General features: G+C 37.0%; 1 protein-coding gene and 1 long non-coding RNA gene across 2 annotated transcripts; one reads left to right on the forward strand and one right to left on the reverse strand.

Annotated features, from left to right (window-relative positions):
• Positions 1-18667: 18667 nt before the first annotated feature.
• On the reverse strand, positions 18668-19689 carry LOC102665730 (uncharacterized). Its single transcript, XR_003263158.2, has 3 exons — positions 19554-19689; positions 19225-19258; positions 18668-18981 (listed from the first exon to the last, which is right to left on the reverse strand). It is a non-coding gene; the product is annotated as an uncharacterized lncRNA (long non-coding RNA).
• Positions 19690-19869: 180 nt separating this feature from the next.
• On the forward strand, positions 19870-56901 carry LOC100795626 (arginine--tRNA ligase, cytoplasmic). Its single transcript, XM_003535858.5, has 18 exons — positions 19870-20003; positions 20610-20707; positions 20804-20952; positions 21089-21164; positions 21309-21410; positions 48835-49053; positions 49602-49682; positions 51065-51148; positions 51249-51353; positions 52034-52212; positions 52463-52547; positions 53042-53228; positions 53396-53465; positions 53937-54006; positions 54519-54608; positions 54870-54938; positions 56247-56348; positions 56558-56901. Exons 1-18 carry the CDS (start codon positions 19925-19927, stop codon positions 56666-56668), a joined length of 1956 nt encoding a protein of 651 aa, XP_003535906.1. The 5' UTR covers positions 19870-19924; the 3' UTR covers positions 56669-56901.
• The last annotated feature ends 6935 nt before the right edge of the window (positions 56902-63836 follow it).

A 63836-nucleotide genomic window follows, 5' to 3' on the forward strand; every position in this document is an offset into this window, starting at 1 on the left:
AAGCATAACAAATAAAACATACCCAAAGAAAGAAATACACAAAGAAGGGGAAAAAAGGTATATAAAAGGGAAGACATAGTAAAAGGTCAGTAAGCATGGATAACACCTTGGTAAAATTGAATATATTTAAATAATTGAAGGATTATTTTAAATTTTAAAAATATGATATGAGAATCAATTTTTGAAAAGATAATAAATCATTTAAATTTTTTTAGATAAGATGCGGTTAATTTCTAAACTCAATTTGAAACTCCAAATAAAGTAAAGAACATAGTTTAATGATTTTTCACTTGCTAGTATACGTCGAACAAAAATCTTACCCACAATTTATTCTAAATTTAAAGAGGAAAAATTGTTAGAAGTAGATAGAATGAGAGAGTTTATAATACTGGAATCAATTTTCATAACTTCATTATTATCAAAACAAAAAGATCATATCATACTTTTAATGGAAAAAATATTTTTATATCAAAGTGAAATCGATAAAATTACTAATATTAAATAACTCAGTGTAAGTAATATTAAAAATGTGTTTTCAATTTACGTTTTTCAGCAAATTATAAACAATACAATGCATTGTCTGAAAACCATAATGATTAAATTACAACTTTAAAATGTTAAAACAAAGTAACATAAAAATTTCTCCATCAATCAAAATGGGGTCATCATCACTCTATTTGTCTCAGAACATGGTAACTCTTTTTCACCTCCTCAGTTGCAGCTTCACCATCCTGTTAAGAAACAATCTAAGGTTATAATAAAAATTGCAAGAAAAATAGAACTTTAATAAAGAAAATCACAACGGATAAAATCCAAATCTCCCACAAACTATCACACTACAGAATCTGAAACAGAAACAAAAATCCAACCTTTTAAAAAAATTCTTGTTCAATTCAAAACCAACAATATCGACCTCATGAAACAAAAAAAAAGGGTTACAAATCACAAAAACTAACCAATTCAAAACACAGGTTTGGATGACAATGTTCTATTGCCTTGTGAAGGGTTGCCTTAACATGTTAGATTTACAACAACATTACAGCCTGTCCCAAAAATCGACCACAAAAAATGAGACAAAAAAATTGATTAGGTTTTGAGAAAAATAGTGTGCTTGGAATAGATTCAGGTGGAAGATAAAAATGACATCTTTAGTCTTCCAGAAGAGAGGAGTTTCTTGGGAAAAAAGAAAAATCACAAATATTCTTAGAAATAAAGAACAAATCCAGCAAAGCGTCATCGCCTTCAGCACCGCCGTTAGCCTATCCCAAAAATCACCACAAAAAAATAGAAAAAAAACGAATAAAATAGATAAAAATGGAACCTTTATTCTTCAACACTGCCCTGTGAATCATATTATTGCGAAAGGTCACACCTTTTTCTGTCCAAGGGGAAAATAGATAAAAATGGAACCTCATCGGAATCAGACAAAGGTCACACCTTTTTCCCGTCCAAAGCAATATAAAAACCAAAGCGAAAAAAAAAACCGAACAAAGAAGGCCCTTGCATGGCAAAACATCGTCACCTTTAGCACCGCCGTTAACCTGTCCCAAAAATCACCACAAAAAATTAGACAACAAAAGGAATAAATTAGATAAAAATGGAACATTTATTCTTCAACATTGCCCTGTGAATCATATTGTTGCGAAAGGTCACACCTTTTTTTCGTCCAAGGGGAAAATAGATAAAAATGGAACCTCGTCGAAATCAGACAAAGGTCACACCTTTTTCCCGTCCAAAGCAATATTAAAACCAAAGCGGAAAAAAATCGAACAAAGAAGGCCCTTCCATGGCAAAGCGTTGTGACCTTCAGCATCGTCGTTAGCCTGTCCCAAAAATCACCAAAAAAATTAGACAAAAAAAGAAATAAAATAGATAAAAATGGAACCTTTATTCTTCAACACTGCCTCGTGAATCAGGTCACACCTTTTTTGCGTGGAACCTCGTCGGAATCAGACAAAGGTTACACCTTTTTCCCGTACAAAGCAATATAATAACCAAAGAGGGAAAAAACCGAACAAAGAAGGCCCTTGCATGGGCAAAGCGCTGTGACCTTCAGCACCGCCGTTAGCCTGTCCCAAAAATCACCACAAAAAATTAGACAAAAAAAGGAATAAAATAGACAAAAGGTCACACCTTTTTTCTATCCAAAGCAATATAAAAATCAAAGCGAAAAAAATCGAACAAAGAAGGCCCTTAAGCGGAAGAAAAGAGGAGAAGACGAGGGAGAGAAAGAGAGAGGAACGGAAGATTAACAAAGACGCAAAAAGAAAGGGGAAGAGAGAAAGAGAGAGAAGGTAATGATAGAAAAGAAAGAGTGGGAACGTAATTTCATGAGAGAGAAAGAGAAGAGAAGGGAAAATGTATTTGCATTAAATAGAAAAGAAAAAAAATATTTAATAAAGGCACAAAGCTTCAGGTCTGAGGAGGGATTTTTGGGTAAATAATAAATAAGAAAAGGGAATTGCAACAGCTAGCACCGAGGAAGAGAGAAGGGGCCTTCTAAAAAGTGCTTGCCAGGTGTCGCAATGAGATATAATAGAGCAGTCAGGGCCTTGTTTGTATAAGACATAGAGATGTGTGTGGCTTCTTTTCCCTTTTGGTTTAAGGATCATGTTAACTTTTTGTAATTGTTATAAGTGCTGGTGGAGACACTACTCATAACTCTACCAGATTTTGTCTTCTTTATTATTTATATAATATTCCTAATTGACTATCAAGAAATTTTTTGTGTAGGTGCAGGATATTAAAATGCTTCTTTTTATATTTAGTTTCAAGTCATTTCCTTGGTAAACTTTTGGTGGGTTTCTCGTTGAGCACAAAATTGGCAAAGGCTTGATCATCATATGCATATTGTTTCACTTGAATTAATTTGGAGATGCAGACCTGATGAGGACATGACCAAGAGCAAGGGCAAGGATCCACTTGAAGGACTTGGAGGACCTATGAAAAGGGCTAGAGCAAGGAAAGCCAAGGAAGCTCTTCAACAAGTGCTGTCCATACTATTTGAATACAAGCCCAAGTTTCAAGGAGAAAAGTCCAAGGTTGTGAGTTGTATCATGGCCCAAATGGAGGAGGACTAAATGACACCACTTTGTTTCAATTTTAGAGTGTTTAGTTTGTCTAAATAATGGCCCAATCCTTGTAAAGGTGGCTGACCAAAAATATGTTTTGGGTTAATCAACTAAAAGGGCTTTAGTTCAAGTTGTAATAAGGGCCCAATTGGCAACCTAGGCATCAGCCTTTTGGGAGACCAAATGGTGGCTGACTTGTTGGCTGTTGGGGGTGACTTTTGGTTGCCACAATTTCAGTTACACTCAGCCATTAAGTTTGTTTTAATTCCCTAGGTTAATGGCATTAAGTTATTTTAATTCTAGGTTAGTGGGTCATTACTAAAATCTGCTGTAAAGCTTCTATATAAGCTGAACCATTTTATCAATAAACACAAGTTGAGTTTTATTCAGAAAATTAGAGTTTATCTCTTTTATCTTAGTGAGAGTGATTCTCCTAAATTCTTGAGTGATTCAAGAACACCCTGGCTGTATCAAAGGACTTTCACAACCTTTGTGTGTTGCCCTCGCTGGAAAGAGTGATTCTTTCCTTCCTTTCATCTTCACCCTTGTTCTTTCAAACCACAATTCCAGAAAATCCACCTCTGCCCAGAATTATCTTGTGGCCATAACTCCCATTTTACGCACTCAAATTAAGTGATTCTTGAGCCTAAATTGACTTTCAAAACGAGACCTTTCACCTCGTTTTGGAATCACCTCATTTGGAGCCCTGTAGCTTCAGTTATTGCCATTTCTATATTTCTGTCCAACCACCACTTAACCTACATTTTACCATCCCATTCATCCATTTTATGCCAAGAACCACCTTATTAAGACCCACGAAATTAACCACCTTATTTTCCATCCTTTCCTTAATCAATTTCCGCATTTTCCATCAAGGTTTAATCCTAGACGATCCTAAGTCAGCCCTTGTGCCATGAGGGTTCATATCATTTGGTATCAGAGCTCCGGTTCTAGGATCAACACTTCCTTTGCTGGAAATATTGGGTAGCATCCTTCTTTATTCTCTTTGCCATTTATATTACCTTCTTATTCATATATTTTTTTTAGGCTGAACCATTGCAAAAGTTAAGCCTTTTGATCTCTTTGATATAAAAAAAAAGAAGCAGAATTTCGTATAAGCAAAATTAAAAAAAAAAAAAATTGGGCTAAATGGTTCATGCTTGAAGAACTTTTAAAAAAAAATCTCTTTAAGGTAATATATTGGTTGCATGAAGGATTGTTACTTGAATTCCTAAATTCTGAATTTTATTTCCTTCATTTGTGCCTAAAAACATTGTTAGCCTTTTTCTTGGTTAACCTTTTCCTTGTCTCTCTAGCCTTACCTTACACATATTGGTGAATTGTTCTTTGTTGTGGCCATAATCTCTTGAATTGCCTAAGAACTCAAGGGGAATTAGAGTGGTAAAAGGCAAGAGTGTTTCATTAGAGAAAAGCCATAATTGTGTGATACACTTGAGTGGGTGAGGTATTCAAACAGCAACTATAATTGTCTTGTTACGTTTGATTTGTTTGTTTGAGATGTCAGGTACTAATCCTAATGATGGAGTGGGGCTTTCGCAATTCCAAATGCAAGCTTTGATGCAACATTTGGAGAGGTTAATGAAACGAGATGATGCGCTCCATGAGAGGTTGGATCAAATGGAGAATAGAGATCATAATGAAGAAGAAAGGAGGAGAAGAGGGGATGATGGTATTCCTACACAAAACCGAATTGATGGTATTAAACTCAACATTCCTCCATTTAAAGGAAAGAATGATCCGGAGGCCTACTTGGAGTGGGAGATGAAAATAGAGCATGTTTTCTAATGCAACAACTATGAGGAGGACCAGAAGGTGAAGCTTGCCGCCACGGAGTTTTCCGACTATGCTCTTGTGTGGTGGAACAAGCTACAAAAGGAGAGAGCAAGAAATGAAGAGCCAATGGTTGATACATGGATGGAGATGAAAAAGATCATGAGGAAGCGGTATGTGCCGGCTAGTTACTCAAGGGACTTGAAATTCAAGCTCCAAAAACTAACCCAAGGCAACAAGGGGGTTGAGGAGTATTTCAAGGAAATGGATGTGCTCATGATTCAAGCAAATATTGAAGAAGATGAGGAGGTAACTATGGCTCGATTTCTTAATGGTTTGACTAATGATATCCGTGATATTGTTGAGCTGCAGGAGTTTGTTGAAATGGATGATTTGCTTCACAAAGCAATCCAAGTGGAGCAACAATTAAAAAGGAAGGGAGTGGCTAAGAGGAGTTTTACCAACTTTGATTCTTCTGGTTGGAAAGACAAAGGAAAGAAAGATGGGGCTGCTACTTCTAGTAGTTCCACACCTATCCCATCAAAAACTCGCTCAAAGTCCCAAGAGGAACCCTCTAAAAGGAGTAGAGATGTGAAGTGTTTCAAGTGCCAAGGCCTAGGACACTATGCTTATGAGTGCCCTAACAAAAGGTCCATGGTTCTTAGAGATGGAGAATATATAAGTGAATCTGATGTTGAAGAGGAAGAGGAGAGTGAGTACGTAGAGGAAGAGGAGACTCCGGAGGGAGATTTGTTGATGATTAGGCGGTTACTTGGTGGTCAATTGAAGCATGAGGAGGAGAGCCAAAGAGAAAACATCTTTCACACTAGATGTTTAATCAATGGCAAGGTGTGCATGGTGATCATTGATGGAGGTAGTTGCACCAATGTGGCTAGTTCTAGATTAGTGTCAAAGCTAAATTTAGCTACTAAACCACATCCTAGGCCATACAAACTTCAATGGCTTAGTAAGGATGGGGAGGTGCAAGTGAGGCAGCAAGTTGAAGTGGACCTTTCCATTGGGAAATACAATGATAAGGTACTTTGTGATGTTGTTCCTATGGAGGCCAGTCACTTACTTTTGGGGAGACCATGACAATTTGATAAAAGAGCCAATCATGACGGTTACACCAACAAGATCTCTTTCATGCACCAAGACAAAAAGATTGTGCTCAAGCCATTGAGTCCACAAGAAGTGTGTGAGGATCAAAAGAAAATGAGAGAAAAACTTCTTCAAGAGAAAAAAGAAAAAGAAAAAGTGAGACAACACTTGAGAGTGAGAAAAAGAGGGAAACACTTGAGAGGAAAAAGAGTGAACAAAAGAAGAGTGAAACACTTGATGTGAGGGAGAGCTATTTAGCCACAAAAAGTGAGGTCAAGAGGTTGTTTCGTGCTAAACAGTCACTATATATCTTGTTTTGCAAAAATCAGATTTTGACCACTAACACTTTTGATGATTTTGAAGTTGTTTATGGTTTTAACCCACTAACTCCTCTTGATCTTTTGCCTATGCCTAATGTTTCTGTTTTTAAGCATAAAGAAGGTCAAGCAAAGGCGGACTATGTGAAGAAGCTTCAAGGGAGAGTCAAAGATCAAATTGAGAGGAAAAATAAAAGCTATGCTAAACAAGCCAACAAAGGAAGAAAGAAGGTTGTCTTCGAACCCGGAGATTGGGTTTGGGTGCACATGAGAAAAGAAAGGTTTCCGGAATAGAGGAAATCAAAGCTTCAACCAAGGGGAGATGGACCATTTCAAGTGCTTGAAAGAATCAATGACAATGCTTACAAAGTTGAGCTGCCCGGTGAGTATAATGTTAGTTCCACCTTCAATGTCTCTGATTTACCTCTTTTTGAGGCAGATGGAGAATCCGATTAGAGGACAAATCCTTCTCAAGAGGGAGAGAATGATGAGGACATGACCAAGAGCAAGGGCAAGGATCCACTTGAAGGACTTGGAGGACCTATGACAAGGGCTAGAGCAAGGAAAGCCAAGGAAGCTCTTCAACAAGTGTTGTCCATACTATTTGAATACAAGCCCAAGTTTCAAGGAGAAAAGTCCAAGGTTGTGAGTTGTATCATGGCCCAAATGGAGGAGGACTAAATGACACCACTTTGTTTCAATTTTAGAGTGTTTAGTTTGTCTAAATAATGGCCCAATCCTTGTAAAGTTGGCTGACCAAAAATATGTTTTGGGTTAATCAACTAAAAGGGCTTTAGTTCAAGTTGTAATAAGGGCCCAATTGGCAACCTAGGCATCAGCCTTTTGGGAGACCAAATGGTGGCTGACTTGTTGGCTGTTGGGGGTGACTTTTGGTTGCCACAATTTCAGTTACACTCAGCCATTTAGTTTGTTTTAATTCCCTAGGTTAATGGCATTAAGTTATTTTAATTCTAGGTTAGTGGGTCATTACTAAAATCTGCTGTAAAGCTTCTATATAAGCTGAACCATTTTATCAATAAACACAAGTTGAGTTTTATTCAGAAAATTAGAGTTTATCTCTTTTATCTTAGTGAGAGTGATTCTCCTAAATTCTTGAGTGATTCAAGAACACCCTGGCTGTATCAAAGGACTTTCACAACCTTTGTGTGTTGCCCTCACTGGAAAGAGTGATTCTTTCCTTCCTTTCATCTTCACCCTTGTTCTTTCAAACCACAATTCCAGAAAATTCACCTCTGCCCAGAATTATCTCGTGGCCATAACTCCCATTTTACGCACTCAAATTAAGTGATTCTTGAGCCTAAATTGACTTTCAAAACGAGACCTTTCACCTCGTTTTGGAATCACCTCATTTGGAGCCCTGTAGCTTCAGTTATTACCATTTCTATATTTCTGTCCAACCACCACTTAACCTACATTTTACCATCCCATTCATCCATTTTATGCCAAGAACCACCTTATTAAGACCCACGAAATTAACCACCTTATTTTCCATCCTTTCCTTAATCAATTTCCGCATTTTCCATCAAGGTTTAATCCTAGACGATCCTAAGTCAGCCCTTGTGCCATGAGGGTTCATATCAAGACCCGTAGCTTTTGTGATGGTTATCATGTTTGTTAGCTATTTTATTGTATGTAAGTCAACAGGTTTGATGATTGGAAACAATACGAGGTTAGACTTATCTATGAATGGATATCTGATTTACTGGTGTAGGAAGTACTTGTCCAGTTCATCCAAGCATTAATTTGAATATGCACATTTACTTGAATAGATCAATTTATGCCATATTATATGATTATATTTAAAAGGAACATATTTGCAAATCTATCTTTTGTTTCCTTTTATATGTCAAACGGACAAGCTGAGTTATGAATGACAGTTATGGAAAGTTCTGATCAAGTATCAAACAAAAAAGTGAAATATCTATTTATAGCTGAAAATAAGATTGAGATCAACAATGGTTATATTGTTCAATGATGAAGATCCTTTACACCGTGATAATTTGGTTTGTACGTCTTGGAAAATAAAATGCTCCATTAGTTTTGGAATTGAGAAGTCAAATATTGAATGACTACTAATGAGTAGTAATGACTACTAATGAGTGGTAATGATTACTAAATACATTCTTGAGGGTATAATGCATATATATAGCATGTGTATTTGATCCTCGAGCTCACCTCTTCTAATTTCATCTTATATACCATCTACAGAGAGTGAGAGCTTGGAAGAATTAAAACAAGACAGCTCTTTTATGACAATGGCTGGAGGTACATTTTGATTTTTATTTTTGCACATTTTGTTAATGACATGTGTTTTGTTTTGTACTTTTTAACATCACAGGTTAAAAAATTTTAGTCTAACATTTAGTCCATTTTTCAGTTTTCGGTATTTTTCCATGACTTACAAGATATTGGAATACGCGCAAGCCACTGGATTGTTGAAGATCTTATATATATATATATATATATATATATATATATATATATATATATATATGAAATCAAATGCATAATATTATGTTTGAATTATGAAATTATATATGAGAATTTTATTCATCATTGTATATCTTGATCTTAAAATGCATAATATGATTTATTCTCATATGATTAAGTTTTATGTCTAAGTGATCTTTATAATTTTGATTAATTATGGATTAGCCACAACATCTATAATTTTATTAAAATTATATATTAAGTTGTTTAAAGATCATATAAGGAATTATACATAATATTGTGATTAATTGTATTTTATATAATGAATTTTATCCCACATGAATTTTTATTATATTTGTATAATTAATTGGGATAAAATGACATATTATTTTTCATGGTTTACCCACAGGGATCATGAGGTATGCATAATTTGTCAATTTTATCATAAAGTAAATATTTGTGATATAAAATTAAATTATTTTCATTGTGTACCCGTAAGGCATGAATTTGAGTATGTAATTTGATTATTCTCTCATAAAGTTTAATTTTTTCTTATAGAATTAAAAATTTAGCCCATATGCAATTTTTTAATGTCACAAGATTCAATTTTCTGGTATGTTTACATTGGTAAAACATACAATTATGATTAATATGCATCAAATTTTGACACAAGCCTTTGGATTTTGCAACTTCTCAAATTGTTAGTTTTTCTGATATTCAATGTGATGTTCCCGAACTCAAGGGAGATAACTATAAGATATGAAATGAGATAATTCTTCTTCAATTGGAGTGGATGGACATAGACTATGCTACAAGGAAAGACGAACCACTTACAATCATTGACAAAAGTAGCCTAGTTGTTGTTGCGCTATATGAGCGGTGGGAGCGATCCAATCGACTAAGCGTGATGTTCATTAAGACCAAAATTTAGGCCAGGATACGTGGTTTTGTCGACCAGCATGAAAAGTTCTGAGACTTGCTTAAGGCCATTGATGACCAGTTCATCACTTCAGATAAGGCTTTAGCAAGCACCCTGATCATGAAGTTCTCGTCTTTCTGACTCACCGGTGTGAAAGGTGTGCGTGAGTACATAATGCAAATGCAAGATATTTCAGCTCAACTTAAGAAACTGGAGGTTGATATGTCTGAGTTCTTCTTGGTGTACTTCATTTTGAACACCCTTCCATAGGAATATGGATCGTTTAAGATTTCCTACAACACACATAAGAACAAATGGTTTATCAATGAATTAATGACCATGTGTGTTCAGGAATAAGAAAAACTTGTAATGGAGATGGGTGAGAGTGTATTGCTGACAACTGCTTGTGGGAAGAACAAAGCAACTAAATCTCAAGCTAATCAGAAGGGGAATTGTAAAATACCACCTCAAGTTGATATTAAGAAGGTGACAAAGTGTTTCTTTTGTAAGAAGAATGGACACATAAAGAAGAATTACCCCGGATTCCATAAATGACTTGAGAAGAAAGGTAAATCAATCTCATTAGTATGTTATGAATCTAATATAGCTAGTGTTAATATTAACACCTGGTGGATTGATTCTGGATCTACTATTCATATTGCAAATTCTTTACAGGGTATGCAAAACCTAATGAAACCAATGGGAAGTGAGTAAAGCATTTTATCAGACAATAAGCTAGGCTCACCTGTGGAGGGTATTGGAACTTGCATTTTAACTTTAAGTAGTGGCTTTATTTTGAAATTAAAAAGGACCTTTTATGTACCGAGTTTTTCTTGAAACTTGATTTCTGTTTCTCGACTCGTACCTTTTGGATATTCCTTTAATTTTAAAGACACATCCGTTGAGTTATTTTATAATTCTGAATGTGTTGGGAATGATATCTTGTCTAATGGTATTTATCTTCTTGGTTTACAAAATTATGTCACTTATAGTTCAATGCATGTTCAAACTAGCATTAAAAGGTGTAATATTAATGAGAATTCCTCTATGTTATGGCACCGGAGATCAGGACATATCTCCATTGAGAGGATTAAAAGGTTAGTAAAAGATGCGGTACTGAATACTCTAGATTTTGCTAAATTTAAGACTTGTGTGGACTGCATTAAGGGTAAGCAGACCAATATGTCTTAGAAAAGTGCTAAAAAGAGTTTAAGCATATTAGAAATAGTTCATACTAATATTTGTTGTCCAAATATGGATGCACGTGGTCAAAAATATTTTATCACCTTTATAGATGATTATTCACGATATATGAATGCTTATTTTGCTTCATAACAAAAATGAAGCATTGGATGCCTTCAAAGTCTTTAAGGCTGAAGTTGAGAACCAATGTGGCAAGCAAATAAAAATAATGAGATGAAATAAAGGTGGAGAATATTATGGCAGATATACTGAGAATGGACAAACACATGGTCCTTTTGCAAAGTTTCTTCAAGAACATGGGATTGTTGCCCAACACACTATGCTTGTTTCTCCAAATCAAAATGATGTGACAGAAAGAAGGAACCGAACATTATTGGACATGGTATAGAGTATGCTTAGCAATTCCAATCTTCTTAAATCCTTGTGGGCTTAAGCACTAAAGACGATAGTGTATATATTAAATCATGTTCCAACCAAGGATGTCCCAAAGACACCTTTGAGTTGTTTAAAGGTTGGAAACCGAGTTTGAAACATATGTGCATTTGGGGTTGTCCGTTTGAGGTGAGAATATATAACCCACAAGAGAAGAAACTTGACCCGAGGACTTAGTAGGTATTTCATTGGATATGCCGAAAGGTATAAAGGTTATGGGTTTTACTGTCCATATCATATTACTAGGATTGTGGAATCAAGAAATGACAAGTTTCTTGAAAATGACTTGATCAGTGGGAGTGATCAATTGAGGGACTTAGGTTCTGAAATTGATTATAGAGAGTCTCAACCTTCCACATCAAGTGAAAGATTGGTTGTAATTCACACCCCTCAAGTTCAAAGGGATGATGAATAACACATGACTGGTATTCCATAACCTATAGTTAATAATCCAGTTGATCATCAAATTACTGAAAATGATGAACAACCAGTTGAACAACATGATCCCCAAGAAAATGTTGATGCGGCATTAAGGAGGTCTACTAGACTAAGAAAATCAATTATTCCTAGTGATTATATTGTATATTTGCAAGAATCTGACTATAATATTGGAGCTGAAAATGATCTTGAAACTTTTGATCAAGCCATGAGTTGTAAAGAGTCAAATTTATGGTATGATGCCATGAAGGATGAGATGAATTCCATGCAGAGTAATAGAGTTTGGAACCTTGTAGAGTTGGATAATAGGGTAAAAGCCATTGGCTATAAATGCGTCTTTAAGACCAAAAGGGATTCATTAGGCAACATTGAGAGATACAAGGCAAGACTCATTGCTAAGGGATTTACTCAAAAAGAAGGAATCGACTACAAAGAGACTTTTTCTCCTATATCTAAGAAAGATTGTCTTCGTATTATCTTGGCATTAGTTGCTCATTTTGACCTTGAGTTGCAACAAGTGGATGTGAAAACAACCTTTCTTAATGGTGATTTAGAGGAGGAGGTTTATATGAAACAACTTAAAGGCTTCTCCTCTAGTAGCGGTGAGCATTTGGTTTTCAAGCTTAATAAATCTATATATGGTTTAAAACAAGCCTCCTGTCAGTGGTACCTTAAGTTTCATGTGATAATTTCTTCATTTGATTTTGATGAAAACCCCATGGATCAATGCATATACCACAAGGTCATTGGGAGTAAAATATATTTTCTTGTTTTATATGTAGATGATATTTTACTTGCAACCAATGATCGGGGTTTGTTGCATGAGGTGAAACAATTTCTCTCTAAGAATTTTGACATGAAGGATATGGGTGATGCATTTTATGTCATAAACATTAAGATTCATAGAGATAGACCTCGAGGTATTTTAGGTCTACCACAGAAAACCTATATTAACAAAATTTAGAGAGATTTCAGATAAAAGATTGTTCACCAAGTGTTGCTCCCATTGTGAAGGGTGATAGGTTTGGTTTGAACCAATGCCCAAAGAATGACTTTGAGAGGGAACATGTGAAAATCATTCCTTATGCTTAAGTTGTTGGAAGTCTCATGTATGCTCAAGTATGCACAAGGCTTGGCATTGCTTTTGTAGTTGGAATGTTAGGAAGATATCAGAGTAATCCAAGTATTGACTACTGGAGAGCTGCAAAGAAAGTGATGAGGTACTTCCAAGAGACCAAAGATTATATGCTTATGTATAGACAGACAAACAATCTAGATGTGATTGGTTATTTAGACTCAGACTTTGCTAGCTGTGTTGACTCTCGCGAATCAACATCTGGGTACATTTTCATGATGGCTGAACTATTTTGTGGAGGAGTGTTAAGCAGACTTTGATTGTTATTTCTACCAGGAAAGCTGAGTTTGTCTCTTGTTTTGAGGCTACATCACATGGTGTATGGTTTAAGAGTTTCATTTCTGGGCTGAAGATAGTTGATACTATTTCAAGGCCTTTGAGAATTTTCTACGATAATTCACCTGCAATCTTTATGGCTAAAAATAACAAACGTGAAAGTCGAAGTAAACACATCAACATTAAGTACTTAGCCATTAGAGAAAGAGTAAAAGACAAGAAAGTGGTCATTGAGCATATAAGCACTGAGTTGATCATCGCTATGATTGTATACATACAAGTTAGAGTTGAAACTTTTATATTGTGATATTTTCTCATATTCAGGTGCACATTGATTTATGTGAGAAAAATTATGTTTCGGACCAAGAATAAACATTGGGTTTATTCATTAAGTTTTATTACCACTTTGAGTATACTACTTGGGAAATCGAGCATATTGTAATGCATGGATGATATTACTCGTTATAAGAGGAATATCACTATGATTCATATATTCATTTCTTAAGAAGATTGAGCATTGATTTATTTTAATCAATGAGTCAAAACATTTGGACCAAGTGGGAGAATGTAATATTTTGGTTTGTACGTTTTGGAAAATAAAATGCTCCATCAATTTTGGAATTGAGAAGTCAAATATTGAATGACTACTAATGGATGGTAATGACTACTAATGAGTGATAATGGTTACTAAATACATTTTTGATGGTAAAATGCCTATATATAGCACATGTATTTGATCCCTGAGCTCACTTCTTCTAATTTCGTCTAATACACCATCTACAGAGAGAGTGAGAGCTTGGAAGAACCAAAACAAGACAACTCTTTCATGGCAATGGCTGGAGGTACATTTTGATTTTTGTTTTTTTCGCATTTTGTTAATGACATGTGTTTCATTTTGTATTTTGTAACATCACATGTTAAAATTTTTTTGTCTAACATACACAACTACGAGCCTCAATATAAAGTGAACATAAAGGACTCGAAGAAAATTGATGAACAAGTACAGAAAAGTGAAAAAGTTGAGCATCAAGAAAAGAAAGAAAAACTACATCTTTAGAAAGAAACATTGAACTTTAAAGAGTCCATTCTTTGTATTTTACAAAGCTTTGTTGCGAGATTAAGAACTCCATTGTAAATGCAATCTTGGAGTGTTGAATTGAGATCAACAACAGTCATATTGTTCAACGATGAAGATCCTTTACACAACTAGGAGCCTCAATATAAAGTGGACATAAAGGACTCGAAGAAAATTGATGAATAAGTACAAAAAAGTGAAAAAGTCGAGCATCAAGAAAAAAAAAGAAAATTACTACATCTTTAGAAAGAAACATTGAGCTTTAGAGAGTCCATTCTTTGTATTACAAAGCATTGTTGCGAAATTGAGAACTTTATTGTAAATGCAATCTTTGAGTGTTGAAAAGAATCTCTGATTCTAAACCAAACTTTTGTTTATGAAAGTCAGGAGTGACTTAGTGACTAAATAATACGTGGGTGTTCTTAGATTTAGGGGGAATCTAATAGTTGTACCGATAGTGGCCTTAAGAATACTTGTAAGTCATAAGTGGCAGAAGAAAATACTTGTTGTAATCAAGTTTGATTAGTGGAACCCTACACACTTACCCTCTAAGCACCTAGTGCTTGTGGCTAGGGGATTGTGTACCCTCTGGATTGGATCGTATTTTTGATCCCCCCCATCAAAATGACCCTTTGCCTAATTCAATTAATGTTGAGTGATTTGCATCCAATCACAATTATCTGCCACACACAAATCATGCTCCGTGATTCTTGGGATATGGTGTAACATTTTGATATGCATTAATGCCTCAATCCATGAACGTCAAGGTGATACACATAGCAAACCATGATAAATAACCCTCATTCTGACCTAGAGAGGCAGGTTAGACATTACACTTCACTTAAGTGCTTTGGACGGGGTTGCCTCCACTATGAGAAAACCTTTTTCTAGAACAATGCTCATGATCTTTTTTTATGAGTACCTCTTGATCTATAACATGAGAAACTGTTTTTGTATTGAGTTCTCACTCACGTACCACGTTGACTCAAAATTGAGTTCATTGAAGTAAGCGTTTGAATGAAGTATGATACAAGTTGTTACCATCCCAATTAAGTTTTTAAGGTATGAATAATTTTTTGGTGTACTACTACTAGGCTTTTAGGTAAAAAAATATTACTTAAATATAAAAATTTTGTTTATAATTTTACAAATGGTGTTTCAAGGTATTTAAAATTAAAAAAATTCTTCTACTTTATTCTTTTATTTGAGTTTCTATGTCTAATATAGCCAAGAATATTAAATCAAACATTTAACTATACCATATTTTATTTATAAGATGGTATAAGCACTCCTTTAAAATTAAATGAGAATATTATAATTTAGTTATTGTTTAGAAAACATTGCATTTAATGATAAGAAAAGAAAACATAGTGTAATTTACACTCATGATCTTTCTTTGTCCTTATTTAAATTGTTTGATTATTGGAATATCGTCATTTTCAAAAATAGCATTCAAAATAGGCTAAATTACTATTTTGGTCCTTTAATTTATTTTAATATTCAATTTGATCATAAATGGTTTAATTTGGTCATTTAATTTTTTTAAATGGTTCAATTAGGTCCTTTTATCTAAATTGAAGTTAATAGTGTTAACACTAGGTACATGTGTCACTCTCTTACACTTTTTGATAATCTAATAAGTCACATTAAATAAAATGGCAGTTAAAAACCATCACTATTATTATTGCAATTTTTAAATTAAAAAAGGAGTTGTGAATTATTATAAAACAAGAAACCCAACCCAAAACCCAGAAACTAAGAACCCCAACCCAGAACCCAAATCCCTAATCCCTTTCTTCATGTTCTTTAAACCAGAACACACAAGAACTAAGAACTCCAACCCATAACCCAGAAACCCCCGTGCGGCCTTGATAAGATCCAATGTTTCCATGATATTGACTTAAGGAAGAAGCAACACAAACACATTGTGATTCAGAAGCAGCACATCAATGGGGCCTACATCGTCCATTGTGCGCTTCACAACGTCGAAGTCCTACATGTCCGTCGCAATCGTCACCACCACACAATCCCCATGGCGAGGTGGATCGTGTTCTGCGCCTCTTTTAACTTCTCTGACGATTGCACGAGGATTGAGTCGTGCACACCCTTCACCACGTGGTGTGCCAACACCACATGACTTGGAACGAGGCTACCAAATCTACAAGAAGCTTCTCCAAGCCATTGAGGACTTTGTAGTACAAATTATGAGAGTGGTGAGAAATAAAGTAGAACATAAAGGTGGTTGAGATCAAATGTTAGGATTTTAGATTGCTGTTCTTGCTTCTCTTCCTTTTGTTTTTTGGATCTGGATTATGATTTCCATTTGAGATTTGATTTGGGATTTTGATTTACATTTGAGATTTGATTTGGGATTAGGTTAGGGTTTTATATGATTTGTTCATTATTTAAGAGAACTAATTTGTGCTTTTGCTTTTAAAAATCATTAGTGGCAATTTTGAAACTGCCAATATGTAAAAACTAGTTATTGACCGTTTTTTAACTTCAATTTGGACATAATGACCTAATTGAACCATTTTTAAAAATTAAAGGACCAAATTGAACCATTTAATAATTAGAGGACCAAATTAAACTTTAAAAATAAATTAAAAGATCAAAACAATAATTTATCCTTTCAAAATACAATATTCTATGATTTTTTTTTTACTTTTTTAATGTTTTTACTTTTTTTTGGAGAGATTACATATAGTAGATTTTATTAATCTTTTTTAAATAAGATAATATTATGAGTTTAATATTAATGCACTCAAGGTATAAACTAGTTTTACACCGTCATCCAATCACAAATCATCATTTGAATTAGTTTAAGATGATTATTTTAAAAGTCAATAAACTTACCATACATGATGAATTGTGATTGGATGACTGTGTAAAACTTTTTATACCGTGAGTGCATAAATTTATTTCTCTAAGAATATTATGAGCAATATTTGTTTTTTTTATATTTATTTTTTCTAATGTTAACATTTAGTTCACCTTAGTTTCTTTTTTTAACGACACACGTATTTAAGTGGAATAAAATCGCTATAAACAACAACACTCTTTGTGTAACATAAAATGAAACAACCTGTACTCATTTATCCATCGTTAAACAAATTTAGATTAGATTAAAATAATCTCATCTCATATTAATATAAACTTTAATTTTCCTGCCAGTAAACCTAATCAAAGCTCATTAAAATAATTATTATAAATTAACAAACTTAAATGTAGTGTAATTAAATTAAATTATTAACTAATATAAAATGAAATGCATTTGGAAATTTTAAAAAAATGGTGCAATTTTTTTGTTAAAATGGTCTGTTCAAGTTCAAGATGAAAAACTGAGATTCATGATTATCCCTTTGGATATTTATATTGCTAAAAAAAATAACAATCACGAAAAACTTGAAATACCTCCTTTATTTATTTCACCATAAATTATAGGTATATTAACAATCCATATATTTTGACCCCAAGTAGACATAACTTGATACAGAGAGATTAAATAATAATTTCCTGGGCCTAAAGCTCAACTTACTAAACACTTCCTAGAAAAAATAACTATGTTTGGATTGATGGAAGGAACTGGTAGGAACAAATTTGTCATTGTTTGGTTTTAAAAAAATGAATATGGGAGATGATGAGAGAAAATGACACATGATGGATGTCATCCCACTACTTGAACCCATTTTGTTTTCCCCTAGATCGGAGTACATGAAATTTGTATTAATAAAATTATAAAACGTCTAATTTGACCTTATTAAATATTCTCTATATAACTGTTGGTGTTACTTGCGTGGATAGTTTTTTTTTTTTTGTTTTTTTATTATTGCTTATATAGCTATAGTGCCCAGCAAACAACTGAAAGTTTATATTTCTCTGTGTTGGGGCTTCTTCCTCTTCGTTGTTGCCTGTTTCTCTTGTGTAAGACACATGCTTCTTTCCTTCTTGTTTTTTCAGCTTGGTTTATCAACATGTGTATTTCTTAATGCGTCTCTTTCCTTTCTGCTATCATTATGTAACGTACAACTTTTTTTTTTAAATTTATGTATAGTAATTGGTGCATTAATATATAATATTATATTGTCTAATGTAGTGAAGAGATTTCTTTGCTATTTTTTTTTGGAATGGCATACATATATACTACTGATGACAATTCGGTGGTATTTATTATTATTATTATTATTATTCTGGAATTACAATTTGGAGGAGTACATATATATGGTTATTATATATTTATTATAATTTTCATCTATGAACGTGATGGAGGGGTTGCTACATAGCTTGGTCTTTTGAAATTGAGTAGGTATCCCTTATGCTCACATAGATACACGAAACAGCGATCTTTGCAATGATTTTTTTTTTTAACTCTTGTATGAATGATAGGATTGTCTTTGTTGCAGTGACTAAATTGAGTAAACAATATTTTTAAATGTCCATAAACACATCACTCAGTAGTCATCATAAAAAGAAAATAAAAATAATATAAGAAATGAAAAGTTATAACTTATTCTATTCCATTCTCTTTTCAAAAAATGGAATGAAATATTATCTTTTTATAAATTACCCAAGCAATAAAATGGTATTTTTAATTCATTCCGTTCCACTAAATTTTAATTCATTCCGCTCGGTTCTCTTCTAGCAATCCAAACATAGCCTTAGGGTTAGTCTTGAAATAAAATTTCCATAGCTTTTCATGGCATACTTGATTTCAGATTTCGCCTTGTACATATGAACGGATTCTCCAATAGAACTGCACCTTTTTCCTAGAGCTGAAAAAAGAGAGATATTCAATTATTCATTCGGGTCCAAAATGAAAATGCTCACTCAATAGGGAAAAATGTATAACTTCAAAAGCAATACACACAACACAAACCACGCCATTCCTAAAACAGCATAGCAAAACGGTAATTGAAGAAACCATATCATATCACAGAGAAGCATGTGTATAGTAGGATTTATTTGACACCAGCATCCTTCCAATTATGCCAAATTCTATGATTTCCAATGCTTACCAATAAATTTTTTGCCTCTATTTCCGAAATAAACCTACAAAAACACAATTAACAACAACAATTAAATTAAAATTAGACTATTCAACAAAATAAAATAAAATAAAATAAAAATAGACTAGTTGCATCTTCTTTCTATCTATGCACACGAAGAGCACTCACACAAAATGTGAATTAATTATTATTATTATTAGGAACACGCCGAACACACTGTTCCCACGAAAAAGCGAGAGTAATAATCAAAGTGCCTCAAGCTGTGAAATCACCAACACGGAATCAAATCAACACATTTGAATGGAAGGAGAGAAAGACGAGTGCGGGAGGAACCTTACGTGAAGGTGACAAACCGCCGCGATCGCGTAGTTGTCGTTGACACCGCAGATGCTGGTGTCGTGATTTGGAAATTACAAAAAATTAGGGTTTAAACCTTCTTTTTGATGAAACGGTGACTTTAGGAGACAATAAGAAGCAACTCAGGTTTAAGAAAAGCGGTGAGTTTAAGTGAACAGATCTCGGCCACACATTTTATCCAACGGTTTAGCTTTCTCAAATTGCAGACGATCCGTTCCCGTTCAGTGGTGGTGGCCCACTGGCGGCTATCTTCCATGGGTAAAACATAAAACCATGACAATGGTGTTTGGGAAGGTTGGAACCTCAAAAACGAAGAAGAAGAAGAACAAGAAGAACAAGAAGAAAAGAAGAAATGTTAGGGTTAGGATGCTTAAACCTCAATCGATTCTCTCACTTCCCATCCACTCCCTCTCTACCATCCTCTCGTTCCGGTCAGTTAACCTTCCACTCTCTCGTTTTCTTCAAATTCACTAACTGGCAGTGTGTCATTTTCCCGTGGTTTTGATTGAGTTGTCTGGTGTATGGAAAAATTGATGTTTTTGTTTTAAGCAAGAGCTGAATGCAGTCATGGGTTTTATGCTAGGACGTGTTTGTTGGGTATGATGTTTCCATTGGGTTCTTTCCGGCAAAATGGCTATTTTTTATTTATTTATGCTTATTATAAGGCATTAATACATTGTAACCAAGATTTTAAATATCGGTCCGCCACTGTGATTTTGGCTGCAACATCAAGGTTTTTTTAACTGTCCGTAACCCCGCAATTGGGACCTATCCGCCGCATTTGTCCGTAATTTGCCGTGATATCAACCAACGTGATGAAATCGCAACGCAACCACGATGGATATTTAAAACCTTGATTGTAACCATTGGGGGATACCTGGACAATTCTTGTTTTCTGTCATATGCTTCCGCTAGTTGGGCACAACTTGTTCCCAATTGGCTTCTTATTTTATATAATCTTTATTGGCCAATAAATAGAAAAAAAACTTAATTCACTAACACGATCTAGTTTTGTTTGAACGTTAATATGTAGACAGATTTACTAAAGGTTGCATCTCATAGATTCGCTTTATCAGCGACTAAAACACAGCAATCTTCAGTCACTAAGCCACAATCCACCTCCACCGCTATAATTGTAAGTTCATTAAAGTTATCATTCCAATTTATTTGATTTCATTGTTTTCTTTGTGATAAAATGGTGTTGTGTTGTGTTCTGTTTGGAATGATATAGGAAATAGATAACCCAGCCAGTGTCAAAAGGCAACTGGCACAACTGTTTGATTTGTCTCTGAGGGAAACTGTGCCTGATGAGCCACATGTTGTGCCATTAGTTGATGCTTGTGCTGTTAAAGGTGGTGCAAAATTTGGTGATTATCAATGGTTAGTTCAATTTTTTTCCCTTCTACTTGTTGCATGTATTTGAAATTTTGAGGTTTTAATTGAGTTTTGCATTGTTGGAAACTAATGTTGTTATGTATATATGCAAACTGAAACAAACAACATTCACTTGATGCAGTAATAACGCAATGGGTATATGGTCTAGGATGAAAGGAAAGCAGACAGGATTTAGGGGTCCCCCGGCAATTGGACAGGTATGATTGCAGACAATTCATTTTTTTGGCATTTTCACCACCTGTGTGTTCTTTTTTTATTCCTCTATAGTAATTAGTGATTTGGAATGAGAGTTTGGTTCATTGTTGTTAAATTGTCATCTGTATCTTTTTTTTTATGTGTAGGCCATCATTAACAATCTTCCTCCATCTGAAATGATAGATTCGTGCTCTGTAGCTGGTCCTGGATTTGTCAATGTTGTATTGTCAAAGAAGTGGATTGCTGAGGTGATGGCATATTAGAGAGTAGTAGTATTACTCCATAAGTCTTTTTTCTTTTCTGTTATTGTTAGTGACTGACTCTAGGTTACTCAGTTATAACTATGTTGTATTGTGTAGTTAGGTTGTTAGAACTCTAGTTAGGCAGTTAGAATTTCAGTGACTATATATAGAGCTCACTCTGTCTGTAATAATTTGGCTTTCTGTTTCACAGAATTAACAGATTCCCCTTTTCTCTCAAAAACTTTATTATGGTATCATAGAGCTTGGTTACGATCCTCTAGGGTTTGTTATTTTTTCTTTCTTCTTCTTCTTCTAGAATTTTTCTCCAGCACCTCCTCGCAACGCCACCATGTCTGATCCTCCAGTCAATACAGTTCCTTCGAGTGGTGACACTGGCAGTACTCCGATCAGGCAATGTGCTACCGCGTGCTCCTTCGTCAGCGAGTGTTACATTTTTGCACTTGATCTCTGAGAAACTCTATTCTCAGAACTATCTCCTCTGGTGTCAACAGGTTGAGTGATTCGTGGCCATCGTTTGCATCATTTTCTTCTGAATCCTCAAATTCCGTTGAAGTTCGCGACGTTAGAAGATCACAATGCAGGTCGCATCTCTGAAGCATATCTCAATTGGGAGCTACAGGACCAGCTCCTTCTCTCGTGGCTTCAAGCCACGATTTCCAGTCCTGTGCTCAAGAAGTTGATTGGTTGTTCTAGCTCATGGCAGCTATGGAATAAGGTTCACAACTATTTTCATGCGCATATGACAGCGAAGGCGAGACAGCTTCGCACTGAATTGCGTCAACAAACTCTTGAAGGTGAAAGTGTTTCTGATTTTCTTTTTCAATTCAAACTATTGTTGGGTCACTTACCTCAATTGTAGATCCAATTTCTGTGAAGGAACACATAGATGTTTGTAGAAAGTAATGATGAAACTTTTCCCTCTTGTTAATCAGCAGTAAAACTACTGCTTATATAGAGATATTACATAAAGAGTTATTCCTTAATTGAAGGAATAATAAAGGAAACAGAATAAAACATAAAAGAAAGTATGGATTCGTAAGATTTAAGGGGGTGGATGATGTGCACCAGCTAGAAAGGAAGTTGGACAACATTGTCTTGGGTGGGCTAAAGTTGTATGTCAACATTCCAAAATTTGGAAGAGCTAGACTTGGAATGCCACAACCAGCAACATGGGGTCGAGCATATGCTAGGCAATATGAAGAGGAGAACAGAGGTACATACCCGGCAATGAAGCAACCAGTGGTCCCGGGACTGAAGTGAGGATCGTTTGCGGACGCCGTCGTGCACAGAAAACCAACAGCAGACTAGGCGAGACCATCAACAACTTCTGACTACACATGTCATAGCTCGAGATCATTGGTGTACCTTGACATACCTTTGTCAAGGCAAAAATGGCTTAGCGAAGCATGGGTGGGGAGATTAAAGAACCTGGCTTTGTTCGATAGAGTTGAGGAGGACATCCTATGGAATCTCGGAGCTAACACATCGCCGAAATATATAGGGGATGACATGGTCCTGCTTCTCGGCCTCACAGACGAAAAGGCCCGGCAACTGATGGAGGATGAGAACGAACGAGGGGATTCGATGGTTCATACTTGGAGAAATGGAATCCGCAGATGCGGCCTGGGTACAAACTGACATGGGTGCAGTGTTGGGGAATACCTATAATAGCATGGGACTCGCAGCAAATGAAGAAGATTGTGGCCGGTATAAGTGATTTGGTGGATGTTGATGACGATGTGGAGGAACTTCGGAAGATGGATAGGGAGAGGATTCTAGTCAAAACACCATGGAAGCTGCTAATACAACATACTGTCAATGTACACATTCAAGGGCAGATGTTCCCGGTACACATAACGGAGGAAAATGACAGCTACTCAAATACTTGCCATTGCCGGCACAACGCGGAGTACGGCTCATCGTAGGAGATTTTTTTAGAAGAAAGTGAGCCGGGTTTGCCGTGGGGGGTAACGTCGGCGGCGTCGCAGGGCGAAGATCAAAGGTGGGGTGAGACGAAGGAGCTGCGAGGGATGGCAGAGGTGGCGGCAGTAACCGGAAGACGAACCTCTCTGATGGAAGAGGAGGGAAACCAGGGCGGGGCAGAATCGGAACCCAATGAGCTATTATCCATTGAACACAACTCATACCGTGAACCAAAGGATAATTGCATGGACTGTTGGGTTGGTGCGGCGGACCAGGGTAAGGTTAGCGTGACAGTAGTAGCGCTACCAAAATCGAAACTGCAGTGAACAGAGTTGGCAGCACAGGTCAGGGAGAAGCTGTTATGCGCGAAAAAGGAGAAGCAGGGACCAAGGGGAATCGAACCCCTATCGGGAGGAGAGAGGATAAGCATGGAAAAGGAAAATTGGGTGCAGAAGGGACTGTTGGAGCTGATGGGAAAATAACGCTACTCACAAAAGAGGCACGTGACCAGGGGGAGGGAGATATAAGTGGGCTGGGTTTTTCTACCCACACCTCCAGTGCACTAACAGCACAGTAGAAAGGCAGTTTTTCGAGAACCCAAGCAGATCCAACTAATTCTTGCAGAGTGTACTCCAGGAAAAGGTGGTGCAAAAAGCAACCAGCCCAAATATGCCCAGAAAGTCCCACAAACGTAGCCACGGAACAGCAAGCAGCCTCACCATACTCAGACAACAAAGAAGATGCCAATATGTAGACAAGTGACCAAGAGCAAGGCAGCCAACACAATTCATGACAACAAACACTGCAACAGGGCGCAAATCAGACCAATAATTTCAAGAGGCGGAAAATTTATGGCAGATGGTAAAAAGAGTTGGGAGTTACATGCGGGAATGTGCAAAGGAACTATGTGCAACACCTAATAGAAATGGAAGAAAGAGATTCCAAAGAGGCAGAGAGATTGGGAGGGAGGGGGAGGTGCCAATGAATATCATCACATATAATGTAAGAGGGTTAGGGAGGGGAGTAAAGTAGCCAGCAATTAGAAGGATGGTCAACAAACAACACATAGACATGTTATGTATACAGGAAACAAAAAAGGAGGTAATTGAGAGATCCATGTGTCAAGCTCTTTGGGGGGATTCTGAAGTCAGGTGGGAAGCACAACCATCAACTAACACAGCAGGTGGCATCCTGTGCATATGGAGCGAAAAGACATTCATGTTGGAAAGGAAGGTCATTGGGACAGGTTTTGTAATGTTGGCAGGGAAGTGGATTCAGGAAGCACAAACAATGAATATTATCAGCATCTACTTACCTTGTGATATTCAAAGTAAAAGAGTGCTATGGGACAATATCAAGCAACTGAAAAATCAAAGCCCTGGGGAATTATGGTGCATATTGGGGGCTTTCAATAACATCAGGAATCCTTCTGAGAGATTTGGTGCTTGCCAGAGGGGATTGGAGGATAGCAGCTCTAGGGAATTCAATGAATGGATTGAAGAAATGGAGGTTGAGGAAGCGCCATGGGTCGGTAGAAAGTTCACATGGGTAAGATCAAACGGAACAACTAGGAGCAAGCTGGATAGATTCTTGGTATCCCCAGAATGGCTTACCAAATGGCCTGGAACATCTCAATACACATTGGAGAGGAATTTCTCTGATCATTGCCCGATACTGTTCAGATCTAAATGTGCCGATTGGGGTCCCAAACCTTTCAGAATCATGGATTGCTGGCTTAAGAAAAGCTGGAATATTCGTCAGCTTAAGAAAAGTAAGTTCCGACTTTCTTAAAACCATCATTTGGAAGCTTCAAACCAATATTTTGAAGACGACGTAGGGATCTTGGTGAAATTGGGCAATATTGCTAGGAAGAGAGAGCTAGAATATCCATCAGCCTAAGAAAATCCAAAGCATGTTCTGATCTTCTTAAAACCAAGATTTGGAAGCTTCAACGAAGCATTGAGACCCAAAATTATTCAAATTGAAGAGATGAAATCGTCATAAATAGCCAGTGAAGCGAGAGAAGTCACCGAGAAACATGCCGGAAAAGGACGACAAAATAGGTGATGGGAAAGTTCTTTGCTGGAAAATAAGCGGCAAGCTGAAGGTGGTGGCTGGAAAACACGCTGGAAAAGGAGGCAGCAGAATAGGTGACTGAAGTTCTTCGTTGTATGATGAATGGCAAGTAGAAGGCAGTGACCGATAGACCGATATGAATAGAGGGACGAAACACCAGTGGTAGGAGCAGCCGGTAGGGGCAACCACCATATCAAAAAGTGTCGTCGAACCAGCAGCCAAATATGCTGTTACCCACCAGAAACAAGGAGGTATTGTCAAACCAGCTCCAATGGAGCTGAAACTGCAGGGATAGTGGCAGAATGAGGGGGGCGACCCCAACATAAGAATCGTGCAAGGAAAGAAGGTTGCACGCGCCTGAAACAAACGCTGTTTGGCTGAAGACAGTGTGTTAGAAAAGCTGCGCATGTGGGATGGTTGAAGAAGAATTGTTGGAAAAGGTGCGGCGAGTATAAAGGTCCACCAGAAATTGGAAAAAGAATGATAGAAGGTAGTGAGCAAAAAGGCTCACCTGGGACAGTGGGTCCTCGGTGAGGGATGATTTTTCCTTATTGTCTTAACCTAGCTCTAATACCATGTAAAATGAGAGAAAATATAGAGAAATAATAGGCTGAAATCGTTTCTCATAGTACACAACGGATGCTCCTTTATATAGATTAATTATAATTAATTTAATTAATTATAGGAGATATTGTTCCTATAATTAATAAAGACAGAATATGAAATTGATCCTATTTTGATTCTCAACAACCTGGATATTTCTACTTAAAAGCAAATCCGAATCTCTCTATGTTCCAACAGTTTCGTGTTATGGAAGAAAAATAATTTAATTTTCCTGTTAAGTCTGTTCAAATAGATTGGGGAGGGGAATTCAGACCCTTTGCTGCCTTTTTACAACAGTTGACTATTACTCATAGAGTCATTTGTCCATATACTCATCATCAAAATGGAGTTGTGGAACGAAAACACAGACATTGTTGAACTTGGTCTCACTCTTTTGGCTCAAGCATCTCTTCCTCTTCCTATTCGGATTATGCTTTTCTCACTAGTATCTATCTCATCAATAGGTTGCCATCTGCATCTCTCAAGTTTGATACTCCTTATGTTAAAGTGTTTAATCAACAATGTTTCTTAGAGTCTTTGGCTGTGCTTGCTTCCTCTTCTTAGGTCTTACAATAAAAACAAATTCAGTCGAGGTCTCAAGAGTGTGCCTTCTTGGGTTATTCCACTGCTCATAAAGGCTATGTCTCTGTTGGGAATGATTTTGGGATGCACTATAACTATGATAAACCTCTACAGGTTTATTATAGAAGGAAGAAAGTGATGTGAACCTGACTAGGAGCGGATCGTTTGATACAGGCTACGGAGTTTTGGATGACGCCAATACCAGTGAAGGAAGATAAGTCAGAGTAGACGCCACAAGGATTACCTTGATAAATCTGAGATTGGTTCAACAAGGAACCCAAAGAGAAGCTCTCACCAAATTTTATGAAAATGTCAAAAGTTCCTTTATTGAAAAACAAAAACTAATACTTATAGGGTATCTGAACAAAAAAATAAAAATAGACATGAGCCTTCTAAACAGTTTGGGCCAAAATTACAATAACTGAAAATTATAACTAAAAACATATTTAACTTGGGCCTTCAGCAGCAATTAATAGTCTTGGTAGTGCCTCTGTCTCTGGGCCTTCATCTTTCTCCACTTGGGCCTTCAATCATCATCAATGACAGCTATACAAATGACCAGCCTTGTCTCTATGACGTGTTGGACCTGTTTAAGTCTGTCTCTGGTCATGGGCCCTTTAAGTGCTTCATGGTCCTTGCCCTTTGTTGTGTCTTCATCACTGTGTTGGGCCTGTTTAAGTCTGCCTATGGTGATGGGCCTGTTTAAGTCTGCCTCTGGTGATGGGCCCTTCAAATGCTTCATGGTCCTTGTCTTTAGGTCCTCATCACTCCCTCCTTCTTGAAAAGTATTTGTCCTCAAATCCAAGGCTCCTCCATCTGCATCAAAAAGAGATAGATCAGACACATTGAAAGTCACACTTACATTATACTCACTAGGCAAGTCAATCTTGTAGGCATTGTTGTTGATCTTCTCCAACACTTGGAATGGTCCGTCTCCTCTAGGTTGAAGCTTGGACTTTCTGTGTTTTGGGAACCTCTCCTTCCTCAGGTGTACCCAAACCCAATCACCTAGTTCAAGCACAACTTTCTTTTTGCTTTTGTTGGCTTGCCTTGCATAGCTCGCATTTTTCTTTTCAATTTGAGCCTTCACTTGCTCATGCAGCTTCTTCACATACTCAGCTTTAGCCTGTGCGTCCTTATGCTTAAACATAGCAATGTTAGGCATAAACAACAAATCAAGAGGAGTCAAAGGATTAAATCCATATACTATCTCAAATGGTGAACAATTAGTTGTACTATGGACAGCCTGATTATAAGCAAACTCAACATGAGGCAAACATGCTTCCCAAGATTTAAGATTTTTCTTTAAAATAGTCCTAAGCAGTGTGCCTAAAGTCCTATTGACTACCTCAGTTTGACCATCAGTTTGTGGGTGACAAATAGTAGAAAACAACAATTTTGTACCAATCTTACCCCACAAGGTCCTCCAAAAGTGACTAAGGAATTTTGCATCCCTATCACTGACAATGCTCCTCGGTAATCCATGAAGTCGCACTATTTCTTTGAAAAACAAATCAGTCACATGACAAGCGTCATCCACTTTCTTGCAAGGGATGAAGTGTGCCATCTTAGAAAACCTGTCAACAACAACAAACACAGAATCCTTTCCATTCTTGGTTTTGGGCAGCCCCAAAACAAAGTCCATAGATATGTCAGTCCAAGGATATTCAGGAACAGGCAAAGGAGTATACAATCCATGAGGTTTAACCTTAGATTTAGCATGTTTGCACACAATGCAATGACCACAAAACTTATGCACTTCAAGCCTCATATGAGGCCAAAAGGAATGCTCTTGCAGAATTTCCAGGGTCTTTTGAATCCCAAAGTGTCCCATCAACCCCCCTCATGTGATTCACTGACAAACAACTCTCTAATGGAACACTTAGGCACACACAATTTATTTGCTTTAAACAAGAATCCATTATGCCTATAGTAACCATTTTCAGAAAACTTTTCACATGCTGCAAAAATTTCAGCAAAGTCCACATCATGCACATACATGTCTTTCAAAGACCCGAGACCAAACAATTTAGTTTCAAGCATAGCAAGTAAAGCATGTCTCCTAGACAGCGCATCAGCCACTACATTCCCTTTCCCCATTTTATGTTTGATGACATATGGAAATTGCTCTAAAAACTCTACCCACTTAGCATGCCTCTTATTAAGCTTTCCTTGGCCTTTTAAGTATTTTAAGGACTCGTGATCACTATGGATGACAAACTCTTTGGGTAATAAGTAATGCTGCCAAGTTTGTAAAGCTCTAACCAAAGCATACAATTCCTTATTATAAGTTGAATAGTTAAGGGCAGCGGCTCCTAACTTTTCACTAAAATAAGCTATCGGATGTCCCTCTTGCAACAAAACAGCCCCAATACTCACATTTGACGCATCACACTCAATTTCAAATGATTTTGCAAAATTAGGCATAACAAGAATGGGTGCATTAGTTAACCTATGTTTGAGGGCAGCAAAGGCCTCTTCTTGTTTCTTACCCTATTTGAAACCCACATTCTTCTTAACAACTTCAGTTAGAGGTGCATCCAATGTACTAAAATCCTTAACAAATCTCCTATAGAAACTTGCTAAACCATGAAATCCTCTCACCTCACTCACGGTCTTAGGTGTTGGCCATTCTTAGATGGCCTTAACCTTTTCCACATCCACCCATACTCTATCAACACTAACAACAAAACCCAGAAACACCACATGATCAGTACAAAAGGAGCACTTTTCTAGGTTGGCATACAATTTTTCTTTCCTAAGCGCACTTAAAACAGATTGCAAATGTTCAACATGCAAATCAAGACTGGTGCTATAGATAAGAATATCATCAAAGTACACCACCACAAATTTCCCAATAAATTCCCTTAAAACATGGTTCATCAATCTCATGAAAGTACTAGGTGTATTAGTCAAACCAAATGGCATAACCATCCACCCATACAAACCATATTTTGTTTTAAAGACAGTTTTCCATTCATCTCCCTCCCTGATTCTAATCTGATTATAGCCACTTTTCAAATCAATTTTAGAAAACACACATGCACCATACAGTTCATCAAGAAGATCATCTAACCTGGGGATTGGATGCCTATACTTGATGGTGATGTTGTTTATGGCTCTACAATCAGAACACATCCTCCATGAGCCGTCCTTCTTGGGTACTAGAATGACAGGTACAGCACACGGACTCATACTATCTCTCACCCAACCTTTGCACAGGAGTTCAGACCCTTGCCTTTCGATCTCCTTAGTTTCTTGTGGGTTGCTCCTATAAGCTGGCCGATTGGACAAGGACGCTCCTGGAATGAGATCAATGTGATGCTCAATTCCCCTTAATGGTGGCAAATCATCCGGTACACTTGCTGGAAACACATCATCAAAATCCTGCAGAAGAGACTGAATACCAGAAGGCAATTTAAATTCATCAATTGGGTTAGCATGCAACATCTGACGTTGAGAAAACAATAAATAGAGGGGTTGTCTCGCACAAAGCACCCTCCTTACCTTCCTTTTTGTTGCTAAACAAAGCTGTTTGCCCTCAAGTGTTTCACTCTTTTTGTTTTCTCTCTGTGTTTCACTCTTTTTCTTTCCTCTCTTTTCCTTCTCAAGTGTCTCACTCTTTTTTCTCTCAAGTGTCTCACTCTTTCTTTTCTCTCATTTTTATCTGATCCTCACAAACCTCTCTAGGGGATAACGGTTTGAGAATAATTTTCTTGTCATCTTGCTTGAAAGAGATTTTGTTGGTGAAGCCATCATGCACTGCCTTGGTATCATATTGCCACGGTCTTCCTAACAGCACATGGGTCGCTTCCATTGGGACCACATCACACAACACCCTATCATTATATCTCCCAATGGTGAGACACACCTCAACCTGTTGAGTCACTTTTACCTCTTCATCTTCACTAAGCCACTGAAGTTTGTATGGTCTAGTATGAGGCTTAGTTTCCAAATTCAGTTTGGTCACTAATCTGGAACTTGTAACATTGGTACAACTTCCTCCATCAACAATTAAGGAGCATAGCTTACCATTAATTACACACCTGGTGTGGAAAATGTTTTCTCTTTGATTGTCATCCAGTAGCTGCATCTGATTTCCCAACAACCTTCTCACCATCAGCATATCACCCTGCATAGCTTCCTCCTCATACTATTCTTTCACTTCTTCTTCACTGATTTCAGACTCACTAGTGATTTCTCCATCAGCCTTCATGATCATGGTCCTCCTGGTTGGACATTCAGAAGCAATACGTCCTCTGTCTAAGCACTTGAAGCATTTTATGTTTCTGGTTCCAATATTGGATGAGGAAGTGGAGGTGTTATGTTTGCTTACACCTACACTGGACACTGCTGACTTTCCATGCGGGGATGTGGCTGCAGGGCGGAACGAATTACCTCCCTTCTTCTTGGATCTGTTGGCCCAGTTCGGGTTGTAAGTATTGGGTGAGTTCCTCCTTGTTGCACTTTTAATTTGCTATAAGAGAGGTTATCAAGAAAGATCTCGAACTTAATGATTTGGATAAAAGTATGGTACTTGATAGAACATTATGGCGGAAGTTGATCCATGTAGCCGACCCCACCTAGTGGGATAAGGCGTTGTTGTTGTTGTTGCTGCTGTTCAACCCGGAGTGCCCTATGTAACAAGTCATCCAACGCCACATACTCCTGTAATTCAACATCTCTGATTTTAGGGTTTAGACCATTCAGGAAACGAGCCATTGTGTCTTTAGATTCCTCTTCGATGTTGGCCTTCACTAATGCCATTTCCATCTCTTTATAATATTCTTCCACAGTTAAATTCCCTTGGGACAGCCCTTGGAGTTTCTGTCGCATGGTTCTGTTATAGCTAGTGGGCACATACCTTTTTCTCATCACCCTTTTCATCTCAGTCCATGTATCTACCTCTCGTCGTTCCTCTCTTAGCATTTCTCCCTGGTATTTATGCCACCAAACAAGGACATAGTCGGAGAATTCAGCTGCTATTAGCTTGACTTTCTGCTCTTCAGTGTAGTCATTGTAGGCAAATACATGCTCAATCTTCATTTCCCAGTCCAGGTAGGCATTTGGATCACTTCTGCCTTTGAAGGGAGGAACAATGAGCTTTACTTCCTCAACCCGGTTCTGCCTCGGTCCGTCATTACCGCCATTGTTACCTCTGTTCCCATCTATATTTCGTCTAGCATTCTGATTGGCTTGGTTCTCCAAAAATTCTAGTTGTCCAAAGACCTCATTGTTACGGTCTAGCAAACGTTGCATTTGTGCATTCATCGCGTCCAGCAACAGACGCTGAGCTCCGTCCAATTGATGATACTCATCACCACCACCACCTGCTCCAGCCATAATTCAACAGAGAAAAATAAAAGTTTGCAATAAAAATTATTAAGGTTTCAGGACCTCACCACACTTTACTCATGTGTTTAACTCTTAGATGGTAGTACGCTCGTGTTTGATGCTCTCAATAGGCTTTTGTGTAATGTATTCCCTCTTGCCTTTTACCACTCGTGTTCCCTCTTAAGTTCCTGGATGGACCAAATTAGACACACAAGATAATATAAAATAAAAGGAAAGACAATATAATGATCACAGACAGATTTGATTTGGGATAACAATTTGGACTTGATTTGGATAAGAGATTGGATTTGATTTGGATAAAAGACTAGATTTGATTTGGATAATATATTAGATTGGATTTTTATAATATATTAGATTGGATTTGGATAACAGATTAGCTTTAATTTGGATAACAGATATGATAACAAATAAGATATTAGGTAGGATAACAGATAAGATAACAGATATGACAAGTAAACTTCAAATGCTCATAACTTTTGCTACGGTTGTCCGTTTGAGGCCCACTATATATTAAAATGCTCAAAATTCAGAGGAGAATCTAGATAAGTGGAGTTGATCCACGATTTTCTTTCCAAATAAAACACCTCTAAATGCCTCAATTTCGTGTTCAAAGATCAAACACTCAAATCTCTTCCAAACTTTTTTTTTTGCAACTGTTTTCTGTTTTTTTTTTGTCTTTCTTTCTTTCTTTTTTTTTGCAACTATTTTCTGTTTCTCTTTTTTTTTTCAGACGTCCAGCAATTAGAATTCGTTCAATAGGCAATCATCATTAGGCAAATTTGACAATTTAGCAATTCGGCAATTTTTACCCAAACAGAATTCGAATAGGCTGAAACTAAAGTTATGAACAGAAGACAGAATACAATACGACAGCCACAAACAGAACTCAAACAGATTTTTTTTTTGGACATAAAGTTTGAAAGACACAAGAAACAAAAACAAGAACAAGAAACAAGAAACAAGAACAAGAATAAAAAACGTGACAAGAACAAGAACAGGAACGAAAAAACGTGACAAGAACAAGAACAAGAACGAAACAAAGACACAAACAAGAATGCAACAAGACGCAAACAAGAAAATCAATAACAGAACAAGGACAAAACACGAACCTGGACAAATTACAACGAAAAATAATAGGATAGGATAGAACCTGTATCAAGAACCGAAGCTCTGATACCAGATGATGTGAACCTGACTAGGAGCGGATCGTTTGATACAGGCTACGGAGTTTTGGATGGCGCCACTTCCAGTGAAGGAAGATAAGTCAGAGTAGACGCCACAAGAATTACCTTCATAAGTCTGAGATTGGTTCAACAAGGAACCCAGAGAGAAACTCTCACCAAATTTTATGAAAATGCCAAAAGTTCCTTTATTGAAAAACAAAAACCAATACTTATAGTGTATCTGAACAAAAAGATAAAAATAGACATGGGCCTTCTAAACAGTTTGGGCCAAAATTACAATAACTAAAAATTATAACTAAAAACATATTTAACTTGGGCCTTCAAATTAGTTTGGGCCTTCAGCATCAATTAATAGTCTTGGTAGTGCCTCTGCCTCTGGGCCTTCATCTTTCTCCACTTGGGCCTTCAATCATCATCAATGGCAGCTATACAAATGACCAACCTTGTCTCTATGACTTGTTGGGCCTGTTTAAGTCTGCCTCTGGTCTTGGGCCCTTCAAGTGCTTCATGGTCCTTGCCCTTTGTTGTGTCCTCATCACTGGGTTGGTGATATGAACCCTCATGGCACAAGGGCTGACTTAGGATCGTCTAGGATTGAAACACTTCACATCTCTACTCCATTTAGAGGGTTCCTCTTGGGACTTTGAGCGAGTTTTTGATGGGATAGGTGTGGAACTACTAGAAGTAGCAGCCCTATCTTTCTTACCTTTGTCTTTCCAACTAGAAGAACCAAAGTTGGTAAAACTTCTCTTATCCACTCCCTTCCTTTTTAATTGTTGCTCCACTTGGATTGATCCAAAACGAGGTGAAAGGTCTCGTTTTGAAAGTCAATTTAGGCTCAAGAACCACTTAATTTGAGTGCGTAAAATGGGAGTTATGACCACGAGATAATTCTTGGCAGAGGTGGATTTTCTGGAATTGTGGTTTGAAAGAACAATGGTGAAGATGAAAGGAAGGAAAGAACCACTCTTTCCAGCGAGGGCAACACACAAAGGTTGTGAAAGTCCTTTGATACAGCCAGGGTGTTCTTGAATTACTCAAGAATTTAGGAGAATCACTCTCACTAAGATAAAAGAGATAAACTCTAATTTTCTGAATAAAACTCAACTTGTGTTTATTGATAAAATGGTTCAGCTTATATAGAAGCTTTACAGCAGATTTTAGTAATGACCCACTAACCTAGAATTAAAATAACTTAATGCCATTAATCTAGGGAATTAGAAAAAACTTAATAGCTGAGTGTAACTGAAATTGGGGCAACCAAAAGTCACCCCCAACAGCCAACAAGTCAGCCACCATTTGGTCTCCCAAAAGGCTGATGCCTAGGTTGCCAATTGGGCCCTTATTACAACTTGAACTAAACCTAACTAAAGCCCTTTTAGTTGATTAATCCAAAACATATTTTTGGTCAGCCAACTTTACAAGGATTGGGCCATTATTTGGACAAACTAAACACTCTAAAATTGAAACAAAGTGGTGTCATTTAGTCCTCCTCCATTTGGGCCATGATACAACTCACAACCTTGGACTTTTCTCCTTGAAACTTGGGCTTGTATTCAAATAGTATGGACAACACTTGTTGAAGAGCTTCCTTGGCTTTCCTTGCTCTAGCCCTTGTCATAGGTTCTCCAAAGTACACAAGTGGATCCTTGCCCTTGCTCTTGGTCATGTCCTCATCATTCTCTCCCTCTTGAGAAGGATTTGTCCTCAAATCGGATTCTCCATCTGCATCAAAAAGAGATAAATCAGAGACATTGAAGGTGGAACTAACATTATACTCACCGGGCAGCTCAACTTTGTAAGCATTGTCATTGATTCTTTCAAGCACTTGAAATGGTCCATCTCCCCTTGGTTGAAGCTTTGATTTCCTTTGTTCCGGAAACCTTTCTTTTCTAATGTGCACCCAATCCCAATCTCCGGGTTCGAAGACAACCTTCTTTCTCCCTTTGTTGGCTTGTTTAGCATAGCTTTTATTTTTCCTCTCAATTTGATCTTTGACTCTCTCATGAAGCTTCTTCACATAGTCCGCCTTTGCTTGACCTTCTTTATGCTTGAAAACAGAAACATTAGGCATAGGCAAAAGATCAAGAGGAGTTAGTGGGTTAAAACCATAAACAACTTCAAAAGGAGAACAATTAGTGGTGCTACGAACAGCTCTATTGTAAGCAAATTCAACATGGGGTAAACAAGCTTCCCAAGTTTTTAAGTTCTTCCTCAAAACTGTCCTAAGCAAAGTTCCCAAAGTCCTATTAACAACTTCCGTTTGCCCATCGGTTTATGGGTGACAAGTGGTTGAAAATAACAATTTAGTGCCCAACTTGCTCCACAAAGTCCTCCAAAAATGGCTTAGGAACTTAGAGTCCCTATCACTAACAATGCTCCTTGGCAAACCATGGAGTCTCACAATCTCCTTGAAAAACAAATCAGCCACATGGGAAGCATCATCAACTTTTTTACATGGAATAAAATGAGCCATTTTAGAAAACCTATCAACAACCACAAAAATGGAATCTCTACCATTGCTTGTTTTTGGCAGCCCCAAAACAAAATCCATGGATAAATCAATCCAAGGATACTCTGGAATTGGCAATGGAGTATAGAATCCATGAGGCTTTACCTTAGACTTTGCCTTTTTACATATAATGCAATGTTCACAAAATTTCTGCACATCCTTTTTCATATGAGGCCAATAAAAATGTTCTTGTAATGTTTCTAGAGTCTTTTGGACCCCAAAATGCCCCATTAAACCTCATATGGTGCTTCACAAACAAGCAAATTTCTAGTAGAACATTTAGGGACACACAATTTGTTTTCTTTGAAAAGAAAGCCTTCATGTCTAAAGAAACCATTTTCTGAAAATTTTTCACAATTTTTAAAAATTTCTCCAAAAGTTTCATCATTTTCATACATGCTTTTCAAACATTCAAGACCAATCAATTTTGTTTCAAGCATAGAAAGTAATGCATGACGCCGAGAAAGAGCATCGGCTACAATATTACCTTTTCCCTTTTTATGTTTGATAACATAAGGGAATTGCTCTAGGAATTCCACCCACTTCGCATGCCTTTTGTTAAGCTTGCCTTGCCCCTTGATATATTTGAGGGACTCATGGTCACTATGAATGACAAATTCCTTGGGATAAAGGTAGTGTTGCCATGTTTTCAAAGCCCGTACTAAGGCATACAACTCCTTATCATAAGTTGAATAGTTAAGGGTAGGACCACTTAACTTTTCACTAAAATAAGCAATTGGATGGCCTTCTTGCATCAACACAGCCCCAATCCCAACATTTGAAGCATCACACTCAATTTCAAAAGATTTTTGAAAGTTTGGCAATGCGAGTATGGGGGCATTAGTTAGCTTTTGCTTAAGAACATTGAAAGCTTCTTCTTGTTTCTCTCCCCATTTGAAACCAACATTTTTCTTGAGCACTTCATTGAGAGGTGCTGCCAATGTGCTAAAATCCTTCACAAATCGTCTATAAAAACTTGGTAAGCCATGAAAACTCCTCACCTCGGTCATAGACTTAGGTGTAGGCCATTCTTGAATAGCCCTAACCTTCTCCTCATCATCTTGCACTCCTTTTGAACTCACAACAAAACCAAGAAACACAACATGGTTAGTACAAAAGATGCATTTTTCAAGATTGTCATACAATTGTTCTTCTCTAAGCACAGTCAAGACAGATTTTAAATGATCAATATGCAAATCAAGTGAAATGCTATAGATAAGAATATCATCAAAGTACACCACAACGAACTTTCCTATGAACTCTCTCAAGATATGGTTCATTAATCTCATGAAAGTACTAGGAGCGTTAGTTAGGCCAAAAGGCATAACCAACCATTCATACAAACCATATTTTGTTTTAAAAGCAGTTTTCCATTCATCCCCTTCTCTAATCCTAATTTGATTGTATCCACTTTTTAAATCGATTTTAGAGAAGTAACATGCACCATGCAATTCATCAAGCAAATCATCAAGCCTAGGTATAGGATGCCTATATTTAATGGTGATGTTATTAAGGGCTCTACAATCGGAACACATGCGCCATGTCCCATCCTTTTTAGGGACCAAAATCACTGGGACAGCACAAGGACTCATACTATCTCTTACCCAACCTTTGCTAATGAGTTCATCCACTTGTCTTTGAATCTCTTTGGTTTCTTGTGGATTACTTCTATAGGCTGGCCTATTGGGCAAAGAAGCTCCCGGAATGAGATCAATTTGATGCTCAATTCCCCTCAAAGGTGGTAGTCCATTTGGCACATTTGGTGGAAACATGTCTTGAAAATCCTGCAAAAGAGTTTTAACACTAGAAGGCACTTCAAAATCATCAAAAGTGTTAGTGGTCAAAATCTGATTTTTGCAACACAAGATATATAGTGACTGTTTAGCACGAAACAACCTCTTGACCTCACTTTTTGTGGCTAAAAAGCTCTCCCTCACTTCAAGTGTTTCACTCTTCTTTTGTTCACTCTTTTTCCTCTCAAGTGTTTTGCTCACTTTTTCTTTTTCTCTTTTCTCTTGAAGAAGTTTTTCTCTCATTTTCTTTTGATCTTCACACACTTCTTGTGGACTCAATGGCTTGAGCACAATCTTTTTGTCTTGGTGCATGAAAGAGATCTTGTTGGTGTAACCGTCATGATTGGCTCTTTTATCAAATTGCCATGGTCTCCCCAAAAGTAAGTGACTGGCCTCCATAGGAACAACATCACAAAGTACCTTATCATTGTATTTCCCAATGGAAACGTCCACTTCAACTTGCTGCCTCACTTGCACCTCCCCATCCTTACTAAGCCATTGAAGTTTGTATGGCCTAGGATGTGGTTTAGTAGCTAAATTTAGCTTTGACACTAATCTAGCACTAGCCACATTGGTGCAACTACCTCCATCAATGATCACCATGCACACCTTGCCATTGATTAAACATCTAGTGTGAAAGATGTTTTCTCTTTGGCTTTCCTCCTCATGCTTTAATTGACCACCAAGTAACCGCCTAATCATCAACAAATCTCCCTTCGGAGTCTCCTCTTCCTCTACGTACTCACTCTCCTCTTCTTCTTCAACATCGGATTCACTTATATATTCTCCATCTCTAAGAACCATGGACCTTTTGTTAGGGCACTCATATCTACTCCTTTTAGAGGGTTCCTCTTGGGACTTTGAGCGAGTTTTTGATGGGATAGGTGTGGAACTACTAGAAGTAGCAGCCCCATCTTTCTTACCTTTGTCTTTCCAACTAGAAGAACCAAAGTTGGTAAAACTCCTCTTATCCACTCCCTTCCTTTTTAATTGTTGCTCCACTTGGATTGCTTTGTGAAGCAAATCATCCATTTCAACAAACTTCTGCAGCTCAACAATATCACGGATATCATTAGTCAAACCATTAAGAAATCGAGCCATAGTTACCTCCTCATCTTCTTCAATATTTGCTTGAATCATGAGCACATCCATTTCCTTGAAATACTCCTCAACCCCCTTGTTGCCTTGCGTTAGTTTTTGGAGCTTGAATTTCAAGTCCCTTGAGTAACTAGCCGGCACATACTGCTTCCTCATGATCTTTTTCATCTCCGTCCATGTATCAACCATTGGCTCTTCATTTCTTACTCTCTCCTTTTGTAGCTTGTTCCACCACACAAGAGCATAGTCGGAAAACTCCGTGGCGGCAAGCTTCACCTTCTGGTCCTCCTCATAGTTGTTGCATGAGAAAACATGCTCTATTTTCATCTCCCACTCCAAGTAGGCCTCCGGATCATTCTTTCCTTTAAATGGAGGAATGTTGAGTTTAATACCATCAATTCGGTTTTGTCTAGGAACACCATCATTCCCTCTTCTCCTCCTTTCTTCTTCATTATGATCTCTATTCTCCATTTGATCCAACCTCTCATGGAGCGCATCATCTCGTTTCATTAACCTCTCCAAATGTTGCATCAAAGCTTGCATTTGGAATTGCGAAAGCCCCACTCCATCATTAGGATTAGTACCTGACATCTCAAACAAACAAATCAAACGTAACAAGACAATTATAGTTGCTGTTTGAATACCTCACCCACTCAAGTGTATCACACAATTATGGCTTTTCTCTAATGAAACACTCTTGCCTTTTATCACTCTAATTCCCCTTGAGTTCTTAGGCAATTCAAGAGATTATGACCACAACAAAGAACAATTCACCAATATGTGTAAGATAAGGCTAGAGAGACAAGGAAAAGGTTAACCAAGAAAAAGGCTAACAATGTTTTTAGGCACAAATGAAGGAAATAAAATTTAGAATTTAGGAATTCAAGTAACAATCCTTCATGCAACCAATATATTACCTTAAAGAGATTATTTTTTTTTAAAAAGTTCTTCAAGCATGAACCATAAAGCCCAATTTTTTTTTTTTTTTTAATTTTGCTTATACGAAATTCTGCTTCTTTTTTTTTTTTTTTATATAACAGAGATCAAAAGGCTTAACTTTTGCAATGGTTCAGCCTAAAAAAAAATATATGAATAAGAAGGTAATATAAATGGCAAAGAGAATAACGAAGGATGTTACCCAATATTTCCAGCAAAGGAAGTGTTGATCCTAGAACCGGAGCTCTGATTACCAAATGATATGAACCCTCATGGCACAAGGGCTGACTTAGGATCGTCTAGGATTAAACCTTGATGGAAAATGCGGAAATTGATTAAGGAAAGGATGAAAAATAAGGTGGTTAATTTCGTGGGTCTTAATAAGGTGGTTCTTGGCATAAAATGGATGAATGGGATGGTAAAATGTAGGTTAAGTGGTGGCTGGACAGAAATATAGAAATGGCAATAACTGAAGCTACAGGGCTCCAAATGAGGTGATTCCAAAACGAGGTGAAAGGTCTCGTTTTGAAAGTCAATTTAGGCTCAAGAATCACTTAATTTGAGTGCGTAAAATGGGAGTTATGGCCACGAGATAATTCTTGGCAGAGGTGGATTTTCTGGAATTGTGGTTTGAAAGAACAAGGGTGAAGATGAAAGGAAGGAAAGAATCACTCTTTCCAGCGATGGCAACACACAAAGGTTGTGAAAGTCCTTTGATACAGCCAGGGTGTTCTTGAATTACTCAAGAATTTAGGAGAATCACTTTCACTAAGATAAAAGAGATAAACTCTAATTTTCTGAATAAAACTCAACTTGTGTTTATTGATAAAATGGTTCAGCTTATATAGAAGCTTTACAGCAGATTTTAGTAATGACCCACTAACCTAGAATTAAAATAACTTAATGCCATTAACCTAGGGAATTAAAAAAAACTTAATAGCTGAGTGTAACTGAAATTGGGGCAACCAAAAGTCACCCCCAACAGCCAACAAGTCAGCCACCATTTGGTCTCCCAAAAGGCTGATGCCTAGATTGCCAATTGGGCCCTTATTACAACTTGAACTAAACCTAACTAAAGCCCTTTTAGTTGATTAACCCAAAACATATTTTTGGTCAGCCAACTTTACAAGGATTGGGCCATTATTTGGACAAACTAAACACTTTAAAATTGAAACAAAGTGGTGTCATTTAGTCCTCCTCCATTTGGGCCATGATACAACTCACAACCTTGGACTTTTCTCCTTGAAACTTGGGCTTGTATTCAAATAGTATGGACAACACTTGTTGAAGAGCTTCCTTGGCTTTCCTTGCTCTAGCCCTTGTCATAGGTCCTCCAAGTCCTTCAAGTGGATCCTTGCCCTTGCTCTTGGTCATGTCCTCATCAGTTGGGCCTGTTTAAGTCTGCTTCTGGTCATGGGCCCTTCAAGTGCTTCATGGTCCTTGCCCTTAGTTGTGTCCTCATCAGAAAGAGTCCAATATAGGATATAAAAGGGCAAACACTTGTAATTGACTAACTGATTAGGAGTTTGGTATATCTATTATTAGTTTGTTAGTTAGCTTTTGATAGCAATCTGTTATAGTTTGTTATTGTGTCCTCTTCCAAGAGGTGTAGCATGTATGTGTTTGAGTTTGGGGTATAGATGGGGCATAATTTTTTGCACCAGTTGTGTTTTAAACTTTTACCTGTATCTACAGTACCTCTGGTACTTTCTTATATATATAATATATTTTTTGCTGAGCAAAAAAAAAGGAAGTATGTTTTCCTTTATATAGTCCTTTTGTTGTAGATGAGGGGATCTGTTTGGAAAATCTTTGTAACTGGGAGTTCCAGTGAGAAAAGGAGAGTGCTACTTTTGGGGGTAAACTTGTTTACCTTGCTTCTATTGTGTTCTTGGTTCTTTGCTCAATATAGAGGAAGTTTTAGTATTCTTCTCTTCTGTGAGAGAGTTTTCTTTGTTAGGATTTCAGTATTCCAATCTCAGAAGGAGATTCCTAACAGCCTCTCTTCTGATAGAGTCTATATCTCTAGATGTAATCTTCAATGAGTCTAGATTCCCTTATAATGATCTTTTCGGTCCTTCACAGAAGTCCACTTCTCAAGATGTTCCTTCTCTGTCTTCTATCCCTTTAGTTAAGTCTCCAACACTACAACTTCATACACCTCCTACTTTCTCCAATTCAATCCAACCAGTTCTGTCCACTAACAGGTAAGAACATGCAGTTTTCTCTCAATTACCCTCACTCTTACTCAATAATCAGCAAGTCCAAAAAGCCTCACCTCAGTCACCATTGCTCACCAATCACAGCCTGCACCCTCAGACCAATCTGCATCATCAAACCAACCTACCCAATCAGAACAGTCTTCTTTATTATCCTCACCAAATATTTCAACTTTACCAACCTCACAATCCAATCTTCACCCTATGCAAACCCGATCTAAATCTGGAATTGTTAAACCAAGATTTAACCCTACCCTCCTTCTCACTCACCTTGAACCAAAGACAATCAAACAAGCCTTGGCTGATCCTACCTGGCTGGCTGCTATGAAAACAGAATTTGATGCTCAACAAAAGAATTGCACCTGGTCTCTGGTTTCCCTTCCCTCTAAGAGGGTTCCTATTGGATGTAAATGGGTATTTAGGGTAAAGGAAAATCCTGATGGAACTGTCAATAAGTATAAAGCAAGGTTGGTGGCCAAAGGCTTTCATCAACTATTTGGAACTGACTACACTGAAACTTTTCCCCTAGTCGTAAAACCTATCATTGTTAGACTTCCTCTTACTCTTTCTATTACCAATGGCTGGACTTTTCAACAACTGGATGTGAACAATGCTTTTTTAAATGGCATTCTTGAGGAGGAAGTGTATATGCAACAACCTCCAGGTTTTGTAACTCAAGACAAAAGCTTGCTTGGTCTGCAAATTACACAAGGCAATCTATGGATTAAAACAAGCTCCAAGGACCTGATTTGAAAGGTTAAAATCAGTTTTGCTTCATTGAGTTCAAGTCCAACAACTGTGATCCCTCTCTCTGTCTATAACAAAGGGACTTCCACTATCTACATGCTTGTTTATGTTGATGATATCATCATCGCAGGGAATAATTCTTCTCTCTCATCAATTGGTTCTCAAACTCAATGTTGTGTTCTCTCTAAAGGATTTTTGGCACTTTGGACTATTTTATAGGTGTTAAATTATGTGTGTACATGCTTGCTTCTAGCTTTATGTTTAACTTGTTTCAGAAGACAGCATTGTAATGTCCCATCAAGCTGTCTTATCTCTAAGCCTTGTATTGTGTATATATGTATGTGTGTTAAAGTTAATAAAGCTAAGCTAAGTGAGGTTACTTTTCAACTCACTAAATATCAAAGCTTTTCAAGTTGGCATCAGAGCGGGTTCTGCCGTCCGCCGCCGTCGTCCGCCACCGTCCGCCGCTGTCGCCGCCGTCCTCCGCTGTCATCTTCTCCGGCGAGACCAGGGTTAGGATCGCCGGAAAAGCGCGACCAAAACCCTGCAAAACGCGCCGTCATCGGAGCTTCCACGCGCCTCCACGCGCGGTTACAGCTTCGTGTCTCTTTCGGCGCGTGTAGTTCACGCGCCGCCGTGCCGTCATCGGAATCTTGTCCGAGTTGCTCCAGCAGCCTCGTCGGCACCTCGTGGCTGCATTCCAAGTGGTGGTTTTCTGTTTTGACAAGCTTGTGTGGTAGCTTGTGCTTAGTTCTACCCTTTTTCCGTTAGGGTTTCTGTCATTGATCAAAAATGACTTCTGCTGGACCTACTTTTTCTTTTTCTGGAACTCCGACTATCACAACTGCGAAACTAAACTGGAAGAACTATTTGTCCTGGTCTACTTCAGTTGAGCTGCGGTTCCTTGGCCAAGGATACATGATCATTTGGAAAAAGGTATTGATACTGTTCCAAGTGACAGAAAATCTGAGTGGGAGAAGCTGGATTATCAGCTATGTGCTGTCTTGTGGCAATCAGTCGAGGCGGATGTTTTGGAGATCCTTAGATCGTTCAAAACATGTTGTTCTTTTTGGAAGAAGGCCAGAGAAATCTTTGCCAATGATATTCAGAGTTTGTTTGATGCAACTATGAAGGTCACAACCCTCAAACAAACCAGCCACGACATGATTGCACACATAGGAAAAGCTCAAGCTGCAGTGGAAGAGTTGAAGAGGTTTCTTGTAGCTGATTTGCTGGAGGAAGTGAATAAAAAGCTGGATAAGTTCTATATGGTTCTTATCTTGAGGAGTCTTCATTCAGATTTTGATCATGTGTGTGATCAGTTCTTGCTGGAGATCAAGTACCATCGATGGATTCTCTCATCACTAGGCTGCTTCGGGTGCCCCATGTGCTGAAAGAAGAAAATTCAGCTGACACGATGGAAACATCAGCCATGGTTGCAACTCGTGGGAGAGGGGGAGGCCGTAACAGTAGAGGAGGTCGGAGTGGTAGAGGTGGACGTCCTCAATGCTCTTATTGCAAGAGGATGGGCCACACTCAAGAGAATTGCTATTCTCTACATGGCTTTCCTGATAAAGTAGCCAAGGTGGCTCAGACAGAAAAATCAGAGTCCAAGTTCTCTGATGAAAAGTACAAGAGTATTTGAAGCTGAAATCTGAGAAATCCAGCTGTCAAGCCTCATCTTCCTCTGTACCATGTTACTCGACGGCATGTATTTCTCAATCTATTGACGGTCCCAGTCCTTGGATTCTTGATTCAAGTGCCTCTGATCATATTTCTGGTAATAAGTCCTCTTTTTCATCCATTTCTTTTCCAAAAATTCCTCACCTTGTTACTGTAGCTAATGGTTCCAAAGTTGCAGCTCAAGGAAGCGGTCAAGTTTCTTTATCATCCTCATTAAAGTTGGACTCTGTTTTGTTTATTCCTCAATGTCCTTATAATCTAATTTCATTGAGTCAGTTAACTCGTTCTTTAAATTGCTCAGTAACCTTTACAGCTAATTCTTTTGTTATTCAGGAACATGGCACGGGTCGACTGATTGGAGAAGGACGTGAATCACGAGGGCTTTACTACTTGAAATCCAATGTTTTTGTTTCCTGTTTTGCAACTTCAAATCCCAAACTTTTGCATAATCGTCTAGGTCACCCAAGTTTACCAAAGCTGAAAATGATGGTCCCTAGTCTGAAGAATCTTCGAGTCCTAGAGTGTGAGTCTTGTCAACTAGGAAAACATGTTAGGTCTTCATTCCCACAAACTGTTCAAAGATGTAATTCAGCTTTCTCTACCATTCATTCTGATATTTGGGGACCAAGCCGTGTTACATCTTTTGGTTTTCGATATTTTGTAACCTTTATTGATGAATTCTCTAGATGTACTTGGGTTTATTTAATGAAAGACAGATCAGAACTTTTGCCTATATTTGTGTCCTTCCTAAATGAGATTGAAAACCAATTTGGAAAAACAATTAAGATCTTTAGAAGCGATAAGGCCAAAGAGTATTTCTCTCATGATGTTACTTCCCTTTTATCTTCAAAAGGCATTCTACATCAATCTACTTGTCCCCATACACCACAACAAAATGGTATAGCAGAACGGAAAAATCGTCATCTTCTTGACACCGCACGCTCACTAATGTTAGCATCTCATGTTCCTACACACCATTGGGGGGATGCGGTGCTCACTGCTTGTTTCTTGATTAATAGAATGCCTTCATCTTCCTTGAAATCAAATCCTCACTCAATTATTTTTCCTCATGATCCTTTATTCCATGTTCCACCTAAAGTGTTTGGCTGTACTTGCTTTGTTCATGATCTTTCTCCTGATTTAGACAAACTTTCTGCCCGGGCAATCAAGTGTGTCTTTGTAGGTTATTCTCGTCTTAAAAGGGTTACAAATGTTACTCTCCATCTACCAGACGATACTATATGTCTGCAGATGTAACCTTCTTTGAAGATACACCATTTTTCTCACCATCTACAGACCATTCCTCTTCCATCCAGAATGTTCTTCCTATTTCCTCTCCTGTCCCTAGGTATCTCACACCAAAATGTCAATGAAATTTCACTTTCTCCACCACATCCGACTGAAGTTGCTTCTCCACCTCTTCTTACACATGAACACAGGACACAGACAGTTGGTTCTCCAATACTTGAAGCCTCTCCTCATGATTCTCATTCTTCTTCAATCAATCCTCAAGCCATGGATCCTGCTTCCTCACCTTCGTCTGATTCAGACTGGCCCATTGCCATCCGAAAAGGTACTCGATCCACTCGTAATCCTCATCCTATCTATAATTTTTTAAGTTATCATCGTTTGTCTCCTTCATATTCTTCCTTTGTATTCTCTCTATCTTCGCATTTTGTTCCTTCTAATACTCATGAGGCACTTAGTCATCCTGGATGGAGACAGGCTATGATTGATGAAATGCAGGCTCTTGAGCATAATGGTACTTGGGAACTTGTTTCTCTTCCCCTGGCAAGAAGACTGTGGGTTGTAGGTGGGTCTACGCAGTTAAAGTTGGTCCTAATGGTGAGTTGATCGGCTTAAGGCTAGATTAGTCGCTAAAGGCTACACTCAGATATATGGCCTTGACTATTGTGACACTTTCTCTCCGGTAGCTAAGATCACTATGTTAGTTTGTTTCTTGCTATGGCTGCCATGCGTCATTGGCCTCTCATCAGCTTGATATTAAAAATGCCTTTCTTCATGGTGACCTTGAGGAGGATATTTATATGGAGCAACCTCCTGGGTTTGTTGCTCAGGGGGAGTATGGTCTTGTGTGTAAGCTGCGTCGATCTCTCTATGGTTGAAGCAATCTCCTCGGGCTTGGTTTGGTAAATTCAGTCATATTGTTCAACTTTTTGGGTTGAAACGTAGTGAAGCGATCATTCTGTTTTTTATTGTCATCATCCCCTGGAAAATGTGTTTATTGATAGTATATGTTGATGATATAGTGATTACAGGGAATGATGCTACTAAGATTGTCCAGCTAAAGGAGCATTTATTCAGTCATTTCCAGACCAAAGACCTGGGATATTTGAAGTACTTCTTGGTATTGAGGTGGCTCAGTCAGGAGATGGTGTTGTGATCTCACAGAGGAAGTATGCCCTTGACATTTTGGAGGAGACAGGCATGCAAATTGTAGACCTGTTGATAGCCCATGGATCCAATCTGAACTCATGGCAGATCAGAGTGATATTTATCCTGACCCTGAGAGATATAGAAGACTTGTGGGAAAACTATTTATCTCACCATTACAAGACCTGATATCTTCTTTGCTGTTGGGTGGTTAGTCAGTTTATGCAGATCCTCATGTCGATCATTGGAATGCGTTATGCGTATTCTTAGATATATAAAGAGAGCTCCTGGTCAAGGATTACTATATGAAGACAAGGTAATATGCAAGTATCTGGATATTGTGATGCAGATTGGGCTGGTTGTCCTATGATAGGAAATCTACCTCAGGTTATTGTGTTTTCATTGGAGGGAATCTTATCTCTTGGAAAAGCAAGAAACAGACTGTTGTTGCTCGATCCAGCGCAGAGGCTGAGTACCGATCTATGGCTTTGGTCACATGTGAACTTATGTGGATTAAGCAACTTCTTCAAGAATTGAAGTTTTGTGAAGTTGCACGAATGAAGTTATTTTGTGACAATCAGGCAGCCCTCCACATTGCGTCCAATCCAGTCTTTCATGAGAGGACCAAACACATAGAGATTGATTGTCACTTCATTCGAGAAAAATTATTGTCCAAGGAGATTACCACTGAGTTCATCAATTCTAATGATCAGCCAGCAGACATTTTGACTAAGTCCTTAAGGGGAACTAGGATTCAGTTTATATGTTCCAAGCTTGGTGCATATGATTTATATGCTCCAGCTTGAGGGGGAGTGTTAAATTATGTGTGTACATGCTTGCTTCTAGCTTTATGTTTAACTTGTTTCAGAAGACAGCATTGTAATGTCCCATCAAGCTGTCTTATCTCTAAGCCTTGTATTGTGTATATATGTATGTGTGTTAAAGTTAATAAAGCTAAGCTAAGTGAGGTTACTTTTCAACTCACTAAATATCAAAGCTTTTCAAGTATAGGGATTGAAGTTAAACCTCAGCCTGATGGCTCTATTCTTCTTACTCAAGGGAAGTACATCAAAGATTTCCTGGCAAAAACAAATATGACTGAAGCTAAACCTATCTCTTCTCCTATGGTGACTGGATGCAAGTTGGCCAAAACTGGTTCTGAACCTCTGGCTGATCCTCCTATGTACAGCTCAGTAGCAGGTGCACTTCAATAGGCAACCATTACATAACCTGAAATCAGCTTCTCTCTGAATAAAGTCTGCCAGTTCATGTCTAATCCTTTTGAAGACTACTGGACAGCACTAAAGACTAAAGAAAATTCTGAGGTACTTAAAAGGCACACTCACATGGGGCCTGCATCTTAAACCAGCATCAAAGCCCTTTTCTATCACTGCATTCTGTGATGCTGACTGGGCATCAGATCCAGATGGTGAACCTCAGCAGCTTGTGTCTTTTTTGGTCCAAATCTGATATCCCGGTGGTCTAAGAAGCAAAGTGTTGTAGCAAGATCTAGCACATAGGCTGTGAGTACAGAAGCATGGCTCTGGCAACTGTCCTGGCTGCAATCTCTTCTGTCTGAACTTGGACAGAATTTCTACTATCTATTGTGATATTATGAGCACAGTTTCTTTGGCTCATAATCCAGTTCTTTATGCTAGGACCAAGCACATGGACTCTATCTCTTCTTTGTAAGAGAGGAAGTTCTGAGCAAGAAGCTTAAGTCATTCATGTTCCTGCACTGGATCAGTGTGCAAAGCCTTGTCTCCTACAGATTTTAACTTGATGAGAAGCAAGCTCACAGTGTGCAAGTCCTCCGCTTTGTGTAGGCCTCATCCACCATGAGCTTGTGGGGGAGTATTAGAGAGTAGTAGTCTTACTCCATAAGTCTTTTTTCTTTTCTGTTATTGTTAGTGACTGACTCTAGGTTTATTAGTGATAACTAAGTGTAGTTAGGTTGTTAGAACTCTAGTTTGACAGTTAGAGTTTCAGTGACTCTATATATAGAGCTCACTCTCTCTGTAATAACTTGACTTTCTGTTTCACAGAATAATGAATAACAAATTTCCCTTTTCTCTCAAAAACTCTATTATGGCATTTTTCTATCTTATAATTTTAAATTCGAAATACTATGTATATAGTAAGTCTTTTTATTTTTATTTTCAGTGGGGTGGGGGTCAGGTCTGAGTCATAGTGCTCATTGATTGAAAGGGAGTATATGCGAAAGTTAAGGTTTTCAATTTGTTTGGATGTTGAACTTATTAAAACATTTGTTAGTACTAAAGAGCAAGAGAATTCCTACTGCAGAGCTTACGAAGAATGCTAATCGATGGTATCAACTCGTGGGCGCCTCGACTTCCAGTCAAGAGGGCTTTGATTGATTTTTCCTCTCCTAATATAGCAAAGGAAATGCATGTTGGCCACCTGAGATCTACCATTATTGGTGATACATTAGCTCGCATGCTTGAATTTTCACATGTAGAATGTGTAATCCGTAGAAATCATGTTGGTGACTGGGGAACACAGGTATAATTTAATTCTAATGTTGTGCTATTTTTGTGCCATGAGTTTGAAACAGTGCATGTTTAATCTAATGATAAATGATTTATGCCATTTCTTGTCACTACATGTTAGCTATACACTTGTTAAAGCTAGGTTTCTTCGTATATGGCACAACTTTGGGTAATTCATTTGCAAAAGTCATTTAACTTGTCAAGCTTATGTCGTTAGCATTGCGTGGCTTGAGAACTAATTATGTTTGAGAAAATCCCTGGTATAAGTTGCTTTTATAATTGTTTTCATGATCAAGTACATTTGCATCTTAATGTGTGTTCTCTGTTATTCTTCTTTGTTGTGTAACCTTGAAAAATTGATTTCCTAAGACACTGCTGCCCTCCCTCCCAATAAAGAAAATGCTTTACAGTTTACATTGTTTCAAATACTCATCAAATTAGCGATGTCCTTTGATTTCTTATTGAAATATTTGTTTGAATGATAAAACATTCCATTAGTTTGGATGTTTTCATTTCAATATTGGTAATATAAACCTCAAAGTACATGCATTTGTTTTGTAGTTTGGGATGCTGATTACATACCTCTTTGAAAAATTTCCAAACCCAGACAATGTTAGTGAAGCAGACATTGGAGATCTTCAGGTGAGAAAATTAAAATGAATTCAAATTCAAATTTTCTTATTTAGGTGTTTATTTTGTTGTTTTTTCTTCATTATGATCTAAAAGACATTGTTTTTGATTTATTTGCTGCATGCTCATTATAATTTGTAATTGAATTAATTTCGTAATGGAAGTAAAAACTATGCATTCAAAGTTATATATAAATTAATTTGCTACAAATACAATTAAACCTAGCTAGGAAATATAAATTGCTATTTCCCTTGACAAATACCCAAAAAAGGAGCAAATGATTTTCTCTACATGTAGTCTGCAAGTAGTTGTTTATGCTTTGTTAGTAAATAAACTTTTGACACAATAGATTTGCAGTCTGAAATCAGTTCCATTCTTCTGTTGCCACTTTTCTTTTTTAATGTAGAAAGAAGAAATAAATGGGAAGCTAGAGATGTGGATACAAGCTTCAGAAGCACATAGCCTTCAATTAAGTAGAAGTGGAACAAAGAATATCAAATGTAAGTTTAGTAGGAGACACACTAATTCTAGCTTTAAGGTGAAAATTAGAGACAATATCATACCATATGCCACAAAATTTTAGTATCTTGGCCCATCATACAAAATGATAAGGAAATAGAAGATGTAAACCATAGGATTCAATCGGGATGGGTTGAAGGGAGGAGTATTTTGGGTGTTGTTTGTGATAAAAAAAAAAGTACTGCTAAAGTGTGTTTGAAAATTTTACCACATAGTTATAAGACGTGTGATGTTGTATGGGACTAAATGTTGGGCAATAAAGAGCCAACAAGAAAATAAGCTCAATGTTGCTTAGATGAGAATGTTATGAACATACGATGGATGATTGGGTACACTAGACAACTTAGAATTAGAATGGATGCATTTAGGAGAAAGTTGGGTAACACTGGAAAAGATAGTAGAATCTTGCGTTAGGTAGTTTGAGCTGATGTGGAAAAGACTGTAAAAGCTCTTGTAAAGGGAGCAGATCAAATGGAGGAAAGTCCAATAGTTAGAGGTAGAAGGGGCCAAGACAAACTATAATTTAAGAAGGACTTGATTTAAATGGTTTGTCATTAGACATGATCCACATCAATTGATCCATGTAGCTGATCCCACTTAGTGGGGAAAAAGTTTTTTTCCCCATGTTGTTGTTCAATAGAAAGAAGCTAAGGAGTGAAGTTAGAAATAAGTATTTTGGTTATGCTTGGTTATGAATATTGCTTTTTGTCAACCTTTATAAATGATCCATCAACCGTGAAATGGCAATGCTTACAGGTCCTAAGGGATAATGATCTCATTAATTGTCACTTAGTTTCTCATTATGGTGATCCTGAAGCATTTGTTTTTTACTGAAAAAGTTATTATTGAACTCACGTGAGTTGGTGCATTTTAAGGCATTCTATAAGGCTTCAAAACTGAGGTTTGATAGTGATCCTGAGTTTAAGTTGAGGGCACAACAGGCAGTGGTCAGTCTCCAGGTAAAAACATATGTCAAGATTTTTCTCTTTTTGCCTGTTATTTGTGAAATATTGGGGAACTTGGTTTTAAATTTTATTTATGTCTTGAGTTTGATTTCAGAGTGGAGAAATCAAGTATCACAAGGCATGGCAACAAATTTGTGAAGTTAGTAGGGCTGAATTTGATAAAGTCTATCAATGTCTTGGAATTCAATTGGAGGAAAGGGTAAGGGTTCTAGTTTCCTTTCTTACTGGCTCTTTGGAGTTTAAGTTGTTTAGCAATGATGTCTATTCTTTTGTACCTTCCAGCAGGAATCTCTAATACTTTCTTTCAATGCATTGCTAGACCACTAAGAACTCTATGAAAATATGCATGCTTCATATCTGTTGAGTTTGTTAGTGACTCTTGCAGTTGCTGTGCTTTTTATTCAATTCACAATGTAGCTTAGGTTCTGTCTTTTAACTAGATCTGCCATAATCTGTCAAGTAAAACTTTTGTCTCTTTTTTTGTTTTGCTATTACCAAAAGTTTGATTGGTTTGATCAAATAGCCTTAGGATTTGGGAACCATTGTAATTTCTCTTTGGCAACTATGGTTTTTTGTTGGAGTTATATTCTCAACTAGGATTGTTGTAAGGATTTTGTACAAAACATGACTCCTCCGTATGCTTGATTGATTTCCACTTTCCAGGCTAACATTTGCAGTGATAATTATCAATATCACAGATGAAAGGGCTTGTTTTCTGGCTGACTGTCTTTTATACTATGATGTGCATACGGTTTATCAATAAATTGATTGAGCATATTGCATATGTAACTTATGTTGTAGTAATTACAGATTGTTTTACTTAAATCAGTAACTGTGATGTTTTTTGAAGTATACGAATGATGATGTATTTGATATCAGGGAGAGAGCTTCTATAATCCATATATTCCTGGGGTTTTGGAGAAGCTGGATAATTTAGGACTGATTGAAGAGAGTGATGGTGCGCGTGTGATTTATGTTGAGGGTGTAGACATACCACTTATTGCTGTGAAAAGAGATGGTGGCTACAACTATTTTACAACTGATCTAGCATCACTTTGGTTAGTTTTACTCTTTCAGTTTTTATGGACATACTTTGGAAAATCCTGTTAGAGTTGCTGGGTCACTTGACTACCAAACTTGTTATCAATCATTATGTCAAATTTATTTATATTGGATGTTTATATACTCTTCCTTTCATGTAAAATTTGGGATACCTATTTTATTTGTCTGTATTTTTATCCAAGTATGGAACAGGAAAAATGAGAAAAACAGACTGTTTTGTTTATCTGAACTACTTGAACCATGTAGGTATCGTCTAAATGAAGAAAAACTTGAATGGATTGTATATGTTACAGATATTGGGCAGCAACAGCACTTTGATATGCTATTTAAGGTATATCCCCAAATTATGATTTTCATGGTATCAATTGGTTACTGCATTAAATTGTTGTCAGAACCCTTTTCTGCTTGTTTTTGCGAGCAGCAATTTGTCCTTGCACCTTGCTTATTGACTTGTCTGTGTTATTCTGATAGAGTTTAATGCCAATGCACTGGTGGTGTAAAATAGTTTTACATTGTCATCTAATCAGAAATCATTGTTTGAATTACTTTAAGATAATTATTTTAAAAGTCAACAAACTTACCATACTTGGTGGGTTGTGATTGGATGACTGCGTAAAACTTTTTACACTGTCAGTGTATAATCTTTTTTCTCGTTCTGATATTTATGTCCAAAAATCTTTTTCTTTAATTGGTTATTTCATATTATTTCTTCAATTTTTAAAAAACAAAGTCATGGACTATGATATATTACTTGAGCTGCTGCTGCTGCTGCCAATATTCCAGTGAATTAAAATGTCAAACTTCCCCTTTGATTTTCCTTTTCAGGCCTATAGGCGTGCAGGTTGGTTACCAAAGGATGAGAATGCGTATCCAAAATGTACTCATATAGGTTTTGGTCTTGTTCTTGGGGAAGATGGAAAACGATTTCGGACTCGCAGCAGTGAGGTTGTTCGATTAGTTGATTTACTTGATGAAGCTAAAAGGCGCTGTAAAATTGCCATTCTTGAACGTGGTGAAGCTCCTGTGCTCTTTTTACTTCTTCCTTATCTGGATGCCAACATCCATGAATGAAATTTCTGCATGATTAAGATTTATTAATGTTGTTACCTATTTTAAATTTTCATTCAGTGAGATTCTAGGCACTAGACAATTAATTTTCCTGATCCTATGTTCTTTTAGATACAACTAAAGATTGGTCTGAGGAGGAGATCGAGAAAACATCCGAGGCAGTTGGTTATGGGGCTGTTAAGTAAGCTCCTTTAACTCTATCTTCCCCCTACTTTTGAGCAAAATCAACTTTTTTTTCAATCATGCTAAGCTGTAGTTTGGTTCTTTGTAGGCATATTCTTGTGTTAATATAGACAGGTGATTTGGCTCGCAAATTCCTGTTGACTGAATTTTAAAAGCTGTTATATACTGGGTATTGTATATTCTGGGCCAATGCTCTTAATCCTGTTGATATATATTAATTTTTACTGAGGTTTTTTATTAAATATGCTTACTGTGACCAATGAATAGAATAAATTGTTACTGAAGTAAAGCATATGACTTTGGCTTAGTTGTTAACAATTTTTTGGTTTTAGTAACATATGGTTTCGCTTTGACTTGATATACCTTTCACTTGCAGTTTGCTTGAGCAGTTATGCCTGCGTTAGGAACACTAAATGAGCCGTAGGCTTGTATTATAGCCATTTATATTCATATCTATTTGTGTTTGCAGGTATGCTGATTTGAAGATCAACAGATTAACAAATTACACCTTCAACTTTGATCAGATGCTTAATGACAAGGTGCATTCACTGTATGCAAATTTTAAGTGTATGATTGTGAGGTTACAGTAAAGAAGCCAGTACAAACCATTATCTATGGGCTCTGTCCTGCTTTTATTTGCTCCCTTAACAAATATCCTCTGAAGTGTATGGTAACTTCCAAGAGTAGTCTGTGGTTGATAACCATGGATGGAAAATATCACCGTTCTTAATTGATAAAATACAATAACATGGTAATAAACTATTGATTTGGGAGATTCAACTTCCGTTGGTGTTCTCTTTAGTTCTTATGACTTGCAGTTGACTCTAAAGCAAAACCATCACTTCAAGGAGCCAGATCCTTTTTTTTTTAAGTTTTAACTGTACCACTAACTCTTTGCTCCTTCTTATTAACAATTGCTGCAAAAACAGCTTAAATACGCCTATGAAAGTCATGTTGGCTATTGTTGAACTACTGAACTCTTAATCCCCCAACAAAACTAACTGATCTGAAGTTATTTTTGTCTTACCTTCCTGAGCTTGTTGTGAAACAGGGGAATACTGCTGTTTATTTGCTGTATGCACATGCTAGGATCTGTTCCATTATCAGGAAATCTGGTAAAGACATAGAAGAAGTAAAGAGAGTAAGTTTAGCTTCTTTTCTCCCAGGATGATGACTACTGGTTTATTAAATGTTTATTCTTAAAAAAGTATTTGATTAACTTATTTTTGTGTCATGTGCTTAATTTTACTAAAAGATACAAGATTTTAAGCCCAGGTATAATGTACCATGGTTGGCTTGGTGCTAGTCATTTCAGCACTAATCTTTTACAAATGTGATGACTCAATGATTCATGTGTTTAAAATGCATCAGTCAGCTAACATGTTAATCAACATTTTGACAGAATGGGAAAATAGTGTTGGATCATGAAGATGAACGTGCATTGGGGCTTCATTTGCTACAATTTCCTGAGGTAGGATATGTGAATAGTATAGGTTGTTCTTGAGCTTTATACCTATAACAGTGTTATTTAATGTGTAATGTTGTGTGTAAATGTAGACCACACCTCATGCTATTTATAATATGGAAAAGAGAATCAGTATTGATTGCAACATCAATCAATTACTGATTAATAAGGAAACTAAATAATGAGTAATAAGGGAAATAATCCCATACTAAACTACTGTAATTAAAACATATCAAATCATATATTTCACACTCCCCCTTAAGCTGGAGCATATATGTAATGTAATATGAACCAAGCTTGTTACAAATGTGGTAAACCCAACAAAAACGAAATTAAAGACAGTTCCAGTCATGTGGTTGTGCCAAAAAGCCTTGGCGGCAGCTAAGGAAGGCCCGCAGTTGCGATGTTGCGACAGGTGTTCATTCGTGAATAAAGCAAAGCACGCTCTTAGGTGGAAAGAGGCGATTCCAGCGTGACGCTTGCTGAAGATGCGTCACGTGTCGTGTGTGTGAACTTCTCTCGCCGGAAAAGGGCCCTGCATGGGGTCACTGTGAAGGTGTGTTGAGTTGGCTGCACATATGGATGGCGTGGCATTCTTGAAAGGTCGTTGATGCAGACCAACAAGAGGGCGGTGCACTGGCTGCCAAACAGGCCCAATAATGGGTGCGGGTACAGTTCACCTGCAAAGAAAGTTGCCCACAAAATGTATTTGTGAGGGACATTGGTGAACATCGTTGCGGAGGCGGAGTCTGAAGGAATCTCGGTAGCCATGAAGGGAGAGGCGACTATTAAAGGATCCCGAGACGGCTGGCAAACAACAGCAAAGGTGTGCGGTATTGCATCACGTTTGTGAAGAGAAGGAACATAACCTTAGAAGGGCAGAGAAAGGTCCACTAGGGATAGTAGGTCCCCGAAGGAGAACGACTTTTGTTATTTCTCTATTAAGAATAATCTAAGCTCTGATACCATATAATAGTGTTATTTGCTGTGTAATGTTGTGTGTCAATATAGACCTCACCTCATGCTATTTATAATATGGAAAAGAGAATCAGTATTGATTACAAGATCAATCAATTACTGATTAATAAGGAAACTAAATAATGAGTAATAAGGGAAATAATCCCATACTAAACTGCTGTAATTAAAACATATCAAATCATATATTTCACAATACCTTTGTATACTAGTAATAATTTAGGCTTTGTTACATACTTACATGACTATGATATCTAGATTAAAGCGGCTGGGAATATTCCTGCATATGGAGTATTTTCTAATCCAAAAGATGCTTACCTCATGTGGGCTATTTTTCAGGTTTTTGAGGAGGCATGCACCAATTTGTTGCCCAATTTCTTGTGTGAATACCTTTACAATTTGGCAGAAATCTTTACAAAAAAATTTTACGCTAATTGTCAGGTATATTTCTAAAGCTATTAACTTATGCATATTTACATTTCTATGCTTTTCCCGTTCCTATTTCCTAGTAATGAGAGTATGCAGAAAACTGTTATATTTATCGTGGTACATGCTATAAACAAGGCACTATATATATCCTACAGAATTCCTAGGTTAGAGTTGGTGAAAGAATATTGAAGCTATGCAATTTAACTTCTTACGCTTGGTAGGTTGTGGGGTCGCCTGAGGAAACCAGTAGACTCTTGCTATGTGAAGCAACGGTGACTGTGATGAGACACTGCTTTTATCTCCTTGGAATTGAACATGTATACAGGCTATGACCTATATATAAGAGATTCATATGCAAATTCTTCATCAGATTTTTTTGGGATATACAAGTATAGGAAACTTCACAATGAAAATTGTTCAGGCAAATTCGACCACTCCTTCCCCTCTTCCATTTTGTTAATTTTATTTGAGTTGTAACTTGTAAGAAGTAAAGTAAATAATTTATAGCAATATTGTTGACAAGGTCCCATGAAAAATTTATTTAGATGAGTTATATTTCGTTTAACTTGTGTTCCAAGAGAAATAACAAGAAAATGGACGTTATGGAGTCCACTGTACATTTGTACTAAAGAAAAATGCAACTGTATCAGTTCTTGTGCACTTAGAGTTCACAAACAGGAAAAATGAACAAAACAAAGAATAGTAAATTGATCTTATTGATTCAGAAAAGATGGTTACAAATACAGTTACAAGAGAGGTATTTATAAACCTACATTAACTATTTGTAACAGTTATTTTTATATGTTCATGCTATCACCCTTCCCCCCCCCCCCCCCCCCCTCTCAAACTCAAGGGGGGAAGGTTTTTCCGAAGAAAAATGCTTCACAGTGAGTCTGTCCCTTAGTTTTTCAAATCTTGTTGAGGAAAGTGGCTTGGTTAAGATAGTTTCTGCCCATTGATCTAAGGCAGGAAGATGCGCAACTGAGAGCTGTTTGGCCAAAACTTGTTCTCTTACAAAAAAGCCATCGATTTCCATATGCTTTGTTCTACTATGGAACATTAGATTGTGAGCTATAGACATTGCACTTTGATTATTATAGTAAATCACAGGAGTTTAAAAAGAAACATGTAATTTTGTTAGAAGGGTTCGAATCCAGGTGAATTCAGTAGATGTTTAGGCCAAGTTTTGATATTCAACTTCAGTGTTGGACCTTGTTGTGACTTTCTGCTCTCTAGACTACGAGGATATCAAGTTTGAGCCAAGAAAAATAGTTGCTCCTGATGTGGAACGTCTGTCATCAATATCTAATGCCCAATCAGCATCACAAAAAGCATAGGGTGCCATAGGTTTTGAAATAGAAGCAGGTTGAAGGAATAAACCATGAAATAGAGTACCCTTGAGATATCTAAGTATCCTTTTAACCACAACCCAATGAGAATCCAATGGATTAGCCATATACTGACAAACCTTATTAACAACATAACTAATCTCAAGTCTAGTAAATATTTCACCATCTAATAAATTTTTTCAGAAGGAGTGAGAATGAGAGGCGAGAGAGAGAGACACAGGGGGTGGGAGAGAGTTAGGCATAGAAAGAGATTCCGAGCGGGCCCTCAACAGATATGCACCAGGACGAGGGATGGACAACATCACCACAACAAACAGGCAAACTGGCGAGATCGAAGAGGAATATCATCCTATTATTTCACACGATTCTTTGATGACATCACTAAGAAGGACTTGTGGCAACAATTTAAGAGGTAGGGAGACGTTAGAGAGGTGTTCATCTCCAAGACAACCAACAAGAATGGTAGAAGGTACGACTTCGTGCATTACAAAGACGTAAAAGATGAATACATGCTGGAGAGGTAATTGGACAATATAGTGATGGGAGGAATGAAGTTATTTTTGTCAATCTTCCACGCTTCGGGAGGAGGAGGGGAGGAAATACAAATCCAGAGGTCAAACGGCGAGAGCAACAACAGGTGAACAAAACTGATGCGTGGAGCCATGAACAGAGAAGGAAAGGAGCAAATCAACCATCTTACGCAGAGGTGGTAGCAGGGAAAAGAACTGCAGCAAAGAGCCGTGAAGGGGAATCATCCTCCATATATCTTGAGCCCTCCGATGAAGTGATGAAGTGGCTTAAAGACGTGTGGGTAGGGAGATTGCTGAACCCGGAGATGTTCGATAAGGTGGAAGACGAATTGAGACGGGATTACGGGATGGATATCTCAGCTAAGTACCTAGGGGACGACATGGTATAGCTGTTGGGACTGAATGATGCAGGAGCAGAAAAGTTGTTGAATGAAGTTTGCCATGGAATGCCACCTATGTTCTATTCGATGCAAAAATGGACACCCAACCTACGGCAGGGATACAGGCTGGCTTGGGTGCAGTGTTGGGGAATCTCGATGATAGCCTGGGATGCGATCTCCATAAAAAAGATAGTGGGGGTGCTAGGCGATGTGGTGGAAATCGACGACGATGCCGACGAACGTCGACGTTTGGACAGTGTGCAGGCGCTTGTCAAAACACCATGGAAACCGGCCATACAGCACAGTGTCGATGTACACATCGGTGTAGAGGTGTATGAGGTCTGTATTCTGGAGGAACGAAGTGGTATCGCAGACAGGCATCAATGGACGGTTAAGAGTGTAGAGGTGTATGAAGACTTATTGTAGAAGTGGTCCTACATTCAATTGTTCAATCCACAACACCAAAATAGGATAGTGTTTCCACGAATCTACCTTTGCCAAGAGTGAGTAATTCTGTCGGCAGGAACCAAAAAGTAACATTTTTAATTACTACACTATATGTATTAACTTGATTGTACGGTTAAGAGTGTATTTTCTTTGGTATATACTCTGGAATTGTTAACAGAAGTTATGATTCATTGCCTTCAATTAAAATGATATTGAAAAGAAGCGAAGCAAGGATGAAAATTTCTAAGCATTAGGTTTGATTGGTTGGGGTGTCATCTGTGTCTTCAGTGAAATAACTTGTTAGAAGCAATGTAGAGAGAGAAAAAAAAAAGATAACTTTTTATGAAGGTAGCAAAAGTAATTTATTACTTGTCACCTCTTCGCTATGATAAAATGAACACTTAAAAATCCATCCGATCATCTTAATTTTAAGAAATACTTAAATTATATTATCTTCTCTTATTTAAAATTTACACTTCATTTTCGTGGAAGATCAATATATACTAAAGGAGTCTATTAATGGTGGAATAACTATGAATTAACCCTCCTAAGCATATTTTTCTTTTGCTTTTAACTTTTAAAGCCACTAACAATAATCTGTGTATCATTGATTTATGGACTTTAGCAGATAAAATATTTTTTTTTTGTCATCAGATGATAAATATCTATCACTTTAAATTTTATCGATGATGAATCTCTTTAAAAAAATTAATTTGATTGACAATCTTTATTTAAGTATGTTTTTATAATCATATTTTTTCTATTAATTTTAATTTAAGACCTTACTTAAATGAGTCAGTTTAAAATTCAATTTTACTTATACTAACAACATATGGATGATAAAACAACATTTCGAAGAACATTCATTCTATCTAAAATTTTACATAAAACTTATATTAATTTCATCATTTTGAAGCTCTACTTCATACTGATAGGGATTACTAATATAAGCTGAGTTATAAAAAGGAAAAAAATGAACCCAGGAGGGTTTTGTATATATCTACATGAGAATCAAACTCAAATACCTACAAATTTATAATAATTCACTCCCATATGATTCAACAAATTGAATTAGATTCCTTAATTTTTTTTATCCTAAAGGTTTGTTATTATAGCACATTAACTCTCAAACAAAATGAGTATAATTTTTAAATTAAGAGAGAAGACAATATATATGTATCTCTTAAAATATAGGAGTATAGTTTATTCAAATAAAAATCACATTTTGTTACGCCCATATCTAATCAAAGTTGTGTGTGTTTTAATTTATTTATTTCATAGTTAAATGGTTTATGATAAAATATTATATATTATAGACTTGGGAGAAAAAATGATTTTCCTATAAAACATTTATAAATACATTAGTTTTATATAAGAAAATGATTACAAAATACATTATTAAGAAATTTTCAACTCAATAAAAATTGATATATATACAGCTAGAAATCAAGTAGAAAAACCCCTTCATTTAAATATCATAACAAATAAAACACTTTCATTTAAATTAATAACAACATTATATATTATATATAGATTTGGGAAAACAATGATTTTCCTTTCAAAGTACTAACAAAACACGATACAGCTACAAATCAAGTATAAACTCAAGTAGCAAACTCCTTTTACACACACCCAAAATAAAATGCATTATCTTTTTATAAGCAAATGATATATTGTTTATTTTTCAGCTGAGTACAAGATATGTATACTGAAGTCAATAAATTTTGATACAGCTAGAAATCAAGTATATATAAACTCAAGTAGCAAAACCCCTTTATGCACACACACACGTCATATCATAACTAATAAAACACTTTCATTTAAATTATAAGTTTGGAAGTCTTATTTCCTAAAAAAAAAATTATGTGTAAATATAGACTACTTTCAATTAGCTTTTTGAAAGGGTAGAATCTACCGCTAAATTCTTAATTTTTTTGTTATTGACGAAAGGAAAATATCCCTGCAAGAATTACTGTAAGATATAACCTTTAATTTCTTCGGATACTATCTATAAATAGGAGTTAAAATAATAGAATAAGATTTCAAATGATAAGATGTAGGAAAGCAAAGTTTGAGAGGGAAATTTCAAGTTCTACTAAATATAGTAAAACTAAAATTGAAAAATACGGTATAAAGCTGAATGGTGACAATAATGGATGTTGACGGTAGCTCAAGGGAGTTCAATTTGAGAAAATAACTAACATACGTAGGTAAAAAAATTCGGAAAGAAACAAATCTATTTTGTTTGTATTTTAGTTACCTACTTCTAAGAAGTTGCTATTTACCTCAAGCATTAATTCACTCGTTAAGCATATGCCTGATCTTAACACACGTGATCCACAATTGAAAATAGAAAATGTACAGAAGAATGGAGAGAAATAATTTCGTAAACTGATAAATCAAAAACGGTTATCATTACAAATCAGAAGTCCGTGACATTGCAAAGGGTACATTATACACTCTTCACAGAGAAAAAAAAAACAAATTATTAGAGGCTCCTATTAAGTCATGTTTTGATCGATGGAACAAAAAGTTACTACTAAAAAGATGGGTTTACTAGTTTTTATTCTTAACTATAGATTTTTTGCTTTTTAATCCTTAATCTAAGTTTTGATTGGTGAAAGTCTTCAAACTGTTTTTCCATTAACATTTGTTAACATTGTTGTCAAGTAACAATATCAATGGGAAATTAAGAAAACGGTGTCATTTTTAGTTTGAAACATCTCTATCTTTATAAAACATTATTTTATATATTTAGAATTTAAAAAAAGTAAACCAGTGGCACAATAGTGATGAAGATAGTTTAGAAACTGATTTTTATAATTAGGCAAGGTGTACTTTGTTGTAGTTTATGAACTTGGTTTGTTCAATTCACTTGCTCATGGAAGGGTATAATTTGCATTTCAACATGGAAAAACATGACTAAAAACTAACAAAGAAAAATTAACAACTAAAACATGAGGACTATAAAAAATGCTATAGATACCACTCATTGCACTGCACATTCTAGTCTAGTCTCATACTATATACTTTATACCAGTCCCCTAATAACTTTCATTTTTCTACTTTTATTTCCATTTAGTGAAGGTGTACACAGTTTGGGATGCAATTTTTTTTTTTTATCAAATACTTGGCAAGAGATAGATGTAGATCGATCCATAAGGGTGTCAAGTTTTCCTAGAATGATAAATAAGTATTTCTCTGCACATCAATATTGTTATCTTGGCCATTTAATTTAAATTCACACGCCTCGTGAGAAAGATCCTATTGCAATGTGCACATATATTATCTCTCTTGTAAGTATAGTGATGGCAATCAATTTCTAACATTCACAGCCAATAATTGTAAACACATATTGTACAGGTTTCATGTGGTTATTTTAATTAATTGCCACGCTAAAAAAATGTCCTAGATTCTTCGCTGTTTTGTCTTTTTGATTTAAGCATATCATTTTCCCCCTTGCCTCTACGTTACAAACAAAAGAAATGGCATGGGAAGACAAATTTAGAAGTTCTACGATAACAATTTTTGCACATGTAGATCATTCTTAACAATTTACATAAGAACAATTTAAAAGGTCGTCCACCGTCAACCCCAAGCTCTAAGGCAAACATCTACCAGAGCATGAACAAAATACATAAAATTAGTAAGAAAAATAAAAAATAGATAGGGATAACATTATTTTAAAAAAAATGAAGAACATAACATATTAAGCATTCTAATGTTGTCAATTCTATGAGAGTCTCACAATAACATATTAAGCATTCTAATTCTAGGGTAGCTTTGCTATTCTTAGTCGGTCCCAAGCCCGGATAAAAGGAGAGGGTTGTGTTAGGCTTTCGACAGCCAACGTTAAACTTTGTCGAATCTCTATGACATGGATCAATTACGTAATAATGTGAATGCTAGGTCGTTGCCCGGAAGCAACGCGCTGTATGGCTCGAGTACAGTGTTAAAAGAGCAAGGGCCATTGCATCGCCGCCCGGATGTAGTGAAAAGTAAGCAAGGGTTCCCACATTTTCGTGAACGGGTGTGGGTAAAGAAGCTAGTTCATGACAGGAGGATTCGCTTTGGTACATGGAATATAGGCACACTTACTGGAAAATCTATGGAAATAGTGGATGTTATGGTGAGGAGGAAGATCAATTTTATGTGCCTACAAGAAACTAAGTGGACAGGTGAAAAAGCGAAAGAATTAGACAACTCGGGATTTAAGCTGTGGTATACGGGAAAAATCAGATCAAAAAATGGGGTAGGGATTATTGTGGACAAGGAGTGGAAGAAGGATGTCGTGGATGTAAGAAGAGTAGGAGATCGTATCATAGTCTTAAAATTGGTAGTGGGACAGGACACCTTTAATGTTATTAGTGGGTACGCACCTCAGGTTGGGTTAGCAGAACACTTTAAGGTAAAATTTTGGGAGGATCTAGAAGGGGTACTTCAGGATATACTCCAAGGAGAGAAAGTTTTCCTAGGAGGGGATCTCAATGGACATGTAGGTAGCGTGGCTAGAGGTTTTGAGGGGGTGCATGGGGGTTTTGGCCTAGGGGAGATGAATGGGGAGGGTAAATCCATCTTGGAGTTTTCGGAGGCTTTGGATCTTGATGTGAACCTGAGTAGCAGCGGATCGCTTGATACAGGTTACGAAGATTTTGGATGACGCCACTTCCGGTGAAGGAAGATAAGTCAAGGTAGACGCCACTTCCGATGAAGGAAGATAAGTCAGGGTAGACGCCACTTCCGGTGAAGGAAGATAAGTCAGGGTAGACGCCACTTCCGGTGAAGGAAGATAAG

The sequence above is a fragment of the Glycine max genome, chromosome 10 (assembly GCF_000004515.6).
Source record: "Glycine max cultivar Williams 82 chromosome 10, Glycine_max_v4.0, whole genome shotgun sequence".
In the NCBI taxonomy this organism is placed as follows: domain Eukaryota; kingdom Viridiplantae; phylum Streptophyta; class Magnoliopsida; order Fabales; family Fabaceae; genus Glycine; species Glycine max.

Excerpts from the sequence above, each read along its gene's own strand:
- LOC100795626 (XM_003535858.5), top strand. The coding sequence starts at position 19,925 with ATGTTAGGGTTAGGATGCTTAAACCTCAATCGATTCTCTCACTTCCCA. Across the intron at positions 54,007-54,518 it reads ATCAGATGCTTAATGACAAG|GGGAATACTGCTGTTTATTT; the intron begins GTGCATTCACTG and ends GTTGTGAAACAG. Across the intron at positions 56,349-56,557 it reads AATTTTACGCTAATTGTCAG|GTTGTGGGGTCGCCTGAGGA; the intron begins GTATATTTCTAA and ends TACGCTTGGTAG.